Source organism: Setaria italica, chromosome VI, assembly GCF_000263155.2.
Source record: "Setaria italica strain Yugu1 chromosome VI, Setaria_italica_v2.0, whole genome shotgun sequence".
Taxonomy (NCBI): domain Eukaryota; kingdom Viridiplantae; phylum Streptophyta; class Magnoliopsida; order Poales; family Poaceae; genus Setaria; species Setaria italica.
The window spans coordinates 24,796,484-24,868,415 of NC_028455.1; the positions used below are offsets into that span (position 1 = coordinate 24,796,484).

Sequence of the window (71,932 nt, forward strand, 5' to 3'; positions counted from 1 at the left end):
GTGTAATCCTGCGTGCGTGTCTTGTTAGTTTGTTCAGCTCAGTGCCTAGTCTAATTGAGTCAGTTAGTGCTATTGTTCAGGTGTTGAGTTAAAGTAGTTGTGCAGTTGCATGCATCAGGTGTGATCATGCCTGAATTTTAGGCGCCACTAGGGCCTTATCTAGTTGTAACCACCGGCTATAATTAAAGGAAGAATGTACAGAAAAGCTGCAGCCTTTCATAGCACAAACCATTGAGTTTCAGAGCTCTGTTCCAGAGAACTTCCAACACATGTAGTAAGTTGTGTCCTGATGTTGGTATAATTAACTAATGCCCACCATTTTTCTCTCTCTCTTATGTCAAGTTAGAGTAGCTTTTCTACCTCGAGTAAACATGATCCAAGTTCAAACAGACAGCATAGCATGAACTCAGATGGGTACCATAAGTCTATGTTTTCATGTAAAATTTTCTTGGTAGCTTGATAATCTCGCTGCATGATTGTATATATACTAATGGCTCTTAGTCATGGAAAGATCCCACTATCCAGCCTACCAGCACCAGTAGTAAGCAGAATTTCCGTTTGCCTCCTACAGGAGTATAAGCAATAAACATATTTGATTTCAGTTTATCTATGAACTTGAGAGTGGAAAAATGAATTCGATACAGTTAATGACATATTTTTGGCTGATGGTTAATTAACAATGTGTGACATTAGAGTTGTTACTTTTTTAGATATGCAATATACATTTTATTTTGCATTCAGTTAATGAACTTTCGCTTGTACCGCTGGTATCTAACACAATCAGTTTGCTCCATTGGAAAATCAATTCAGTGCCACTCCTCTTTTACAGCGACTGTAGTATAAGTATCAATGACTGTTTCATTTATCCAGTCTATCCTTCAGGCTTATGTTCTTACTAAGGTAGCAAGCATGACTTCTCTGCCATGTTTATTTAGTGACAGACCACAATATCCAGTGACAGTGCTCTAAGTATTGGTTTCTTGCTTGTCATGTTCCACTTATTTTTTTCATGACTTGCTAGTTGCATTTTTTCACATGCTCATTCTCTTGATTGAATGCTCTGCTATTTGCTTTAGCGGATGGCCCTAGCTGGAGCTGAAAGGTTTTAGAAGATGGTTCTGCAAGGAGAAGATCCAAGACCTAGGAAGATTAATGTTATTTTTTTTGAGAGAATTAGTATGCAATTATGTGTAGCATGTGTTCAAATTGCATTTTGGAACTTTCTTTTTACTAGATTAAACCATGCAAGGCTCACTTTTTAGCTACTTGAAATGATTGAGCATTTGCGCTCAAACAGCTTACAATGTATTCAGACAGCTTAGAACTTTATGTAATCTGTGCCGTTACGCCTGAACATTCTGCTATGAGAGCTTGTCCTATTCTGGTATCATGTTTCAGAATCTCTTTTGGAAAATGGTACGTTTTTCTTCCCTAGTTCCCAAGAGCAAGCCAGCAATTATAGGCTGAGCCTGGGCAGCAAGGTGATGAAAACTCAGCTTGTGGTCTCATTGACATGAACCTATTTTTTGCATATATGCGTGATACTCAGCCTGTTTTGTAATGTTTTTGAAGACGTACTGTATGCACATATAACGATCCATGTTTATTAAACTAGTGCATTGAACCCTTGCTAATCCATGCCTATCCAAGAAATTCCAAATGAACTTACGAAGCAAAGGGATTAGAGCAGCCATAGTGTTGCAGAAAACCGATACCCGGTAAACAAAGAGAAGATTGAAGCATCGAATATCACACCGCAGCGGGCGATAATTGGATCAAAATTGCTGGCATCGGCGAATGTACACATACCTCGGTGCTCCGTCAGTAAAGAAATGATTTTGTAACTGCGTGTGAGTGCGCCGGCGGTCTTCATTTGCTCGCAACTCCACTTGGAGTGAGCCTGGTGGGTCCCATATCGATGCTAGTACTCTGCGGCTTTCTGAGCTCGATGCTTGTTTATCTTGTGTGGGCCCCAAAATTTTCAGCCATCGGCGGTCACGCTGTGGGCCTGTTCGCTTCAGCTTATAAGTCTCCGAAAAGCTGAAACGGCTGATTTGTTGTGAAAGAAAAATATTGTTTGGTGGCTGATAAGCCGGCTGAATAAGCTGAAGCGAACAGACCTACAGCTGCTGGAGCGGATTGGTTGGCAGGAGATCCGCCCACTCCCTACGTGAGTTGATTCTCCCTATTCCCGAGCTCTTTTACGGTACACAATACTACCACTTAGTGGCATATAGTATATATAAGATCTACTTATTTATTATAATTATAGATAATTTAGTAATTATTATATTATAAAAAAGTGATATTTCAAATGTAATGATCTTTTAGACTTTAGTATCAAAAAATATTACAGTGATGCCATTTGTATACCATGATACCCTTATACTATCTATACTACTCATGTATACTACCCATACCACAGCTGAAGTTTTCAGTAGTATACAATTAATCTTAACCGTTGGATGTTTATATTAGTCTTTTTCAAACAATAGTATAGCCTAGTATTATACACCATAGAAGATCCCTTAGTCCCACGGTTGCCAAACGAAGTCTAAGTAAGGTCCATCTACACCTTTATTTTGCAGTATGTGCCTTAAGAATTCAACCTTTCAACTGCAACTCCCATGTACATCTGTTGTTGCTATCTGGACACTTCGTCATAGTAAGCAACTAAGCATTCCCTTGTACTGCATTTTTATGGCCCTGCTACATTTCCTACTTTTTCATATTGGCCGTGACCGTATGTAACTATATTTGCCAATAACTCTATTTTACCTCCCATGCACGTACATCATCGTGCCTAAAAAAAGACACGCTTCAAATTTTGCCAAACAGTTTAACTTTCAGATCAGAAAGCTGTAACCATGTTGCAATCATTATTAATCTAAAATGCGTGTTGGTAGGGTTGTGCTTCTACCTCTAAGCAATTTAAAATGCCTCAATGATAAATAGTCTTGTACTCTACCTTGTGCTTAAATCTCCTGCAAAGTAAAAGGTGTTATGGCCTTTTCAAATCCTATCTAGTTCTATCACTCTGAAGGAAAAAATTATGAATCTTCCCAAATGTGAGTATAGATGGAGGGCAACAAAAAATTCAACGGAAAATTTATTGGGAGAGGGCTCTCCATGCAAACTTATTCCGAGAACCCTCTTAGCACCGCCCAACGCATCCGCACTTCGCATGTTGATTTTCACATAAGGCCCACCTGAGCAATGCGAACAGGAGCCTACGCATAGAGAAAACGGAACTTCTACCTTTCCCCTTCCTTTCATGTGCTCGCAGAAACGAAGGGGACGAAACAAGGGGTAGCGACAGTGACATGCGAGGCAAGGAGAGGCGATGGTTGTTCCCACATAAGCAGAGACTAAATGTGATATAAATATCAGTTCCAAGAGGCTAATAACACATTTATTCAACAGATGGTTCATACACCGTACAACTCCCGAGGGAGTGGGCGCGAAAGCCACACCGAAACGATAAGTAAATAAACAACAGCAACGAGCCAAGCTAAGAGACAGCACTCGGGACTACACAGCAGCTGTTGGGGTGGCGCGCAGGGGAGGCAAGGAGATGCGCAGGGAGGAAGCAAGGGAGGGCAGCGAGCTCATGGTGGGGAGGGACGGCTGGGCTTTGCCCCTTTTATAGGCGACGGCCGGGGAAGACGACGACAACGCACAGGCGAGCGTCGATAGTGGCGGTCGGGATTCTTGGCTGGCATAGGGTGGTGGCGTGGCGAGGTGGAGTTCCACGTGGATGTTGTGGCGGGGCTGGGCTCACGCGGCGAGGAGCACAGGGGCGCGCAGGGGGGGCGGCTAGGAGCTGGCTGCCGTGCATGACCAGCCAAGAAGAAAGGAGAAGGAGGAAGAAAGAAGAAGAAAGAAGCAAGAAGGAAGAAAAGAAAGAAAGAGAAGGAAGAAAATGAAAAGAGAAAAAGAGAAGGGTAAAAGGAAGATAAAAAGAAAGGGAGAGTTGGCGAAAAATATGGAAAACGGTCGGGCATGCGTGATGGTCTTTCGCCCGGCACGCGGTGAAATTTGCAGAGAGGAAAAAAAATTACAGGACAATTTTTGGCTTTGGGCGCCGGGACGGTGAAATCGCCGGGAAGAAGAGAATTTTCAGGAGCTCAATGGTCAAAAGATTTTGAAAACGAATTTTAGGGATGAATGATTTGAGTTAGTGAATTTTACGGATGTTACAAACCTACCCCACTTAAATTGAATCTCGTCCTCGAGATTTGGCTGAATCCTGAAAAGATGGGGAAACTCCTTTTTCAACGCATCTTCGCGTTCCCAAGTAGCTTCTTTTTCACCATGCCTACTCCACTGAACTCTGCAGATCCGCACTACTGAATTCCTTGTCCTTCTAGTGATAGTGTCTAGGATTTTGATGGTACTTCTTGATACCGAAGATCCTTCTGCAAATCTATTGTTTCCACCGGTACTTGCTCTTCGGGCACTCTCAAGTATTTCCTTAACTGTGAGACATGAAACACTGGGTGTATATCTGACATATCTTCAGGCAACCGAATACGGTATGCTACGGCTCCGACTCTCTTTAGCACCTCGTAAGGTCCAATATACCGAGGGGCTAATTTTTCTTGAACTTGAAACCTTCGAGTCCATCGAATCGGTGAGACCTTGAGGTAGATAAAATCTCCTTCATTGAAACTCAATTCTCATCTCCTCTTGTCTGAGTAGCTCTTCTGTCTAGACTGTGCTGCTTTTAGCTTCTCTCTAATTTTGGCCACTTGATCTTCCGCCTCTTTTATAAAGGCAGGTCCAACTAAAGTGCGTTCTCCCACTTCTGACCACATCAATGGGGTTCTGCACTTTTTTCCGTAGAGAACCTCAAATGGAGACATGCCTAAACTGGCCTGAAAACTATTGTTGTATGAGAACTCTGCATAGGGTAAACTCTGTTCCTAGTCCTTGCCATAGGTAAGGACACAAGCTCTCAACGTGTCCTCCATAATTTGATTTACCCTCTCTGTTTGGCCATTAGTCTGTGGGTGATAAGCCGAACTAAAATCCAACTTGGTGCCCATGGCTTTATGTAGACTTCTCCAGAATCTAGAGGTAAATTGGATCCCTCTGTCCAAAATAATTCTGCTAGGCACACCATGCAGCTTTACTATGTTGTCCACATAGAGCTGAGCTAGTCTTTCTCCACCAAAAGTGGTCCGTACGAGCAAGTAGTGAGCAACCTTAGTGAGTCGGTCCACTATTACCCATATGGAGTCATTTTCTTTCTGAGTTTTGGGTAAACCAACTACAAAATCCATCCCAATTTCATCCCATTTCCAAACCAGGATGGGTAGTGGTTGCAATAAACCTGCTGGTTTCTGATGCTCGGCCTTGACCCTTTGGCAAGTATCACAATGGGCGACGAACTGGGCAATATCCGCCTTCATCCCATTCCACCAGTACTTCTGCTTTAAGTCCATATACATTTTGGTGGCTCCTGGGTGGATGGAGTATGCCGAGTTATAGACTTCATCCATAATGATCTGCCGAAAATTCCCTTCCTTGGGTACACAAATTCTATCTTTGTACCACAAGGTTCCTTTGTCATTCACTCTGAAATCCGGGGTCTTATTTTCCCCGATTTGCTTGCGGATTCTCATTAAATTCTGATCTGAACCCTGGGCTTCTTTGATTTTATCCTCCAAAGTGGGCTGAACACTTAGCTTGCGACTGGGATTCTGGGGAACAATGTGCACATTTAACCGTACCATTTTTTCTTGCAGACGGGCATCCTTGGGTCCGAGTTGCCCATAACATTTTCTGCTTAAGGCATCGGCTACCACGTTAGCTTTGCCAGGGTGGTAATGGATTTCCATATTATAATCCTTAACCAATTCTAACCACATTCTTCGCCTTAAGTTCAAATCTGGTTGGGTGAAGATATACTTTAAACTCTTGTGGTCAGTGTAGATCTCACACTTATTCCCAATCAGATAATGCCTCCATATCTTGAGGGCATGCACTACGGCTGCAAACTTCAAATCATGGGTGGGGTAATTCTGTTCGTGAGGCTTAAGTTGGAGGGAAGCATATGCCACTACTTTCCCATCCTACATAAGGACACATCCTAATCCTTGTTGGGATGCATCACAATAAATGACGAAGTCCCGCTGAATATCCGGCAAGGTTAACACTGGGCGGTCGTCAATCTTTTCTTCAATTCTTGGAAACTTCTCTCACATGATTCTGTCCAGTGAATTTCTTATCTTTCCTTAGCAGTTCCATCATGGGCTGGGCTATCTTGGAAAATTCTTCAATAAATCTTCGATAATAGCTAGCTAAACCAAGGAAGCTTCTGATTTCACTAACATTGGTTGGTTGCTGCCATTTGGAAATGGCCTTAACTTTCTTGGGGTCAACCGCTACTCCTTCCGCGGTCAAAATATGGCCAAGGAATGCCACTTTCTCAAGCCAAAATTCACATTTGCTAAATTTGGCATAGAGTCTGTGTGCTCTCAATTTTTCTAGCACCACTCGTAGATGCTACTCATGCTCTTGGATACTTTTGGAGTAAATAAGTATGTCGTCAATAAAGACTACGACAAACTTATCTAACTCGTCCATAAACACCTTGTTCATGAGATTCATGAAGTAAGCAGGTGCATTGGTTAGTCCAAAAGACATCAGAGTGAACTCAAATTAACCATAACGAGTGACAAAGGCCGTCTTCGGGATCTCACTCTCCTTAATCTTGAGCTGATGATATCCTGACCTCAGATCAATCTTGGAGAAGTACTTGGCTCCTTTCAATTGATCAAAGAGATCATCTATCCTGGGAGAGGATATTTATTCTTAATGGTGACCTCATTCAATGCGTGATAATCCACGCACATCCTCATGCTTCCATCTTTCTTCTTGACAAAGAGAACTGGAGCTCCCCACAAGGATGAGTTAGGTCTGATAAAACCACTCTGTTGTAATTCTCCTAACTATTTCTTCAATTCTGCCAACTCAGATGCTGCCATCCTATAGGGTCTCTTAGCTATGGGGTACGTTCCAGTGATAAGGTCAATTACGAACTCTATATCCCTATCTGGGGGCATTCCAGGTAGTTCTTCAAGAAAGACATCAGGGTATTCACCTACTACCAGGACTTCCTCTATGGCCTTAGCTTCCATGCTAAAAACCATTGGGTCTGGTCCACTTCCCCGGGTGTGACAACTTACTTGCACACCATCCTAATTGGTCAGGTGTACTATCTTATCAGCACACCCTATGTGACCATCATGTAGGCTTAATCAATCCATTCCAAGGATCACATCTATCCCATTAGAATTAAGTACTAATAAATCTGCTAAGAACTCTACCCCACTTAAATTCATCCTTACCCGAGAACAACCTAGTTGACACTGAATGTCAGCTCCAGGCGTTCGGGTTAATAGGGGTAACTTTAGTAGTACTGTAGGTATGTTGTGCTTGTCCACAAAGCTTAATGATATAAAAGAATGTGATGCTCCAGAATCAAAAGTATTGTTGCCAAGACTGAGCTGACTAAAAACTCACCGAGTACCACGCCCTGAGCTTCTCGAGCCTCTTACACGCTGATGTGGTTAACGCGGGCTCGTCCAAATGACTGCTGGGGCGGCCTGATCTGCTGGCTGTTGTTGTTGCTGGGGTTGTTGTTGCTACGGACTGGGACACGGTTCGCTCCTAACAATGCTGACCTCGGTCCATTTACAGAGTTGTAGAAGGTCGATGTTGCTAGCTTGTTGGCATATGGATAGTTGGCGATGAAATGCCCTATCTCACGGCAGTTAAAGCATGCCCTGCTGTTGCCAGTGACTTGGCTGGCACTATTTTGTGGGGCCTCGATAGGGTTCTAGCCTCGGAATGGGGCATTGGATTGCTGAGAACTGGATGCTTGGGACTGGGTCCGATACTGCATAGGGGCTTGGGACCTAGGTACTGGATGGCTGAAGCTACTCGGCTTCTGGAATCGGTCCTGCTGGTGGGCCTTGCTTTCCAGGAACCGATGCTTGTTGTCCCTCCGCTCGTCTGCTTTGGCCCTCTCGGTCAGGATGGCCATGTTCATCAAGGTGTTGAAGTCGAGGTAGATCTGAGGAGTAAGCAGGGTCCTCAGCTCTGCATTCAAGCCCTTCTTGAACATATCCTGCTTCTTCTCATCCTTGTCCACTTCCTCTGAAGCATAACAGGCCAGCTCCATGAACTTATAGGTGTACTCCTCCACAGACTTGTTGCCTTGGAGCAGTTCACGGAACTCATCCGCCTTGCGCTTCATGGTGTCCGCTGGAATGTGATAGCGGCGGAATGCCGTCACAAACTCATCCCAAGTGATAGTGGAGGCATCCTGGGTAGCTGTGCAGTAATTCTCCTACCAGATTAGAGTAGTCCCAGTGAGCTAATGGGCCGCCAAGAGAACCTTATCCCTGCTCTCACATCCAAACGGCTCTAGCTTCCTCTGAATAACTCGCAGCCAGTCATTTGTGTCCAGAGGGTTAAAAGACCCGCCAAAATTGGGTGGCTTAGTCTGGAGGAAGTCTACAACTTCTCATTCATGCCTTGCTTGCGGGACCTCTGACAGGTGATGGCATTGGCCAAATCTTCCAGCAGAAGAGTCTAGTTGTTAATCACTTGCACCAGATCCATAACGGGCGGGGGTGGTGGCTACTGTGCTCCTACTTGGCTTTCTCCCCTGCCTTTAGGCTGACTCACTTCCTGCTCTTCATGGTGCATAGCAGGGAGTGGTCCTTGCCCTTCTGGCTATCTTTCCGCACTGGGGTGGCACGAGCCTGACTCAGAGAGGTCCAGGTGGAATGTTTGGGAGGCATCTGTAGATTGAGCGAGATTTTCATGAGACTTGAATTTGGATTTAAAGTGATGTTTAAGTTAATTAGTGTGTGTTTTCGAAAAGACAGAATCCACCTCTTGTCGACAAGCACACAGACTAACAAACAACAAACATAAATGATTTTATTTCTACCGGGACGGTTACAATACTTGGGGTGAGGCCAAAACACGCACTACACGACCGGTACAACAACACAAGGGGGGGTACAACTCTAAACTCTGGATGGCTTCATTGCTTGGGGTACAACTTTGGGCTGGGCACCCTATTCGCGGGGCGAGTCTTCATCCTGAACGGAGTGGTCCTCTGGTGGAATGAGGAGGGCCAGCACATCATCTTCCATCGAGGGTGGCCCAACAACTTCAGAGCCTCTTCCGTAAGTCTCTGTAGGTGGTGGTGCTGGCGGAGTGCCAGGGCTCTTCCGCTTGCCGAATCCTTGAGCGATGGGAATCCCATCTAGGATTGGGGCTTCCTCATCCTCAAAGGCCAGCATCCTCCTCCTTGCACAATTCACGAGGTGGGCATCCTTCAATTCCTAGGAGTGCCAATCCTCAGCCTCCTTAAGGGCCCCAACAGCAGCAGCCTCATTGCTTTAGGCAGCCGAAGCTCGTGCCTCGGCTGTTGCCAGCTTCACCTGGAGTCTCCTCACCATAACTTCTGCGTCCTTGGCTTTATGAATCTGCTGCTTCAGCTTTGTGGCCTGCTTGTCATAGAGCTCGTTTAGGGTGAGAAGATAGGCAGCCATGTGGAGCACAGTGGGGTCATCCTCGCACTGTCCACGTCCTTCCAACGTCCTCACTCGGGCCAGCCAAACCGGGCAGTTCTTCTTGACAGGTGGGTAAAATCTCATCGGGGTATGGCCAATGTGCTTCTCATAAATCTGGCATAGGAAACGCAGAGCCTTCCGGGCTGCCACTTGGTAAGCGTCCTCGCGTCGAAAACTACTGGCAGTCACATTCCATGGCTAAATGTCGGGGTAGCGGCTACTCCTATTGACGTAGATAGTCATCTCACACCGAAGGGTTCCACGGTCCTCGTACTCTCTGTTGGTGTACTCCGAGCGCTCATAAATTTCGAGGCGGTCCATGCAGGTGAACAACAACCTGGGAAAACTGGGATGTTCCAGGCAGTGGCTGTTGACCCATCCTTCTTCAGTCATCTGGAAAGAATCTAGGTGTAAATCATTTTTGTAATAGAGCAACGCAAGCACGAAATTTTGTAAATTATTTATTTTGGTCAAAAAGGCTTTTCCGGTCCTAATGGTCGCGTCGTACAACCAACGATAGCTCTGATACCACCTGAAGCGTCCTCATATAAGCAGAGACTAAATGTGGTACAAATATCAGTCCCAGGAAGCTGATAACACATTTATTCAACAGATGGTTCATACACCGTACAACTCCAGAGGGAGTGGGCGCAAAAGCCACGCTGAAACGATAACTAAATAAACAACAGTAGCGAGTCAAGCTATTGTCAAGAGACAACACTCGGGACTACACGGCAGCGGAAGCATTTTGTAATGGCCAACACCACAGGCAGCGTTGGGTGCGGAAGCGACCTCCTACTCGAAATCCTCAGCAACGAAGTCCGAGTCTTCCTCTGAAGCAACAAAACAAGCGTGAGTACAAAAGTACTCAAGATACAATCAAGAATATGCATAGGATATATCAAGGATAAGGCTAAGGTTTATTTGCAATAAAGCTAGATTTTCAACACATTCAAGGATTCATTTTCAAAAGATTTTCAAAAAGCTTTTCTTTAGTAACCGAATCAATAAGTGGGATTGATCCTATACAAAGAATCCAAGTTTTAATGCTACCGGACTCCCCGTCCATAGTAGCTCACGGCACGACTACCGCACACTTCCAAAATCCAACACACGTTATGAAAATCATCCATCTCCAAGCACTAGTTATGTGACCAAGTCGTAACTCATCCAATGACGTGGACATGGCTATCCGGATAGATTTTAACTCTGCAGAGGTTGTACACTTTACCCACAAGTAGGGTACCACAGCACGATCACCTTAGTGCCGGTGCAGATCCTATCAAAGCCATTACCCACCTCAGCTAAGACTGACTAGCCAACACGGAAGCAACCAAGGTGTTAATGACCTACCAACAAGGTCTTAACCGGGACCTAAGTCACAAAGATCTTACTCCTTCTCCATGGTCTCCTGTTGCTCACTAGCTCTCCTGATGACTAACAGACTAGCTAGTGGGATTTATGCTAAGCCGCTGCCGCATACAACGGTCAAGTGGTTGCACAATGATTGGGTTAGGCAACATGACACATCAACTCGATCCTTAATTTGTGACAAGATGGATATATCCCAACCTTGCTCAACCACCAAGGTACGAGCCCAACTTATTGGCATTTCACATAAGAAACACACATCCATCTCATCTAAGCATTTCTTTCTTTTATTTTCAAAAACCCATTTTCCCTTTTAAAAACACTCACACATTTATTCTTTAACAAAACACATTGTAGTCTTGATTGAATTGAGTAACAAGGTCCTAAGCATTCTAGCAGTAATTATCATCCAAACAAAGCAAATCATATTTAGAGATAATTATAGGACAATCAAGGAATAATCATAGCATTCAAGGGGTGGCTATCTAACCATGTTTCAGCAGTAAAATAATATGTAATTTTATAAAACAGGTCAATAGGTTGTGTTTGAAAAACTAGGATAAATATGCATCAAAGGATGAGATTGGACTTGCCGTCCTCAAAGCCTTCCGGGAGTTCTTGCTCGCGATGCTGGTCTTCGGGCTCGGGCTTGCAGTACTGGTTGTCAAGCTCCTCCTCGAGCTCCCCCTTGGGCACTCCACGATCTACGGCACATAGAATCAGGCACACAATAAATAAAAGAAAATTAACATTTTACCCGTCGAGCTCGAACAGAGAACGCGAACGAAAATTAGGAGGAATGAGTATTTTCATGAAATTTGGAGATGACTCACCGGGAATATATTGGAGGATGCTGTGGTCAAATTTGGGATTAATTGGAGTAAGTTTGGCGCAAGAAATGACAAGATAACCGTGTATTAGGGGCTTAAAACAAGGCTTAGGACCAACTGCAAGAACCAGGGACCTGGTCGTAAATATTTTTGGGAGGTGGAAGGGCTTATCTGTGAGAGAATATTTGAGAGAGGTGGGAGGGCTGTTTCGTGAATAGGAAGAAGTAGGGGGTTAGATCGAAATTGGAGGGGATTTTCCATTCTTCTTCCCTGAACCGTGACATGGAGATTGGAGGGGCGCCCTGGTGGCGGCCGACCAGCCTAGGCTCACCGGCGGTGAGGCCCATGGAGGGGGAAGGGAGAGGGGGTCGTGGGGGACCCGTTTTAGCCCTCACCTTGGGCGGGTGGCGACGGGAGAGGGGGCGCCGGTGATGGACCGGGAGGTGGCTCGGGTGGAACTCCGGCGAGGGTGGGCGGCGGTTGGGGCAACACGCAGGGGAGGCGAGGAGATGCGCAGGGAGGAAGCAAGGGAGGGCAGCGAGCTCGTGGTGGAGAGGGATGGCCGGGCTTGGCCCCCTTTATAGGCAGTGGCCGGGGAAGACAACGACGGCACACAAGCGAGCAGCGTTAATGGCGGTCGGGATTCTTGGCCGGCACAAGGTGGTGGCGTGGCGAGGTGGAGCTCCACATGGATGTCGTGGTGGGGCCGAGCTCACGTGACGAGGAGCACGGGGGCACCCAAGGGGAGCCGACCAGGAGATGGCTGCCGTGCGTGACCAGCCAGGAAGAAAGGAGAAGGAGGAAGAAAAAATAAAGAAGGAAGAAAAAGAGTCATCAAAGAAAGGAGAAAAGGAGCAGGGAAAAAGGAAGAGAAAAGGAAAGGGAGAGTCGGCGAAAAATGCGGAAAACGGTCGTACACATGTGACGGTCTTTCACTCGGCACACGGTGGAATTTGCGGAGAGGAAAAAAATTACAGGACGGTTTTCGGCTTTGGGCGCCGGGACGGCGAAATCGTTGGGAAGAAGAGAATTTTCGGGAGCTCAACGGTCAAAAGATTTTGAAAATAAATTTTAGCAGATGATTTGAGTTAGTGAATTTTACAGATGTTACACTGATCGGGCGGTTGTGGCGGAACTGCCCAACTTAAAATGGTTTAAATGCGCCTAATCGCTGTCGGGACAACAATTATCCGAAACGCACTTAAAACAGTATAAGTCCGATAGTTCGTCGAGTGTCCCTAGGACTCCTCGAAAGATCCACATCCCATCTCATAGCCATACACCAAGATCGTTTCCACGATGGGAAAACATCAACATATATTACATTTTAACATACATACAGGGGTATGAATTATTACAGAACATAGTTTGAAATAAACTTAACAGTGCAGGTCAGAGAGATTCTAGGAGTTTAAAACATAAACTGGTCCAGGTGAGGGATGAACATTTAAGTTTTCTTCTGAGGGTATTGCGAGACTCGTAACAATACCCTAGTTTTTCGGTGCTTCCTCCTCTATGGACTCCTGCGGTGCTTCTGAAATAGCCACAAGGAATAACCCTGAGTACGGGGTACTCAGCAAGGCTTACCCGACTAACCAATATAGTAGTTTTTCTAGAGCTACATGATAGCTGTTTTAGTGTACTGGCTGACTCACCTTTTTGCCGAAAGAGCTTACTAAAGGTGAGACCTTAGTTTTATCTTTTAACCCAATTAAGTTATTACCTAACCAATCTAAATGATGACAAAAGATACTTTTGCCAGCACTGAGAAATTAAGTCATACAACAAATTAATTTCAGAGAGATATTGTATTCATGAAATTATACTACGATGCTCAACAGTGATCAAGTGCATTCATAACCGAAAATTGCGGCGATCCGGATCAATTTACATCCTGCAAGAGAGCACCCTGATCACCAGCTATGTACGACTGTCCGGGTCGTATGCAACGACCTTTCGATTAGCAAACCCAAGGATTCGGAATAAGACTATCCGAACCCAGGGACGCACCCCCACATGGGACCCCACGTCTGGCCTGATCTCCATGTGAGTTTCAGGCTACGCCCCTGCCAATCACCAGCACGTCAAGCACGGGTACGAGATATTCCCGATCAAAGAGTCTACTAACCTACCGGGCTTTACTGGTCCCATACCCAGTAAGCAATCAGGTGACATTCACTTGATCAAAGGTTAAGACAACGAAAGGGCCTTAACCAGATTTGACCGGCAGACAGAACTAACATCTCTAGCTTCTGTCTGCTTTTTAAACTTCCAAGCTACCTTTCCATAAATAGCATGTATGACTCAACATTTCACCTTAAGGTTCGGTAACCAAGTTACTTTAAGCCTCTAAGCATTTCTAAACTTGGGTTACTTACTAATTGTTTGAACAAGCGGCAAAGATGTCCTTAAACAAGGTAAGATCATGCACAAGAATGGGTTTCAATCAACTCCTAGACTTAATGCATTCATATAGAAATTAACCAATAACTGGACACATGAAATAATAATTCAAAAGTAGGTAGGTATAAATGCACCGGGGCTTGCCTTGATCTATAAAAATGTTAGTACTGTCCAACGGATTGGCTTCGCAGGGGATCAATTCAACGATCTCCTCAAACTCCGAAGATCCTTCTGATAATTCCAAGAATTCCTCTTCAGGTGCTTCAGTGTCTACGATACAGCATATGCATGGGTTAGTGATGCAACTTTTTAAATACAAGACTATACAACTTTCCTTCATGATAAAGTTGCAAGCCAACAAGTGACTACACAATTTATCATGATAAAGTTGCAAGCCAACACACAAAAACCCGAAAAGATTAACCCATCATTTTTATTTTCTTTACTAATCCTACCATAGGCTTTTTCTTTTATTTTTTAGAAAATATTATAATTATTTTCTAGTCTCAAAACCTAATTTCCTATGGGTTAATAATAATTTGTGAATATGAAAATATTATTCCATATTTTATGCATTTAATAAAGGTTAAGTATTTATTTAAATACCTTAATGAAAAGGCATTAAACAAATACCTAAGTTTTTATTATTTTTCCTAAGGTATAAGAATTTTAATGCATAAAGGAAAATAAAACAATCCTAACAAAATTGGTTTCACTAATTTTGGACACTCCTAGAAATTTCTGTGATTTAAATGGTGATAAACGAATTTAAGCTATTATTCTAACAAAAGAAAATCTAACTTTTTCCCCAAATCCCCCGGCCAAACTTTTCTCACTCGCCCCCTCTCTACCCTCTTTCACTAGTGCTGGGCCCACGGCTCGGGTCCACTTCCTCCTTCTATTCCTTCTACTCGTCGGCCACTCCTCTTCTGTCGGGTCCACTGGGCTGATTCTCTTTCCCCCTCCTCCTTTCCTGCTCCGATGCCGGCCCAACTTCCCAACTCCCTTTCCTTCCCTTTTTCGCGGCACCCGGCCTTCCAAAACGGCCCATAGACCTCTTTTCGCACCGGCGCTTGGGCCTGCTGGACCCCGGCCCACCTACTCCTTCGCCTGGCCGGCCCTCCTCCTTTGCCTTCTCTCCTGACGCGCGGAGCCTGCCGACGCTGGCACCTTCTTCCTTCTCGCGCCAAAACCGAGCGCGGCAGGGGGCGGCGCGGTTCGCCGACCGGCGCCCCACCGGCGATGGGGCCGGGCTGGGGAAGCATCCCCATGCCATAGCGCACCCGTGGGCGGCGGCGGCTCCCTAGGAGGTGGCCGGAGCCACCCTCTCCACGGCGACGGGCGGCGTGACCGACGGCCGGCCGTGGCCAAGCACGACGACGGCGTAACTCACCTCTCCAACTACCCCTACAGCTTCCTAGTACCCCAAGAGCTTACCTACGGCTTACCACAAGGAAGGAAGACAACGACAAGGTGATGCTCACCGTGAGCAGGAGGTCTGGCGGTGGCGGACAGAAACGGCGGTGGCTAAGGGCTCGCCGGCGGAGAAACTGGGAAACAAGTTGACACGGTTGTGGGCGAGGTATTAGTGGGGGTGTGGGCGAGAGGAATCAACGAGGGAGGCGTTGTGGCAGTGGAATTTGATCGGCGGCGGCAGCTGTGCAGAGGACTTACGGGCAGCGGTAAAAACAGTACGGTAAGAAGCGACGGCGAGAGTGGTAGTTATATGAAGATCTTACCGCGCGCATGGGCGACACCGTGTCCTAGTGCTAGGCTGGCGTGGTGAAGAGGTGACTTTAGGCGTTGAGATGGTGGACGAGCGAAGTCGCCGGCGGTGACACGTCCCTGCTCTGCTTCTGTCGCCCCCCTCCTTTGCTTTTCTATCACCTGAAAGTTCAGACCTTAACCATGGTCGATTTTGAATCCGACGGTCCCAAAGTCCCTTAGGCAAACTTGGAGATAAACTTGAACCCTTCAATTTATATTTTGGCTCATACTCGAGATAATCATCCTAACACCGACATTTTTGAGCTTCTAGCTCGAGCAAACTGGAAAGTTCTGAATTTCTGATTCAGTTCGACAGTCACTCGAGCATGGTCATTTACCCTTCTTTTGATTCATTTTCAGTGGTCCAAACTCATTCTTCTTAGTCCAACTACTAACCATTCATGCTCTACAACTATTAGAGATCCCATTTTGGTCATAAACACCTATACCTATTGCACTCCATTACTCTGAATTTTACTCCAAACATAGGCACTTGCTGCTATTTTAGACTTAGAGAAAAGGTTCAGTTCAGCAGTTAGGCCGAAATTGTCAAAGTGCTGACTTTGAGCCCTAATTTAAATTTGCTCCCTTCACTATTCCCAATCAACAACACCTCACTAATCTTGTCCAAGGATCATATTTCATTGCTATGTAGTTGCTTTGGTCCACTTTCTTGGAAAATTTGGCGGAAATCAATTTCCAAGTTGGGTACTTGCACTGTTTTTCTAAAACTCTATTTTCGGTCAGTGAATAGTACTTCCTTGATTTGATTTTTCAATTGCATTTCTTGGGAGGTTTAGAGCTAGGATTAGTCTCCAATCTTAATCCCTGAAGTTTTAACTGCTCTCAAGCCTTCATTTCATATTTTCACCAAATTTTTCCGAATTTGGATTCAAAAATTCAAATTTTGATCAAATTTGACTTGAATTTGGCTTTTAGTCAATTTCTTCTCTTTTTCTCCATAATGCATCTTTAACCTTTCTTGGTCATCTTTGATTACCGAAACACCAGGTGTTACAGCGGTGAATCTGGTGAGGGGCGTTCCGGCAGGGAGCAGCAATGAGGACCGCAATTTTAGGGGCGTTCTGGTGTTGTGTGGCCATAGATCGAGCGTCTCATAGAGGCTCGTTGGCCATGGGGACGCCCACGCCACCGCCACATCGACCTCCGTGGTGGCCCCGAGTGGGTGAGCTTGAGATCCTGTTAGGTTTCGATCACGAGGAGGCGGTGTCGAGTGACAGATGCTAGTACCAGGGTATTGGCATCAACTCGGGTTGGCATTGCTAAACCGATAATACTAGGATCAAACCGAACAATCAATTATCAAGTCAGAACACATCCCCGACCCTAGCAGGGAGTGAGCCAGGGTCCCCTAACCTTGGACAAGAACGATCCCACCGCGAAGGGATGGCCCGACGCCAGGCGTCGAGAGGGAACTCCCCTCGTGGTCGTGCCTGTATGCGACGGGACGCGCATGACCTAGCCACGCCTGACCCTGTGCGCCACACTGTGCCAACTACCCCGTTGCCATGGGCATTGATTCTAAGGTGGACTGCTCCTAAACTTCGAGATGGACTCGAGGTTATTGTGCATTGGGCCTCCACATGTCTTGGACGCCCCTTGCTGGTCCTCTCCAAACCTCCATGCTTGTCCTCAAGTACTCCCTAGTCTTCTCCATTGTTCCTAAGTCCAATAATATTATTAGGTAGCAATCCATTCTCTAAAACATTAAAAGAAGTACTTAAGATTGAGAACATGTTGATTCAATTGTCTTGTTCGGGCTCTAGTGATTAGTCCTTTCATAGCTATGGGAGTTGTGTTGTGTGTATCCGAAGGAGTGATCTCCTCATTAGATGTAGACCTTTCAGTGATGAGCAAGTAATTTGCTACCTAAAAGCACGTAGAAAAGAACTTACCGCAACCAGTGCCTAGGTCGCATCACCTTATGTTGTTCCAAAAATTCATATTGATATGCCTTAATTTAATTTTTCATTATTTTCTATATGATGTGGAATATTAATGAAGTGTTAAAGGCAAATAAATTGCACATGTAATGATTATTCTAAGTAGATGATGCTCAATTATTGTGGTAAGTTTGGCATCCTTATTATATTGGTGCTAATACCTAATGGTATATGTAGCTAATGTACATGACAACCCATAAATATAGAACAATCCAGGGACTAAAACAAGAATATGCAGAATGGGAATATTCTAAACATGTAAATAGTTAGAATCCTGGTGGCTTTATTATAAAAGGAGTAGGCAAATCGGCTGAGGCTGAAATGTTGAAGGTGGCCTGGTTTGGCTAGGTTCGGCCTGGCTTGGCCTGCCGGTCTGGCCCGTGTGTGTGCAGCCCCACAACGAGTGGCTCGGTGTGCAAGCCTTATGGTCCAAGTGGCCTAGTGGGGTGTGGGATGTATAAGGCCTTGTTTGGTAGGAGTGGAATGGTTCCACAGGCTGATTTATTCCCTACCAGGATTGGGTGGATCCCTGTGCAGCCACCCAATCCCTATGGAGTTTAGTTCCCTGTTAGCACTAATCCCTACCACCCTTTTCTTGTTCGGTTAGCCCCAGGGATTGATGCAGGGATGAAAAGCTAGCAAAGTCAAGACAAGAAGAGATATAATTGAAATTATGATGCAAAGTAAATCCAACTGAAGTTTCACAACTTGACAACCTGCCAAGTGTTACTGTTTGTCAACCTGACTAGTGTTTTATGGTAGGGCATCATGGATTCATCATCTCTGGTTCAAAATAAAACATGCAACTTGCAAAGAGAATGCAGCCTAGTACTCATAACATACACACAAAGTGAAGGACAAGCATATGAGCGTATAGTACAACAGCTCTAGTTCAAGGATAAGCATATCAATGTTGTAACCTTGATTTCAGTTTACATATAATTTAAATATCTTGTTTAAAAGTAGCTTCTGCTTCTACAATGGAAGTTTGTGCTCCCTCCTCTTCAGTCTTCACTAGCACCAGGCTACCAATACCACCTCCTTGTCCTACATTGTTCAGGGAAAGTATAGCCAAATGATCAATATAGATAACCAAAGATAGAATCTCATCATGATAGAGAAACAAAATAATAACAAAGGTATTTATCCAAAATATACAGATACAATCCACATTCAGTTCAGTTTAGGCATTACAAATCATGGTTTGCAGATCTACAAGGATAAGGGTACTATTGCTGATTATTTTCAGCAAGAGTCACTTAAGATAAGGCACAGGTTTCATATATGTTGATAGAGCATTCATAATCAGCTAAATATGTAAAGTGGAAATATTGGTTTGGCACTCAAAAAAATAAATTGTACCATACATTGTAAAGACCGTACACAGGTAGATAAGATGATGCACAAACTTGCAAGTGTAACTGTACTCATGACAAACATGAAGGCCTTATGTGTTCCTGTAAAATTCCAGCTGACTACTAAATTCCAAATAGTCTTAATTCCTAGGCATGCAGTAAGCCAGGCTACTCATTGATCTAAAACAACACAGTTGGCCATTTACAGGCTCTTGCTTATGTGATAGAGGCACCATAATAAAACAGTAAGCACATAATTTCTTGCCATGGTGTCAGAATCAGGTAGGAGAGGAGAAGGGAAGGAAGAGAGCATACCTCCTAACAAATTTTGCTTCTCAGCTAGATCAATGCAACTTCTGGGTCGTCGTCACAAGCACTCAAGAAGTTCTGCCTGTTTTCAAGGTCCTTGAAGAGTTTGAATGACTTTTCCTTTCATCATCTTCTGTGTTCCTTGTCACAGTTGCATCCTTCTTTGTGGCATCTGATCATCTTTTACTACCATCACATCATCATCTTCTTGACCTGCCATTGTTTCTTGCAAATCTGAATTCAGAACTTCCATGTTCTCAACCTTGTCCCCATTCTCCACTTGTGTAGGATCTGTGAGTTGATTGGAGGTGTAATTGTAGGTCCCTTTAGCTGTTTGACCTACATAATGAAGTTTTGTTAAAAAAAGACATGCAAAGCATATAGCAAAGCATGAACTTTGTGATGAGAAACCATCATAAAGCTCCCCCAAAGCCATAGAGTGGAAAACCCTTGCTGTGAAACTTCTTAGCCTTGGATATGAAACTAATATATTTTTCCATACTGCTGGATCAGCCTTAATCCTCCCTGCCTTCGCATCAAAATGGGCTCCACTTTGCTGTTTTGCGTCCTTCAGCAACTTGTACTCTCTTTTCAGCTCCTTTTCCTTCTCTTGGATTTGGGCCTTGGTGAAATACACATAGTCTTCTCTCACATGAAATTTGTTTACGATCTTGTTCCAGGATTCTGATGGCCATCCATTTTGACCCCTATGATCAGGGGTCTTGTGATCATGAAGTAAGTCAACAAGAGTCTTCTCTAGTGCTGGATTCCAGACAACTCTTACTTTCTCCACATAAAACAAGGATGAAACATCATATTTTGGAGAACCAGTCAATTGTAGAATTTAGCATGTAAACAAGTCAACTAATATCTTTTGGAGATCCTCATGTTTTCTTGATTTTGGAGATGGCTTCTTTTGTGCAGCTTTGGATAAAAGAATGTTCAACCTTGGAGAAGCTCTTCCAACCATGGTAACTGAATAGGAACATAATTTATGTATAAAAAATTACAACAGGAGCACAATTTATTCATAAATAAATTCATAATAGGTTCAATTTGTTACACCCACAAAATATCAAACATATGAGAATGTGCCACTAATTTAAAAAACAAGCGACATGCTCTAATACGAAGGACTTGTAGTTAAGTGCTGAAACAATTAGCAACATGTTCCATTATGTTTCAATTTCTATATGGAGCATGACATTAGCCTAGCACCATTGCTTTGATGACCTGTACATACCTATTATACTAAATACTGATTATGAAAATAACTACTGAGCCTTTGCTGATGCATACAAATTCTTTTTATTCAGCAGGATACTTGAACTTGCGGAATGGATCACTCGAACTCGGATGCCTTCCATGGTCAACACAAAGAAATTCTACAGTGTTAAACAATATTTATTGTAGCCTATATAAGATAGATGTAGTTGTGTTGTTCACCCAACACTAGCTAGCTACCTATGAACTATTCTCAATTCGGAAAATGTATTGGGCACTTTACATACTATTATCTACTCATTGGTAGAATTAATGATGGATTTGTTTCAATTTCATGATGATTCGATTCTTGAATTTTTGTTAATTATTTATTATTAAAAAGAAATTATTATCCAAATATATAAAATGCAATATGCATTGCGATAGGGATCTACCTGTTGCAATAACCTAAATGCAACAATTATATTTCGTTGCTAAAAGTTATTGCAACAAAACTCTAGTATCGATACAACTTGTTGCCACCAATATTGAGTGCTGCTATAATCGGTAATAACCTCGAACAATACCTTGTTGCAATATCACTTCTTGCCCCTACATATTTTCTATTGCAAAACAACTTGTTGCCACTAATATTGAGTGCTGCTATAATCGGTAATAACCTCGAACAATACCTTGTTGTGATATCACTTTTTGCTCCTTCATATTTTCTATTGCAAAACTCATTGTTGCCACCAATTTTAAGTGCTGCTATAATAGTTAATAACCTCGAACAATACGTGATCACCGTATTTATTATTGAAGCGGAATCTCATGCATTCAACGACCGAGTGAGCAGATAACTACAACTACAAAATATTGATGACCCCTGTGGTTAAAAACATGTTGGTGGTTGTATCTCACAACTAGGCTCACCCACATCCAGCTTTAGGTTAATTACCCTACATAGGCAGTTCAGTGCCTAATAATCCTTGGTGTGGGGATTATCCTGATCACCATTAACACTTCTGACCCGACCCCGTCGCACACGCAGGCCGCGCCGTCCTCCGGGCCAGTCCGACCCGGCCCGGGCGTACCGTGCGCGGAGACTGGCGCGCCACGTGCCGAGCCATCACGCCTGCTGCTGTGCCTACGAGTCCCCAGCAGAAGGCGGCGGCGATGCCTTGCCTTCCAGTCCTCGGAGCACGAGGCCACGAGCCAACAGCCCAACACCACCACCGGGTCCACCCGCTCCTCCTCGGCTCCTCCTCCCTTACTCTCTTGTCACGCACTTTAGTCCCCCCAAAAACCCCAACCGCCTCCCTCCGCTCCCTCCGCCTCGTCGGCGTCCTGCCCCTCCACGACGTCGCCTCGCTCCGCCGGTGAGTGCGTGCTTCCGCCGGTCGACGCCTCGTCGCCCGCTTCGGTTTTTTTTTTCCAGCGACGCTGGTGCTTTTTGGTGGATGCTGATTTTGCTTTTGTGGTTTTGTTGCGTGCTCGGGTGGGGGAGTTGCAGGACGATCACCGGGGGTGGGGTGGAGCATGGATTTCCACGCGGCGAGGCTCGACGCTGCGCAGCAGCGGAGGCCGCCAGGGCACGCCGGCTGCGCGTGGCCGCCCCCGCGCGCCGACGACCGCCGCGGCCTCCCTCCTCTTCCTCGCCGGCACCCGCCGCCTCCTCCGCGCGGGCCTCCTAGTCCTCGTCCGCGCGGCGGCGGCAGCGGCGGCGAGGGCACGCGGCGCGGTGGTGGCCTGGCGGAGCGCGAGGTGGCGGGGCTGGGCGCGGCGGCTTCCGGAGCGAATGCGGCGGTCGTCGCGGGCGAGTCGGTCGGCGGCGCTCCGGCTGGGTTCGCGGCTTCTGTGGTGGCGCGGGACGAGAAGGAGAGGGGAGGCGGAGCCGGCGGCGGGGTGGGGAGCAAGAGGCGCTTGCCGCTGGCGTCCGCGCCGCCGCCGCCCAAGCGTAGGGCGGTCACCACGTCCGCGAGGCGGCAGTTCCCGCCCGGTTGCGGGCGGCAAGCGGCTGTTCCGCTCGGCCGCCCTCGGTCCGGAGATGCTGGTGCCCGCGGCTGTTCTGCTGTGTTGGAGAAGGCGGCGGCCGCTACTGCTCCTCTTGCGGGCGGCAAGGACGGTGCCCTGTTTGGAACGGTGACTCGCGGTGCTGCTTGTACGAGTGTACTGCAGAAAGTTTCTGCAGCGGGTGCTGATGCTCCGATGGCGTACTGCGGCCATCATGGTCCAGAAGCAGGTGTGGTGAAATCTTCATCAGAGGCTTTGCGCCGGAGTGATGTGGCTGCCCCAGATGGTTCGTTGGGTACTGGTTTGCAAGGCGTTCCTGCTGTGTTAGTGGAGGGCAGGGGAAGCGGAGCAAGGAGTGGTGAATTGGGGAGGAAGGAGGTTGTGCTGGCCGTGTCATTGCAAGCAGAGCCGATGATATCTTTCACCAAAAGCAGCTTTCCCCCTGGTTGCGGCAAGGATGCAGTGTTATCTGTTCTTGTTGGTGGAGGCGTCGGCGAAATGCGATTGCCGTTGGAATCTGATCTTGCTGATGGTGATTTGGGTGTGGCAGAGGACGTGGTAGTGCCTGCCGATGGCTATGTTTCTGCTGTGCATGGACATGACATGGAGATTTTGCCTCCACAATGCAATGTTACTATTGAGGGAACAGTACAGGATGATGGATTGGAGGAGGGTGAGATTCCTCCCGAGGTTGTGGTTCAAGAGTCTCAAGTTTCTACCAGTGATACTCTGCAAAATTTTTCAGCTTCTAGACATTGGGCTTCTGCAGAAATTAGTGCTGCTGAAACTTCTGCAATTCAATCTTCTAATGAGGAGACAGGTGGGAACATGTTGCAGTGTGAGAAGAGGTCATCATGCTTAGTTGCAAAGAAGGTCGAGGTGATGAACATTGGGAGCTCATGCAACGGTGTTCCTGAAACTTTGGCTGAAGATTCTTCCAAACAAAATCTGATGTGTAATAGAATGTCTGAAAGTGCGAGGATGAACAGAGCATCTTCTGATGTTGCAGCTGGCGATGGCACTACGATAAGAAATGTTACTGTGCATGGTTCTACAGCTTATAGATATGGTGCTTCTGCTCCCCAATTCAGTGCTGTGGAGACTTCTGTAATGCAGTCTTTTAATGAGAAGACAGGTGGGAACACATTGCAGTGTGAGGAGAACAGACCATCACGGTTATTTGCAAATGATGTAAAGCTGATGAACCAATCTATTGGGAGTTCGAACAACATTGTTGCTGAATCTTTGGCTGAAGATTCTTCCAAACAAGACATGATGGGCAAGAGAGTGTCTGAAAGTGCTAGGATGAACAGAGCATCTTCTGATTTTGCAGCAGCAGGAGAGTCTGGCGATGGTACTAAGATCAGACGTAAGGCTACGTTTACACCTAGGAAAGTAGTCAGACCTACCAAAAATCTGCACAAGGAGGAGGAGATTGAACATGGAAGGGGTGTGATCATAAATAGGATTAAGGATACTGGTGAGCTTACTGCAGATCAAGTTATGCAAGTTCCAGTTGCTTCAGATAAGTTCCACATGACACAGGATAAAGAGGCTGCCACAACTAAGGGCTTCTTTGGTCCCAGGAAGAAGGTGAAGGTAAAAGCTTCAGCCCATATTCAGATGAAGATTGCCTCTACAGGTGCATTGGGTAGCAAGGGGAAACTGAATGATGAGGTGGCTTCCAACTTGGATGATGATGACATATTGAAGGCACTAGTTGTTCATGGAGGAAAGCTTGAATTATACCTCAACAATTCCTCAGGTCTTCCTTCTGTGACGTGTCCAAGGCAATATGGATCCAAGAATGCAGATGCTAGGAGCAAATTCAAAATGCTGTCCAGGAGGTTTGAGTTTGTATGCCGAGCCCTGGTGCAAGCTGTGGAGCAGCATTCACTGAAGATTAGGAGAATTGACCTTGAAGCTGATAAAGTGATAAGAAAATTGCCGGGTTTTACCAAACATGGTCCTATTGTGGGACAAGTTCCAGGAGTTTTAGTTGGTGACGAGTTTCTATATAGAGTTCAGCTTGCCATTGTTGGTCTACATCGTGTATACCAGGGAGGCATTGACTTTACCACATACAGAAATGGTGAGCGCATTGCAATAAGCATTATTGCCTCTGGAGGTTATCCAGATGAGTTGCCTTGCTCAGGTGAATTGATATATACTGGTTCTGGTGGGAAGCCTGCTGGCAAGAAGGATGATGAGGATCAGAAGCTTGAGCGTGGGAATCTTGCATTGAAAAACTGCATCAAAACAAAAACACCAGTCAGGGTGATTCATGGCTTTAAGGGGCACAATACCGAGGGAGGTAGTCATTCAAGGGCCAAACAAATCTCAACATTCACTTATGACGGATTGTATCAGGTGGTGGATTTCTGGATGCATGGTCGACCAGGTTCAAGGGTGTTTAAGTACAAGTTGCAAAAGATTCCTGGGCAAGCAGAACTTCCTATGCACATAGCTAAAGGGATGAGGAAGTCCAAAACGCGTCCAGGCCTGTATGTGGTTGATATATCTCAAGGGAAGGAGGGAACTCCCATCTGTGTCATTAATACAGTTGATGATGTGCGACCTACACCATTCCGATACATCACTAGAATTAAATATCCATTCGGGCTTACAAAATTATGCCATCAGGGTTGTGACTGCACCAATGGATGCTCAGACTCCGTGAGCTGTGCATGTGCTGTGAAGAATGGAGGGGAAATCCCATTTAACTTAAACGGTGCAATTGTCAATGAAAAGCCCCTGATATTTGAGTGTGGTCCATCTTGTAAGTGCCCTCGTTCATGCCAGAACAGGGTCAGTCAGCATGGTACGAAAATACCACTGGAAGTATTCAGGACAACCAAGACCGGTTGGGGCGTAAGATCCTTGAGCTCCATTTCTTCTGGCAGCTTCATATGTGAGTATGTTGGTGAGCTGCTGTATGGCAAGGAAGCTGATGAGAGAAGGAACAGTGATTACTTATTTGATATAGGCCTTAAATGTGGTGATGAGAATCTTTGCAATGGGTTGATATCAACTGTTTCAGGTCTGAACTCTTCTAGCTCTTGCTCTCAGACCATGGAAGATGTGGGCTTCACAATAGATGCAGCTGAGTATGGAAATATCGGAAGATTCATCAACCATAGCTGCTCACCTAATCTTTACACACAAAATGTTCTTTGGGACCATGATGACAAAAGGATGACTCATATTATGTTCTTTGCTGCGGAGACGATTCCACCACTACAGGAGCTCACTTATGACTATAACTATGAAATAGATCAGATCCAAGATGCGAATGGAAGGATAAAGTTCAAAGTTTGTCAATGTGGTTCTCCACAATGCTCTGGGAGGCTCTACTAAGGCATGGTCAACTGCAAGTTGCATTGTAGTTTTCTGTAAAACAATATCCTAAGGACTGTCGTTTACTTGCATTTCAGTTGATCGTATCTAGATAGTCTGAGATGTTACTGCTAGTAAAGAAAAGTTTGTCTTAGTTGATGACATGTAGATAACATGAGATGCTACTGCGGGTAAAGAAAATCAATAGTATGCTCAACCTATTGTCTTGCATTTTCATCTTGATTTATTTAGGCACTATTGGATGATATTAAATGCCGTGCTCTGTCGTATAAAAATCCTGCCCCTTGGACCATTTTTTCTATGGTGGAATGTGCATAGAGTTAATGAAATTGTCGTGTTCTGTGAATATCCCATTTAACTTTGGAGCACTGCAGTCCACAAGGAGGGCCATCTGCCTGACAGGATCAAACTTTGTTTTTGTCATTAGCAGTCATTTGTCTTGTTTATGCTAACAATGATTCAGAATTATAATCATACGGGTTAAGATTCTGCACAATATAAACTGGGAGGTAGTTCCTTGAAACTCTTCAAATAATCTAGCAAGTCTGCAACAGCTTCTGTCATGTCAGGCACTTCTGCTGAGTTAAATAATTGTTGAATTAGCATTTCTCTCCTGATAGAGTGACCTCAAATACCTATCTCTGCTATGAGCATTTCCTAGTTAAGCTACAGAATGTTTGGTTTATAATTATTACTAAATAGATTGATCTGAATGTTTCCTAGTTAATCAACATAACCTTTGAGTTGAGATGGTCAAATTGGTCTTCCATTTTTATAAAGTTAATCACAGACATGCTTAACATTACAAGCTAAGTCTCCAGTCCAAAAGGTTGTCCTTTTGCATGTCTATGATAATCAAACTTTATGCATTCTACTCATTTGTATGTTGACTGAAAATTTTGCCTGGTGCATGCATTTTATAATTTGCTGGAAAGATAGGCTGGCATGGTACTAGAGTTTCTTGACAAGCACACCGAGTCTTGACGAGTTACTGTTAGTATCAGGTAAGTCACCATTAATCCTTTTGACACCTTTTTTTATTTTGCATAACTTTTTAACTTGTTTGTTCGATGCTACAGGATTCTTTTACATGCACCAATAGGAAGATGTACCTTACCCCTTTTACAAACAATAATTTTGACAAGGACACTTATTCCATTTTAAAGATCAAAACAATGCAAAACTGTCAGTCACTGCGCCAATTTTAAAGATCAGAACCTAAGTCAAATAATGTCAATAGCTCCTATGTGAACCTAAGTGAAATTACTTCGTTGACATTAAGTGTGATGTAGCTTCTTCAAGTAATGCCTATCAGTGTTAAGTCTACAAGTGCTCAGGGTAACATGGGGGAAAAGGGAGCTACTGTGCTTAGTTAACCTCTAGGCTGGATGCAGTGTTGTGTTATCCTCATCCTGGACGGAGGGGAACCCTTGATATTCTGAGGAAGAATGTACCAGTCTGGTAATGACGATCATGACACAATTGTCGGAGTTGATTTCCTGACTGGTTTTCTGATATGGATTATATTGGTCCCGAGCCTGCTTCATTACTAATCTGTATTTCTCCCAATATTGGTTGTTTATGTGGAGTGTATGCTTCTGATTATTTGGACCCTCTTGAGTCTTGACCTTTACTCCTGAATTTCGATATATATGCTTTGGTTATCACGTTGCTGGATCATTATAACCATATATGCTAGAATTTGCTTGTCAAAAAGGACCATCAACTAGAGCCTGGAGTAGACGAGTTCCAGAACTGAGATAGGATGGTAGAAACAAAGCACATTTTCCAGAGGGAAACAAAGTGGCCTGTGCATTCAATGCTGAGACTATAAAAGGTAAAAACAGTTCACCTTTTTGCTCCGACTTGGCGGGATGTGTGCATTTTCTGATTTGTTAAGAAGCTCTAAGTGACTCTAGGTCGGATCTGCTTCCATCTTTCTTTGTATGAGGAACCTTGTTGAAAGTCCGCTCGTTGCTTATTCCTTATCAGGCTAATGTAACTATGTTCCTGAAGGAAACCTTCTTTTGGATTAACCTGGATTTAGGGATAAAACCTTCTTGTGGTAGCCTTTACCACAACATGCATCCTCCTGCTGATTAGCTAGATATGCATGCTTGCTACTGTTCAATGATTCTTTAGTATACCTGATCATGCATGCTCTTGTTACTTAGCTTGATATACTTGGATGATGACATGCTGCTGTCGTTCACTGTTTCTATACCTGATGATCATGCATGCTCTTGTTACTTGTTTTGATATACTTGGTTCGATGGTGATGAACACAGAACACACATGACATGATGTTGCTGTTTGCATGAGGCTGTTTCGTTGGTCTACTGCCAGATACTTCCCCTGTTGTTTGGTTATCTTCTGCAGATGCAGATCTTCGTTAAGACCCTCACTGGCAAGACCATCTCCCTCAAGGTGGAGTGTTCTGAAACCATCGATAACGTCAAGGCCAACATCCAGGACAAGGTTATCGAGGCCAACATCCAGGACAAGGAGGGCGTCACCCCCGGATCAGCAGCGGCTCATCTTCACCGGCAAGCAGCTCAAGGACGGGCACACGCTTCCTGACTACAAGTCTACAACATCCAGAAAGAGAGCATCTTACACCTGGTGCTCCATCTCAGGGGAGGCATGCAAATTTTCGTGAAGACCTTGACTGGCAAGACTATCACCCTTGAGGTGGAGTCTTCCGACACCCTTGACAGCATCAAGGCGAAGATCCAGGACAAGGAGGGCATCCCACCGGACCAGCAGCAGAGGCTCATCTTTGCCGGCAAGCAGCTCGAGGACGGCCGCACCCTTGCTGATTACAACATTCAGAAGCACAGCACTCTCCACCTGGTACTCCGCCTGAGGGGAGGCATGCAGATTTTCGTGAAGACCTTGACCTGCAAGACCATCAATTTGGAGTTTGAGAGCTCCGACACCATTGACAACGTGAATGCCAAGATCCAGGACAAGGAGGGCATCCCCCCAGAGGCCCATACTAGCAACATCTGATCTTTGCAGGCAAGCAGCTGGAGGATGGCCGCACCTTTGCCAATTACAACATCCGGGAGGAGTCTAATCCACCTGGTGCCTCCGTCTCTGTAGTGGTCAGTAAGCCATCGGTCATCAAAGCTGCTGCTGTACCTGGGTCGTCTGGTTGCTGCCATGAAGGGCGTTGTCTTTGAAGAATCTGTGTCGTTTGTGTCGAAACTGTTTGGTATCATGAACTGGTTGTGACCCAGTGTGTTTATTCGGAAGCAGTTGTTGCGAAGCAGCAGTATGGCAGTATGGCTTAATCATAAATAAGTGATGTGTTTGGTAACATCTAACATGTTCTTCTGGTTTCAATTATGCCAGTTCGAGCTTATATTACCTGATTTCGAATTCGTTAGCTTTTGAGTTCTGTTTGACTTTGTGCTGTGCAGAACCTTATTTTCGTTTTAAGCGTTCTCAGATTCATCGATCAAGTCGTTACTCAGAAAGAGATCATGTTTCACTGAAGGTTGCTATGGTGTTGGAGACTTAGGATCTGTTTTCTGGAGACAAGTGACTTTCTGCGTGTTAATTTTGTGCTTGACCATTGCAACAACAGCAGTTTTAGACTCAACACCAAAAAATGAAAAAAAAAAGGATTTGGAATTTGTGACATCGGCACATTCCATTTGCTCATCACAGAGAGGGCACAGAGAGACTACTCACTCATTCTGGGACAAAAGGAAAAAAAAAAAGAGTCATTCCGGGCACTGTTTCCCCTCGTAAAAAATATATTTAACTTCTCAGAGCTGTACTTTTCTATGCAAAGCTGAAAGAAAATTTGAAGGAAAAGCCGAAATATTCGCTTGTGATCTGCTCAATCCTCTTTTCCATGCAAAGCTGTTGATCAGTTTTATACCGCAAAATGTGCACCGCCCAAATACTTTTTGCATATGCCGTGCTTAATTCAGGAAACATGTGGATTGTAATAAACATTTTTTAGGGCAAACTAGAAGGTGCTCTGTTTTTTTTCAGATTAGTTAGAAAGGAAATTCTCAGTTTGAGGCCGACCCAAAATGGAAAATAACAAAACAAAACAACAATTTCAGTAAACTGTCACCCACCATTGGATTGTGATTTCTTTTCTTGCTCTTTCTTCCTTCCACAACCACAAACATTTGTATCACAGTTCACTCATTTACTTACATTGTATGCCACGAGTACATAATATATAGCTTTGCCTAAGACTGAAGCTAAATCACAATATATTCCATTTTTAAAAAGGAAATATAATATAAACTATTAATATGAGCAGTACACAGACACCTTCCAAGGTGTAGAATACATTCACATCAAACAAGACCAAACGCCAGGTATGAACACGAGTACGTAGAGGAGACACCCATCGAAACAGGCTTCTTCTGGAAGAAAATTAGGCCCAGTTGGTTTGAATCCAAAATATGGTAACACCTAATAAGAATCTAACAATGCGTGCAGGCAATCCAAGTTGTTCAAGTTGGATCCAGCTCAAGTAGTTCTTTACAAATGACTGAACCAAGGCACAGGATCTTGACTCTGGAGAACTCGAAAAGGAAGAGATGTTTACAAATCATTGTGATGGCGATTGCAGAGTTTGACAAGCTGACTTTAATCAGCATCGTCCTGATAAATTTGATGACTTGGATCAGACTCTACTGTACCATGGCTGCAGAAAATTGGAATCATACACTGCAGATGACAAATAAATACCAGCAATTGAAGCAGTTTGTTATTGCTCTAAGTTTCTCGAACATCACTCCTGAAAATTCTCAGTGAGCCATGAGATGCTCAACTAGTAGCTCCTCTTGTTTCATACGTCTTTTGGGCATTTACCTATCCTTGCATGCCAGATTGCTAGAGCCCAGTCTGGTCACTATGGCACAATCCCTGAATACTTGTGATTTATTAGTTACTTTTCTAGATACAATGTACTGTGCTTTTTTACACAATAATTAGAATATGTTACACTGATACATGTATCTTGTCATACTCTTCATTTTAATTGTATAAGATTTTTTTCCAAATTAGTTTAGCCTAAAAATCATGTAATTGGCTAATGATACTACTATGGTACCTTTACATGTACATCATATCAGAAGGTAACAATCCTATTGCACTTAATCTTTCATCTATTGAAATTTCAAAACTTGAGGGTGTATCATCACTTTACTAGAAATTGGATTTACCCTAAATTTAACATTTAAATTGACAGCCTGTGATAGCAACTCTTTTGATTCCAGGTTTCCAAAGCAATCAATTGTACCTTTAAAAATGATAGCAGTATTGCTATCCCTAGCAGTTCAGTTGAGAACAAGATGATCTTCCACCTATGGTGCCTAACTGCCTATATCTTCGAAAACAACACAGTACCCAGGTATTTATCAGAGTTACAAAAATATCATCTCCATTCATGCATGTGCATTCCTCTTGAGATTTACAGAAATATTTTATTTCAACTTTACTGTTCTTGAAATTTTACTTCGAGATATTCACTTATTCAGTGCATTGACACTGAACAGCCTGGGTTCAAAACTCTAATCTTTTCATTTATCCAGCAATAGTTTCTGTATCATATGTAATGGAGTAATTAATAAATCAAATTGTTTTCAGAATGTGGGATGGCAAAAGCAGAACAAATAAAAAGATATTTAGAACACTTCAAGGATGGTCAGCAGGTACTTCAGATAAACACATTCTACTTTCCTTTAAGTCGCTACCAATACAGTACAAAACTTTATGAAGTACAGTAAATCACAGTAGAACCAAGGTGCTCAATTTATTCTTGTAAATTTTTTGCATATGTATAGCACTATCTCTTTTCGTATTTACTGCCAACACGTACCATTCATGAACCCCTATAATATTTACTCAATCTGATTCTACTCCACTCTTATTTAGATTTTAGAATCTGATATATCTATCTATGTTGTTGCAAAACAAACATTATCTGATAGTTCTCTCTCAGTAGTCATAAGTAACGGGCTTATGTTTAAAACCTAATTATTGTCAATATTGCATATATTTAACATGCGCTCAAAATAGGCATCATTAACTAATAGTCTTACTTCTTCTGTATCTGAATTCTGAAATGATTGATAATGCTTAGTCAATATCTTTTCATCATATTTCCGTACTCTTTTGTACTTAGGATCTTGCTGAACTGACAGTGGAACCACCTGAAGATCTTTCCTGCAATGGACTTCCAGTAATCCTTCTAATTTAACATTTTGCTGAGGGAAGAAAGGCCCCATGTACATCATTGTGAGCAAATATTTTTCTTTAACTATGTAAACACTTGGTGTCTCAACAAGGCAGAATGTGGTATACCATTTTATGGGGGAAAAACCTTTAACTTGCACATCTCTGCTGCAGGATCCATAAGATAAGCATATTGAAGGTGACTTTTGTTATACATATCAGTTCCTATGTACTCTCCAAAGTCCAAACTATGTGTTGGTACACAAAATTGATTTTTCAGGAGTTCCTGCGCAAGCTATGAAATAGTAGTACTCAGTTATAAAGAAGTCTATCCATGTTATCTTAACTGACCCTTGCTAAAAAAAAAGATTAGATTGATGAGTATACTTGGCAAGCTTTCCTGGGCTAAGCCAAGAGCACAGCACCTTTGCACTGTGTAAACATATGGTGCTTTTCCACTAAATTCCAAGAGTTCAAATAGACACATAAAAGCTTTTGACTGATCCTATTCAGATATCACCAGTTCCATAGCCTTACAAAAGCAATGATTCCATGAAATCGAATAGTAAATAAGAGAAAATAAACTTTGAACGAACTTGAAAGTTGTGCTGGGTTGGCATGGTTTCTTGCCGAGTTGTCTTCCGTGTCAGTGAGAAGTTTGTATTCATGTTGTTTCAGTTGAGAGTTTGTTGCTGACTTGTTTCAGTGATACTTTTTCTTTTTGCATTAAGAGATAGGAAAGGCTAAAATAGCCAAGTACAACACTACCACAACATCGACCTTGCACGATCTAACACGACCACAGCAACGACCTTACATGAACAACAACCTAGCAACCACCACAGTACAGTTCCTCTGCGTCACAACCAAAACAACGATATTACACAACCAAAACAGCATCCTAACGACTAATCTAAGTCACTGATCAGAGTGCTTAGCACTTGCAAAGTTGCGATCCTATGGCAATGTACAATCTGCTGGTCACTTTGCTAGTGGTACGACGTTACCTCTCAGAGTCTCAGTAAAGTCCAAGGTCATCTGGAAGCCCGAAGTCATTAAAACCTTCAGCATCTGGTGCCGTGCCCCAACGACTTGAAACATCTGATGATTCTGCTGTATTGTCACCATCTGAAGGTGGTGGAGCCATTTCTGGGGCAATAGTAGTACTGCTCTTTTCAGTGACAACTCCTAGATCACACCAACTATTGCGCTTCTCCAAGAACGATTCATGTTCACATGACAATTCTTGTCCTCCTCTATGGTGCTCATGACTGAAATTGGCATCTGACATCTTGTGGACAGCAGAGGTAGCATGGGCATCTTCCTCACCTAAGTGCCTGATAACGACCTCCTGGCCTACGGTGACATGTGCAGCTGGCATAGCATCCTGGTGAGACAGTGGGTGCACCATCGGCGTGCACAGCCCTGGGCAATGCAGGTTGTCTGCCGTTGACGACAAAATTGTGGTAATAACACGACGCGCCTTAGCCCGTGCAAGACAAGAGGAAGCCACCTTGGACAAGGACTGAGTTTCTCCACTGCGCACCCCTGTGGCAGCCTCCAACCCGGGGATCCTATCCTCAAGGAATTTGATAAGGGCGTGCTCATCGGCTGAAAGCATCCTCTTTTCTTGTGCCATGACCAATTGATTAATCACCTCCTTTGCAATTTCCAGCTGAATCTCCGGCGTGAGGGGTTCTTCGATTGAAGAAGATGGCAATGAGGAGCTGCCATCAACCACAATAGAGTTAGCATGAGCATCTTCCTCACCCAAGTGCCTGGTAGCGACCTGCCGGCCAGCGGTGACATTTGCAGCCGGCGTAGAAACCTGCTCCAGCAGGGTGTCCACCAGCAATGAACTCAGAACAGCAGCGTGACAACAGGTCTTAGCCCGCGCTCGACTACGAGAGGAAACCACCTTGGACGGGGACGGAGTTGCACCACCATGCATCCCTGAGGCTGCAGCCTCCAAATCGGGGATCCTGTCCCCCAGGAACTTAAGGAGAGAGAGCTCGCTGGCTGAAAGCATCCTCCTTTCTTGTGCTACAGCCAGGCGATTAATCACCTCAGAAGCAATTTCCAGCTGAATCTCAGGCGTTAGGGGTTCTTCTCTTGAAGGATGGTGACAAGGAGGTGCCCGCCACCTAATGCTTTCCCTGTGTAGCCAGGCCCAGCGCACCGGAGTTGCGACCATAAACCCCCTTCTCAGGGGGTGCTGTCCACTGCATGCCCCCAAGGCAGCCGTAGCCTCCAATCCAGGGATCCTATCCTCCAGGAACTTAATGAGAGAGAGCTCGCCGGCTGAAAGCATCCTCTTTTCTTGTGTCATGGTGAAGCGACGAATCAGCTCCTTGGCAATTTCCAGCTGAAGCATAGGCGTGAGGGGTTCTTTACTTGAAGAAGACAAGGACGAGAACAAGGATTCATGTTCACTTGACAATTCTTGTCCTCTATGATGCTCGTGACTGGCATTGGCATCTGACATCTTGATTTGTACACCAGAGGTAGCTTGAGCATCTTCCTCACCCGAGTCCTTGGTAACGACCTGCCGGCCAATAGTGACAGGAGCAGCCGGCGTAGCAACCTGGTGAAACAGTGGGTGAACCAGCGGAGCACACGGCCCTGGGCGCTGCAGGGTGTGCACAGGGGACAGACTCGCGGCAACAGCACAACTCGCCTTAGCCGGCGCATGAGCATGACCAGAGGGAGCCACCTTGGGCGGGGACGGAGTTGCTCCACCGTCACCCACCCCTGAGGCAACCTCCGCCTCCAAACTAGGGATCCTATCCTCCAGGGACTTAATGAGAGAGTGCTCGTCGGCTGAAAGCATCCTCTTTTGTTGTGGCATGGTCAAGCGACTAGTCACCTCCTTGGCAATTTCCAGCTGAAGCTCAGGCGTTGGGGGTTCTTCGGTTGAAGAAGACAAGGACAAGGATTCATGTTCACTTGACAATTCTTGTCCTCTATGATGCTCATGGCTGACATTGGCCCCTGACATGTTGTGTACACCAGAGGTAGCATGGGCATCTTCCTCACCTGAGTGCCTGGTAACGACCTGCCGACCAACGGTGACATGTGCAGCAGCCAGCGTAGCGACCTGCTCTGGGCGACCCAGGGTAGCCACCGGTAATGAGCTAATGGCAACAGCACGGCTCCCCTTAGCCACGGCAGCAGCACGACTCACCTTAGCCGGTGCACGAGCACGACCAGAGGGAGCCACCTTGGATTGGGCCGGAGCTGCTCCACCACGGCACACCCCGGAGGCAGCCTTCAGACCGGGGACCCTATCCTCCAGGAAAGCAACGAGAGAGGTCAAGCGACTGATCACCTCCTTAGCAATTTCCAGGTGTGGCGCGGGCGTGACGGGTTCTTCTTCGGTTGGAGGAGGTGCCCGCCGCCCATCGATTCTCCTTTGTAGGCAGGCCAACCGCACTGGAGGTGCGACCATGAACCCCCACCTCGGCGAGGGGTCTCCACCGCACGCCTCCGCGGCAGCCTCAGCCTCCAAGACGGGGATCCTACCCAACAGGAACTTAACGAGAGAGAGCTCGGCGTCCGAAAGCGACCTGTTTTCTTGCGCCATTGCGAAGCGGGTAATCAGCTCGTTGGCAATCGCCAGCTGGAGCGCGGGGCTGAGGGGTGGTTCGCTTGAAGAAGACGAGGAGGCGCCCGCCGCCCGACGCTTCTCCTGGCCATGAAGAACAGCCACCTCCTCGACGGCCGGTGGAGGCGTCCGGGGTGCGGCGGCGGCGCAGGGGTAGCCGCCGCTGCAGGCAGTGGCAGCGACTGGGGCGCCTCGGATTTGGCCGGCGGAGGCGTCGATCAGGAGGCTCCCGCCCACCGTCGCCACGCATCCGACGGCCTCGACCTGCACGGCTCCAGCGGCAGCGGGGAGCACCATTGGCGTCGACCCGTGCCGGCTCGGTTCAGGGGGAGGAGGAGGGGTTGGAGCGGGCGGGCGGCGGCCGCGGCGAGGTGGGGAGGTGATTGCGCGGCGCCGGTGTGGGGGCGAGGGTGCTGTGGGAGGTCGTCTGCCGTGCGGACCTGGGCCTGGGATGGTAGTGCTGTTGTTTTGGTTTGGGCCGTGCTCGCGTTTCGGTTAACAGGCCGAATTTGCCGCCGCTCATTCATATGCGGCGTGCACGCACGGCCGGCTTGCGCTCCTCCCTCTAACGAAGCGTGAGATTCAGAGAGCTCCAAATGACATGCTATGAAACAGTTGTACAAATGCTCAATGCTATACAGCAGAAGAGTAGCCACATCGGGCAGCTCAACCAGCGCGCTGCATGCACGTCTCAAACAACAGAGATTTATGGGAAACAATACTTTCGAAACAATGGAGATGATGATCCAAACGTGCCGGACACTTCTTCGTCGTCTCCTATAGATGGTCTTTTAGTTTACCAATTGAGTTTTAATAATTGTGTTGGTACTCTAATATTTCGGTTCTTTGAGTGTGTAGTATCTGCATAGTACGTGTGGATAGGTGGATAGGGGCGGACCTACATGCACCCGAGCGAGGCACAGACCCTTCCTCAAATTTTTGAAGCTAAGGTGATGATCACATTCTCACCATGTTTAAGCTTTCAAAATTTGGTTGCTGTTAAGGTGTGCCCGTACTCAAGGTTAGCTTTAAATCCGCCCCTACTGTGGACTGATTCCCTTCTACGAGGGGATGAAGCCGGATATTCTATCCATTATAAAAAAAAAATTGCACTGTTAGAATTAAGGGAAAAAGCAGAGAGTACAAAGAAAGGTGGAAAGATATTCAGTTAAGAAACATGACAACTTACTACTCTTCCTCTGTTCGTGACCCATTCATATCTACTCTACTAGCCCAAGCTCAATTTCTGGCTCATCATTACTAATCGGGCTGCGCTCTACCAACCTACCCCATGGGGCTCCACTGACAGAAACAGGCCCAATCTAAATTGGGCGCCGTGCCCCACAACTCTCTAGTCCTCGTACGTACTCGAAGTCGAAGACCATGCCGAGTTGGCGACCAGCGGCTGACCCGGCGGTTGGGTGGGTGGTGGCCGGCCGGTGGGCGCTGGCCGCTGGATGGAAGGAGACCGGCCGGCTCCCGATCCTCGGAGCGCCAAGTGCCCGGAGCGTGTCAAGGGCTCAAGTGTGACTCGCCAAGTGCTAGCAGTTTCTGCGGTCATTGGAAAACGCCCACGGTTTGGGATCGGCGACACGAGCTTTTTGGAAAACCGCGGATGTGCGCGGTAAGGCAGAAACATTTGCAGGTTGCCGGCCCGCCCCCACTGAGAAAGAAAAGGAAGAGATCGGTAGTGTTGCATCAGCAGCCAGCACTGGGGCCGTCGGGCGCGCTCGCTGTCAGCGTCGTCACTCGATGCCGTGACCGTGAGCGCATACAAGGTCCCAAAGAGACGGGTCTGGGGGCGGTTTGCTCATCTACGTATGTAGCCTGACCAACACGTACGCCTTGGTAAGAAATTTTATTTTAGGCCTAGCATTTCTCTACCGAACAAAAGCTTTTAACTTTCTACTAGTATACCCTCTCCCCGATTTCAATCAAACCGGTGAAGGACGATCCTACCTCAGTTGCGATCCTTTGAGGACGATATGACTAAATTAAAACGTGCTGAGAGTTTGACATATACAGAATTAGTGAGGTTCGGTGGATACACCGACCGCTCTGTTTTTTTTTTCAGGATCGAACCGTTAAAATCATCCTCCATTTTCGATGCTTGCTCAGACCAGCACCCCACGACCTCGTCTGTTCGTCTGGAACGAAACCCCCGACAAAAATCATCGCTTGATGGGCTTGCCCTCTAGGCTTCTCCTCTCGCGCTCCCTCAGTCTCCCTGTATGCAGACTCGCCTACTCCGACTTGCCAAACCTTAGTGGCGAGGTTTAGCGGCGGAGGTGGTGTGGTTGGGTAGAGCACGACAGTGGGATGAGTGCAGAAACATCCTGGTACGTAGAGAAGAAACTATAGCAATCCACTTTTGAATTGGTATATTTAGATCAAGGACCTGAAATACCAATTCATATAAGCCATCTCTCGGAGCTTTTGTATAACAATTCGATTTACGTAAGCTATTGGCTATTGAAGATGCTCTTAGATACACTACTGCAAAAATGATGTCTAGTACCGGTTCATAACCCCCCTCTAGTACCGATTGTGCAACCGATACTAGGTAATCGGTACTAGAGGAGGACCCTTTAGTTCCGGTTCAAATAACCGTACTTTAGTACCGTTAGGGATACCAACCGGTATTAAAGGGCTTCCCACGCCACGCGAGGAGGTGCCCTCATTAGTACCGGTTGGTATCGGTACTAAGTTTTTTTCTTATCTTTTCTTATTTCTGTTCCTTTAGTCTATATTCATATTTGTTTCCTTTACGTATACTGGTTCTAATACGCTAATTTATGGAAAATTCTATTTATCGTTAATATAACATTTGAGATAATATTATATATATACATATTGTGCACGCACATATATGAATAATATTATAAATATTTATATATAGACATATTGTGCATACACATATCGTATTTAATTACTAATCTGAACCCGAGTCCGCTTTGTGCACTAGATTAGATCCTGAATTATGAAACTCCCCCTAGGATTTGTGACCTCATCCAGATGAAATCCACATAGTTGATCTTGTATTGCCCTGAAAACTTCGGTGTCGAGGAGTTTTTCCTTCCTGTTCATCATCTGTGTCATTGGCAAATGAATTATAAACACATAATCTAAATTTGTTGAACAATTGAAACTGTTTTCAAGTATAAGCATATGAATTGAAATACTTAATCTAATTTTTCTTAGTATATACACATAAATTACGTACCTCTATTTGAAAAAAGTACTAAACTATGAATCCAAAAATTTGTAGCTTATTCTACAAATCACAAATATGAGCTCTAAATAACACATACATATAAATGAAATTTTTTTCATTGTACCTTATTCTAAAAATCATAAAATACTCAATCTCTTAAGCATAAAACTTAGTATACTAACCATGTATCAAGGGAGAATGAAGTTTAGAACACTTGAATGAGTGAAATCCCCTAAATAACACATTCATATAAATGAAAATTTTCCCTATTGTACCTTATTCTAAAAATCACAAATTACTCTAGCTCTAAAACATAAAACTTACTATACTAACCATGTATCAAGGGAGGATGAAGTTTCTAACCTTTAGAACACTTGAATGAGTGAAATCCCAAGAAATGGTCACAAATCCGACAAAACCTCCCCCTATGGCGCTATGGACAAGGTGAAGCTCGAGCTGGAGGATCTAGCTCGAGCTAGAGGAAAGAGGAGGGTATTTATAGGAAGAAAATTACTACCAATTAGAATCACCAACCGGAACTAAAGGGGTTCCCTAGTACCGGTTGATGCCTTGACCCGGTACTAGAGGGGAGGTGCCACACTACTACCGGTTGATGGAAGCAATCGGTACTGGAGGGTGCCCCTTTAGTACCAGTTGCTGCAAACAACCGGTACTAAAGGGTGCATGGAGCATTAGTACTGGTTGCAACCACCAACCGGTACTAATGCTCGCCCTTTAGTACCGGTTGCCCCAACCGGTACTAAAGGGGTCCTCGTGGCGTGCTTAGACAGTATCCTTTGGAACCGGTACTAATGCTAACATTAGTAGTGGTTTCAAACGCAATCGGTACTAAGAACAGGGATGAGAGGTTAGTTTTCTAGTAGTGATAGTAGCTCTTGAGAAGATTCACTACCTCTGCGAGTGCATATGCTAGTAGTCATGGAGTGAGCCAGCCAGCTAGCCCGGCGGAGAGGTGGTAGGGGCCAATGCCCCCTCTAATGATCAATATAACCAAGTTAGCTACTTACTTAATCGCTAATCCATTTAGACATTTCAAGGATGTTTTTTTCCTAGTGATTAGGTTTTCCAATCGTTTAGATAGAGATTAATTAACTTTTTACTCACATTTACTACATACAGGTTATTTTCTATAAATATAAACAAGGCATTATGCTGAACGGCAAAATAACTAATTTATTCCTCCTCTGACCATATGTTTATGTTTATAATGGTAAAAGTATGTTATCTATACTACATCGAAATATTGATATGCACTATCATATTGTATATTCTTCTATATAACTATTATTAGCCCTATTTAGAAAACGCGATACACGATAGCACATTCGCGCAAAGCACGAAGCACATTCGATAGAAAGCGTTACTTCCCACTTCTCTCGTTTCCCGTTTAGAGTCAGTGCATCGCCCATCACTTGGTGAGGAAAAACACTCCTAAACCAGCATGTTTAGTGGGATTCTCCATTTTGCGTTGACAATAACACTGTAGACATAGTCCTAATGTAATGTTCCAGAAAAATTCACCAAACTAAATCACTCACTAAAAATCATTTTCAAAATCTTTTCACCGTTTGAGCTCCCAAATCCCATCTTCCCAGCGATTTCGCCGTCCCGGCACCGAAGCCGACTACCGACCGTTTCTTTTTCCTTTTCCTCTCTGCAAGTGACGCCGCGTGCCGGAAGGAAGACCGCCATACGTGCTCGCAACCGTTCCCGCAATCAACGCCGTCTCTCTTTTCCTTCTCCTTTTCCTTCCCTTTTTCCTTTCCTTTTTTCTCCTTTCATTCTCTTTCTTTTTCTTCGTTTTTCTTCCTTCTTTTTCATGGCTGAGCGCCCGCTTCCTTTTTTCCTAGCCACGATCCATGGCCCTTGGCACCGCTTCCCCCCTAGCTCCTGCGCACCCCCAGGCCCACGCCCGCTTCCCCCTGGCTCCCCGCACTGCTGTTGCACACCACCTCCTGCCGTGCCTTGGCCCCCCCTTCCTGCGCGCCTGGTTCCAGCACCGCTCCCCGCCAGCTCCCACGCCAAGCGTCGCGCCCCTCCCCGCAGGCGCGCGCCCCTGCGCGCCGCAACCCAGCTGTCTGGCCCCACGCGCCCTCCCCCTGGCACCTGGCCGCGCTCACCCCGGCCCCACGCCACACCTGCGCCGCCTGATGCCCACCACCTCCTGCGCCTGGCGCCAGTCCCCTGGCCCACTCGCCCATGTGCCAAGGCCGTCCTGGCTTTGCTTCGCGGCAGAGCAAGCCCAAACCCCGCGCCGCTACCACTACCCCACGCCGCGCTCGCGACGCCGCGCACGCACGCCGCCGCCCTCCTGCGCGACACCGCGCTCGCTGCTCGCGTCCTGGCCTCCCTGTGCGCCTACTCGCCCCGCGAAGCCGCGCCATCTGGCCGCGGTCACGGCGCTCGCCCCGCGCGCACGCCGCTGCGCTGCGCTGACGCCTCGCTGATAGCGCCCTGGCCATGCAATCCACGTGCACCACCGCTCGAGCACGCCACCGCGCCCCTGTTCGCTTGGCTGCGCGAGCCCGACCCTACCATGCCGCGCATGCGGAGCTTCACCTCGGCACACCACCGTCCTGTGCGTCTCCTGTGCCCGATCATCCTGGTCGCCATTAACTCCGCCCGTTCCTGTGCGCCGCTTGTTGGCAGCCCCTTCCCTCGCCTCCGGCGGGCCTCCGCCCCACTCTCCACTCTACCACCGAGGTTCCCAGCCAACTCCCCCTCGCTCTCGAGAGCTTCCAGTGTGCTCCCACCATCTCCTGCCCACCGCTGTAGAGCCGCCTCCACGAGCTGCCTCAGCCCAAGGTAAGGAGAGGAATCAAACCCCCTCGGTCTCCTCTCTGTTTTCCCCCTCTTCCCCGCCGTCGCCGTGCCCTGGTGCCGCCTCTCCCCAACCGGCCATCTCCTTCTGTTTCCCCTCACGAGACGTTCTGTCTTGAGGAAGAAGAAAGGACAGCTTTGCCTTTTTGCCCCTCCGTTTAATCCTTTTTGCATCAAGACCCTCCCACCTCTCTCTTTCTTATTTTCATCACAGACCCTCCCACCTCCAAAAATTATTACAAACAAGTCCCTGACTCCTTTCAAAACAGCCCCTAAACACCTTCTCGCCGACATTTTATGCGCCAAATCCTCTCCAATGAACCCCAAATTCGACCATGTCATACTCAAATATATTTCCACCGAGTCATCTAAAAAATCTCTGAAAATACTCATCCTTTTCTATTTTTAAGTTCACTCCCTCTCTTCGAGCTCAAGGGGTAAAACTTTATTGTCTTTTATTTATTGTGTGTCTGCTTGTGTGTGTCGTAGATCGCGCAGTGATCGTGGAGGAGCCTGAAGGAGAGCTTGAAAATCAGTACTGCGAGCCAGAGCCTGAAGACTAGTACCGCAAGCAGGAACTCCCGACCGACTTTGAGGACGGCAAGTCCAATCTTATCCTTTGATGCATATTTATCCTAGTTTTTCAAACACAACCCATTAGCCTATTTTATAACATTGCATAAGTTCTGTTAGAATGCTTAGGATCTTGTTACTCATTTTATTACACCCCAAATATGACTACAATATGTTTTATCAAAGACTAAATGTGTAGGTGTTTTAAATGAGAAAAATGGGTTTTCAGGAAATAAAGGAAAGAAAATGCTTAGATGAGATGGATGGGTATTTCTTGTGTGAAACGCCAAGTTGGGCTTGTACCTTTGTGGTTGAGTAGTTTGGGAGATATCCATTTTATCACAGTTAAGGACCGAGTTGATGTGCCATCTAGCCTAACCCAATTTATCGTGCAACCACTCGACCGTTGTATGCAGCAACGGCTTAGCATAAATCCCACGAGCTAGTCTGTTAGCCATCAGAAGAGTTGGTGAGCAACAGGAGACCATGGAGAAGGAGTAAGATCTTTATGACTTAGGTCCCGGTTAAGACCTCGTTGGTAGGTCATTAACCCCTTGGTTGCTTCTGTGTTAGCTAGTTAGGCTTAGCTAAGGTGGGTAATGGCTTTGATAGGATCTGCATTGACACTAAGGTGATCGTGCTGCGGTACCCTACTTGTGGGTAAAATGTACACCTCTACAGAGTTAAAACCTATCCGGATAGTTGTGTCCACGGCATTGGATGAGTTACGGCTTGGACACATGACTAGTGTTGGGAGATGGATGATTTTCATGGTGTGTGTTGGATTTTGGAAGTGTCCAGCAGTTGTGTCGTGAGCTACTGCGGATGAGGAGTCCAGTAGCATTAAAACTTGGATCCTTCGTGTAGGATCAACCCCACTTGCTGATTTCGTTACTAAAGAAATGCTTTGCGAAATCCCTTTTGAAAATGAACCCTTGCATGTGTTAAAATCTTGCTTTATTGCAAATAAACCTTAGTCTTATCCTTGATATATCCCGTGCATATTCTTGATTGTATCCCCCTTCGTGGATGGGGTTGGACTTGTTGAGTACTTTTGTACTCATCCTTATTTTGTTGCTTCAGAGGAAGATCCGGACTTCATCGCCGAGGATTTCAAGTAGGAGGTCACTTCCGCACCCAACACTGCCTGTGGTGTTGGCCTTTGCAGAATACTTTTGCTGCCGTGTAGTCCCGAGTGCTGTCTCTTGACAGTGGCTTGGCTCGCTGGTGTTGTTTATTTACTTATCATTTCAGCGTGGCTTTCGCGCCCACTCCCTCGGGAGTTGTACAGTTTATGAATTATCTGTTGAATAAATGTGTTATCATCCTCTTGGGACTGATATTTGTATTATATTTAATCTCTACTTATGTGGGGACGCTTCACCTTAGTAGACTCATTATCTATGTGTTTGACTTGATTTGGTCTGACCTCTAAGTCTAATCCCTTGCTCAATCCTGTCCCTAACAGCTAGGAGACACCTCTTTGGCCTTGCCACAGTGCTGTGCACCCGCTAGCACCTCCCAAACCCCAACCTAACTTGCTAGTTCAGTTTTTGAAAAACAAAAAGAAACTGTTTAATTCAAAAAATTGAATTAACGAATAGACCAGACTTAGATCGTGGGAGATGAGCAAAACGATATAATTAACACCGGAGGATGACCACGCATCCCTCGCTTTGATGTTTTACATGTAGTGATGATGCTCGGTGATCGGTGCCCAATATGCTTTAGGGAGATTTTAGTCATCTTCTAGCTATACGAGTTTTCCTTGGTAGCCAATCAGCCAACTTATATAATACTTTCTCCGTTTTAAATTGCAGATCGTTTTAATTTTTCTAAATTCCATCTAGATATATTATACTTATGAATAAAACGACCGAACGGAGGGAGGTGTTGACTATACACGTAAGTTACATCATTAATATATATTCCCAAGTGTACAAGGTTATCATTGACGTCTGTCTCTCCAGTGCGTTTTTCATTCTAGTCTAGCGCCGTACGCCCCCCTTGCTGTGGCTGACGGAAGGCGGGCCCCCCTGATTGGATAAGTTTATATCCATATCAGATCCGGAGATGGATGTGCACACGTCAGTGGGTGGTGGTGCTGCGTCGCCGGACGCCAGGCCGGCGGTGTCGTTTACTACTGTGTTTTTTTTCCTCAATGGACTTAACTACTGTGTTAGTATTAATTTAATAACTTACTGTTTCTTCCGCAAGAAGTAGGAATTGTTTTTTTTTCACATGTCGATTTATCAAGTACCAAGTGATTACCTGCATGCAGACTTGCGCGGTAGCCCTGTCAAGCGTTAAATATAGTCCCTATTTTAAAATAGGTTATTTTACTTTTCTAGATTCCCGCGGTAGCTAAGTTAAGGCAGTGTCGTGCGTTGAGCTCTCACTCCCGCCATGCTCATGATTTTAAACAAAGCCGCATCGGCATTCTGGGTTCATAAATTTCTAGGCACTTGTTTTTCTTTTGATGAGAGGGTTAAAATATCTATTTCTTTCCATTTTATGGGTACGTGAGCTGAGATGAGAAGCTAATTTTGATGGTTCTTTTCTTTGCAGTACTTTGTCTTAAATCTCACTATCTGAAAAAGGAAGCGTTTATGGCAAAGTTGTGGATGAAACGTGTTTGGAGGGCAAGCTTTGGGATTAGAGATGGCAAGACCACAAAATATCATAGAGCGATGTGATATCTTCTCTTCGCTCACCCTAATTGCGTCCATCTATCTCAAGAAGGAAATGCAAAAGTCATAACATTTTGTACTCTTTTCTTTCCGGTTACCTCGTTTCTCCCACCCTCCTATGTCTTTAGTCTTTATAGATAAACTATATTTAGATCCGTCACACAGGGGTAGAGCTGATAAGCGACATGCGTGCAGAGGTGATCAACCACCATGGCTCCCATCGCATCTATCGCAACCCCAAAGCAATTGATCATGATCAAATTTGTAAGCTTGGATATTGAGCATTTACGCATAATAATAGGATTCTTTTCAATGAGTAATTATAGGAGCAACTTTGGAAAAGATAATTTGATAAAACTTTTCTTGCCTTGAGTCGTTGAGTCATTATATACCTATTCTACTGTGGATTCTCCACGATCTTATTTCTTTCATTCATTCTTGCTCGAGCCGGATGATGAAAAATTATCATGTCCGGTTTCTTTGAGGGATGGATCCTAAAGAATTCACCTATCCTGACTTCTCATCTTCCCTTTCTATCAAATTTAAATGTCTCTCTCTTTGATCTAGCCATCTAGGCAAGGTAAATGTTTTAATGACGGGAAAAAGCATGTGGAAGGACAACCCCTATGAATATTGTGATTTCTAATTTGGATAAAAACTACTTGCAACACCCATTCAACCCCTATCTCTCTCACTTTCTCTCTCGTCCCTTTTCTCTATCGGCTTAACAAAAATTATGGTCTTTTATTTTTTAAAACTTTTTATAACTTTTTAGTAATATTCTCCATTTTAAATTTTCATAAGAAAATACAGCCAAAATTCCATAAAAGACTAACGAAAAAAATCAAGAAGAACTTTGAGGAAATAGTCACTAAAAATAATTATTTGAAAATTGGTAGACTTTTTTAAAATTAAAACATAAGTTGACGAAAAGCTGTTCTAATGATATTGATTGTGCATTTGTTGTAGAAAAACTTAGTTGTTTTTCATATTACAGATTTTTTTTTTGAGATAGCCTCGCTTACGAGAGTACAGGTTGTAGTATATGAACTTACATATAGTCACACTCCATACACACCAGGTCTACATCTTACACTCACACTCACATACCTGACTTGAAGAGATGATCTCGGAGTCCAAGGGATTTTTTGAAAAATCCCCACGAAATCCACTCGAACCTGTAACCTCCTATGAAGATCGGTGCTACTAGAGCTTTTCTGGTGACCAACCGGTCCGCAGACCGTTCGCTTCCAGATTATAAGTTAAGAAAAACCTTAGTTGCTTTGTCTAAACAGGAAATGACAGTCGCTTGATGGTGAAAATTTTCTATTTGTTAGTCGAACCAAACAAATCGCAATGTGGACTGAATTCACCCAAAAGAAAAACAAATCAAATTTGTCCAAACAAAATTTTCACGAGGAAGCGGAGACCCAGGCGAAAAGTGTCAGGTCATTGTTAATTGATGCCCCGTACGCCCGTGGTAAAATTCCGAGAGAGTAAATGCACAACAGTGAAGGAATACTTAAAAGCGAAGATTAGTGTGCGCTTGAATGCTAATCCATCTGTCTCTCTGTTTCCCTTTCCCAGCAGCTTACACGTCATTATCCTCCTCTCCGCGCGGCCCCAAGAAACGACAGGCAGGAGCAGAGCAGAGGAACCCCCGACTGCCACTCCACCCAATCCGCTAGCCATCGACCCTCGTTTCCCTCCTCCATTCCTGTGGGACTCGTCGGATTCACTCGCTCGCCGTCCATGGTTTTCGACCCTCGCCCCCGCCCATAAAGCCGATGGGTTAGCACCCCACGCCGCGCCCAGGAACCCGAGGAGGAGCGGACGGACGCCGCGGCAGACGGTCGTCCCCTTCCTGGCCCCCGCCCCGGATCGTCGAGGCTTGCGGCTCCGGTACGTGTTTTGGATTCTGTCTCTCCTCCGATTATCCTTCTCTGTTGATTATGTTATGCCCGCTGTGGAATTGATTGCGTGGTTGGAGTAGAATTTGTGGAGGCGAGCTTGGGATTGGGTGGCGTCGCAAGAACCGGGAGCTTGGTTCTTGGTCGCCGGGTTGGGGGCTTTTACTTGCGCGCAGATCTAAGCTTTTATGTCTGGTAGGCATTTTCTTTTGGTGGAATTGTACGGCTCTGTCATGGCCGTTATCTCGCTGATTGTGCTGTGAGAACTGTCTGTTTGGTCTGTAATTTCTAAGGTCTGAAGTTTTGATGCTGGGGCATTCAGATGTGCAGCAACTGGGGTTAGCAATCGTTGGATCAGTTCAGTTTTGGGGAATTTCTAGAGCAACAAGAGAGTTCGGTACCAAAACCAGAGTGACACAGCGAGCGATGGGTTAATGATAGGCCTGTCTATTCGCTTGTTCAGTAATGCTATCTTAAAAAAGTAAATCTGCAATGTTACTGCGAATCTCTCAGAAATACTTTCTAAGTTAACCAAAAGTCAAATAAAAGGGCTGCGTCAAGCTACTTTGCTATAAATAAATAATTGGCATTAGCTCAAGTTTCTGGAATCATAATATCTGGTTGGCTAATTATCTCGATAAGGATCATCAGTTTATTGTCCAAAAAATCCACAAGGTAGTGAGTGCTATTGTTATACTGTATCTTGATTGAAGAAGTGGGAGTCTGGGATACAAGAATTAACTATTCAATAAGCCATTTGATTTGAATTTTTTGGTCTTGTTACACTAGTCACCCTAAATTCCAATAAGCTAAAACTAGTGAGCTAAATCGGAATAGTTTGTTGATTCAGTTATGTATCCTTTTTGCTCCTCCCGATTTACATCCTGTATGTTATCTTGAGGACAGAAAAATAAGTTTCTTTATGTGCCTAGCCATTGTTCATGCATGGGTATTTGCCTTCTTCGCTATGATGCTTAAGTATTAGCCACAGTTTGTGTTCTGTGCAGTCTTATCCAGCTTACCTTTTCAGTGATGCTTGCATGTCTGGCACTTGGATCGATTGACTTGATGTCGCTTTTTAAGATATAATAGTGAGTTACCTGTTTCATTGGCACTTGCCTCTTTGGACCAAAAAGCTGAAATCTACATTGTCAAGGCAGTATGCTTTCATTTCAGTATTTGTCAATATGACGACTTATGTGTTGCCTGTATGTGATTGCAAGTTTGAGATGGGTTTTAACATTCTTTTGTGTTGTTATCGACAGTTTTGTGATTGGTGAAAATAATGGCTGCTGCCGAAGCGAGGGCTGCCTGGCAACGTGCTGCAAACCGTTGCCTGGTTCAGGAGGACAGAAAGAGAGCCCCAAAACTAGCCTGCTATCCATCGTCGGCTGAACAACAACACGGTACAAACAATGGGAGCTGTAGACATTCTGAAGATCATCCCATCTCCAATTTCATGCCTTTGAGCTGGAATCCCATGAATTCTAATCTGCCACCAGATGTTAGATGGTGGGTTCAGTTACAGCCAAGTTTTGGGATCCAGAAGGATCTTGCTAGTGAGCGGCAATGTTGTTTGAGCAGGAAAATTGATGAGAAGAAAGTGGAGGATTCAGCACCAAAGCCTAAACATGAGGAAACTTTACTTTGCGAAGCAGCTGACACTAGCACTGAGAAGAGTGGTGATATTTTTGAGCCTCCATGGATGGTTTCATCAGCCTTCATGAAGTATTCTCCTGAAACAGGCTTGGAAGAACTGAAGACTGTTGGTCGCTATTCTCAAGCGTCTAAGTGCAGCGAAACTGCCAGCAATTGTTTGTACAATGATAATGAATTCCCTGATTTTGAATGTATTGACCCAGCACCTTTGAAGAACCCAGAGAAGGCTAATTTTGATATGGATGTACCTTGGAAAGAAGGTGAAAAGACTCAACCATGGTGGCAAATCGCTGATGAGAATGAGCTCGCTTTACTGGTCGCTGAAAAAGCAATGCAGCACATTGAGAATTGTGATCTGCCAAGACCTACCCAGACAGTACCTGTTCACAGGACAGAATCATATACTCGCAAAAATATAGGTGATTATGGGGGGCCATCATCTCCTGCAGGAAGAGTGTCACATCCTGTTCCTGGACAATGTGACCATGTCAAGTGTAGCTATAGCACAGGAAGCACAGATGAGCTGGATTTGTTCAAGGGTAATGGAGTTTGGGAAGAGCACGGAAGGAATGATCCATTCAGGTGTGCATTCTTCTGCTTCACCACATTATCCTCATGCGACCAGCTGCAATTTTTCCTAACTGTATCTGAACTTGTACCTTATTTTGTTTCATTTCACATATTGGTATCTGAGGATGATCATGCTTGATACCTTTGGTTCTAGTGGCGGGATATGCTATCTAATTTAAAATTTATCATTACTTAGTTAATTTTGCATGTCTATTATCAGTAAGAGCCTACATAATTCACATACATGTACTTGCTTTCACAGCGGTTGAAAACTTTAGATGTCTTCATTTCCCTGTAGGTTTGTTCGGTATTCTGGTCACATATTCATTTCATCCCATTTTCATGCAGTGTGTCGCAAGATTTTTCTAGCAGTAGCACTACCGGATCAGAAAGCAAACAAACACTACAGAATGTATCGGAGCGGGATAAGATCTTGGAGGCACTTCGCCACTCACAAACCCGTGCTAGGGAAGCTGAGTTGGCTGCCAAGAAAGCGGACAACGAGAAAGATGATATCATCAAGCTTTTGTTCCGACAGGCCTCACATCTCTTCGCATGCAATCAGTGGCTGAAGATAATGCAGCTGGAGAATATTGTCCTCCAGCTCAAGCACAAAGAGCATTCGATAGCATCCATCATACCTGAGCTTCCATGGATGTCCCTGAAGGAGAAGCCTGCACAGGGTCAAGAGCAGAAAGATTGGACTAGGAGGAAAGGTAGAAGGCAGAAGAAGGGAGGCGGCTTCTTTGACGCGATCTTATTTGCGGTCGGGTTAGGTCTTGCTGGCGCCGGGTTTCTTCTTGGTTGGACCCTGGGTTGGCTGTTGCCACAGTTGTAGAGTTATTGGTTGTTCTCTTCCGAGGATAGCTAACTAGTCGTTTTGCTGTGTAGATCCATAGATGGAAGCTCCAGGTGCACCCTTCACGGGAATGGTGCGAAATGATCAATGTTTGTTAGACCCCAGGATCGGTTGATTTGGAAACCATGCTGGTGCAAAGTCGTAAATGAATCTCCATACTGCACAATGCACAGAGCCTTTTTTTTTAATTTTGTTTTGTTTGTTTTGGTGTAAATGTGTCGATTTATCATCACTGAATATTGTAAATATGGATCAGTGTTGAAATTGGAAGTTGGGACTTTGTTATCTGTCGGGTTCAGCCGTATATCCGCCTGTGCAGAATGGTTGATGAAATTGGTAGAATATCATTAAGCATCTTCTCAAGGCCGTGGAGCTTGTCAAATTTCATGCTACATCTGCAGGATTTGTTGGCAGGAGGATGCTTGTAACGAAAAACATGCCAATTTTATTTCGAAAAAGAACACAAAGCATTGGGATTCGACTCTGCCCCTTTTAAATGTCTTGGTTGAAATGTTATACTACTTCGCTCTCACAAAGATGGACTGCCGGAGTAAATTTGACCGGACGAAGTTTAAAGTCAACGGGCTTTTACCATTCCGTGCGTTGAGATGCTCGGCTCGCCGGCGCCGGCACTCGCCTCAATGAATCCTTTCAAGTTCTATCACGAACCAACCTACCGCCGTCGCTGCCTTTCGGCACTGCGCACGCTACCCTCTTCTGCCGCCGCCTCCTGTCAGGCTGTCACATCGACGGCCATTGGATCTACCTGATCGGCGATGCGTGCCAGGTGTTCGCGGTAATGCCCCACCCACGCCGTATGATCTGATGACGAATAATTTCCCTCAGGCAGAGCAGCTCCGCCTGCTCCAATGTGCCTTCTGCGGTTCATGGGCGTCACCATATTGAGAGCATCCAGAAACCTGCGCGGTGGTATGCAATGTCGATCTTGCTGTATCCTGGATCAATCCACAACCATGCCATGTGACACTGTTTTCCTTGTGTGGCAGGTTGCTCCGGGGCAGCCATCAAGCACCAGTTCGTTTGAGTGCGACATGATTTTGAGGTGTTGACTAGGTACCATGATTTTGATATGATAAGTCTGTTCAAGTACCTTTCACGAGCAACATAAAAGGTTAAGTTCTGGAAAAATGTGGTGAGTTTGTTGGTGCATAAAAATAAACTTTCTATGGTATACCAAAGTCAAAAGTGGTTTCGCATTTCCTCTGGTACAGGAGCCAATTTTAATTAAAAAAAATAATGGCGATCCACATAGAGCACACAGCCTCATAGGTCCAATGGTTGAGGAATAGAAATGCAATGTTCAACTCTTGTCCTCATTCGGACTTGCCACCAGCTCTGCAAAATGGCTTCTGATGGGCCCAACTTTCCCTGACTGCAGTGTGTAGATATTGTCTTATATTGTCCAAAATGTAGAACATTGTCATATGAACATTGTTGAGATCTAGTGTAGCAAGAGTGGTATACATGTGGAGCCAATACACAATTGTGACAGACCATACACCTCCACACGACAGTATCATTAGAAATGGAACTCCTAACTTTCCTTTCTTTGACTATTCATGATGAATCACTTCAAAAATCACTATGTACTTATCTCCTAATTCACATTCTTCCATGATGAAGTGGATAAGGTTCATGAACCTGTTATACTCCTGCTGCTCGTCCTAATCTTTCCCTTAGAATCTTCACCCCCATGTATCTGAGCACCAAATACAACAAAAGTAAAATTAACCAGTAAATCATTACTTTTTGATAATGGAGGAAAAGTTACATATATAATTTTTGTCATGTACCTGCCCATCATCAGGACTGTAGCTTGTGGGTTTGTTCCTGGTGATCTAAATAAGGTTGACCCATCAACCACACGCAGGCCTGAGATGCCAATCACCCGGTACTGTTGATCAACCACCTTGCCTACATGGCATCCACCATGGTAATGCCAGATGGTTGTTACTGTGTCCCTGCAAAACTGCTCCAACGATGTGGTGTCGTCCGTGTGCTTTGGTATCAAGTTTATGTTAGCTGATACGCTCATATTGAGCAGCGTTTCCATTGGATATCCAGCACCATTGGCAGTAAGGTTAGTAAAATGGTTTGTCTTAAGTATTTTCTCGATGGTTTTTATCCCGTAGACACATCGGCTGAGATCCTTTGGATGCTGGAAATAGTTGAAGGTGACGCTGGGGTTGCTATCAACATCAGTGTCCACAAGTACTAAATTGCCAGTAGACAGGGGGCCATCGATCTTCTCAAGAATGAAACCTCCATCAAATACTTCTTTGGGTAGGCTATATTTGTTATCTACATACTTTTGGATTGCATCAAAACTTCTTTTCTTTGGTGGAATTGTTGATAGCTGCCCAATCTGCATTGAAGTTACAAAACTCATTAGAGGTAAGCTTGAAAGCTATCATGCTCCTCAAAATGGAGTAGTGGGCATATGCTAAGCCTTTAATTTTCTTTATACTAGCTCAAGAAAGTTTTGTTCTGTTCCTTGCACCTTATTTCCTACAAATAATTCGTAAAGAAAATTCTGTTTTAGAATATTGATAATGGTGAATTGCTGAAACACTAAACTGATATACTTGATGTGCTAACAATTATGTCACTGTAAGTTAACATCTATTTGCTGAGTAATATGAATTTCTGTGCACATTTAACCGGATTCCTTGTTCCTTTTATATATCTATCTTGAGCATCCATAAACTTAAGAAATGTCAGCTTTCAAAAAGAGGGGAAGTTGGCTCTGCGCAGACAGTGTAGAGAGTGATTTTTCTTAAGATAATTAGTGTAGGGTGTTGTTTCTGCATATAATACTTAGTGTCATGCATCAGGATGCTGGTGAACTTGTAAGAAGTTATAAGATATACAAGTAAAAGGAAAAGCCAAAAAGATTCCAAACCTCTGCGGACATGATTCCATGATGGCAGTGGATGCTATCATCTGTCTGGCTGAATCCACTGCTGGCTTCAATAAACACACCAGCATCAGTTATTCCGACAGTTTCAATCAGAGATTGCTTTGTCGGGTTCTTCATAGGTACAAAGATCGAGTTCATTGGATTATCTGACATTCCTTTACCGACATGTTCATTGCGGAGGGTTACAGAAATATTGTGCTTCTTAAGTTCATTCCTTGGTCCGATTCCACTGAGCATCAAAAGCTGTGGGCTGCCAATTGCACCGGCAGAAACAATTATCTCACTACCCCTTTTTTCTCTGAGGAAGGCTTGGTGGTGCCTGCCGTTCTCATCTTTGAATTGAACTCCAATAGCCCTTGGCTTCCTATGCCCTGTGCAAGAGATGAATAGTACACATCTTTGAAGTGCCCACTCTTTATGCTTGAGGTATACAGATAACTTTTGTTTACTATAGAATTGGGGAACTTTTGTTTACTTAAACAAGCTTACCTTGTTTCGTGTTGAAAACTATTTTGTTGACCCTAGCATAAAGCAGCACCCTAAGGTTGTTAGGATTTCCGGCAGCAAGGAGGTCAGCAGCCGTGTGCCGGTACCCAGTCTCATCAAATATGGTGCCCCCAACCTTGGTTCCATAGAGATGGTCATAAGTATATCCATTGTACGGTGAAACCCCTGCTTCCAGCAGCCCATCCCGCAGTGCAGCTTGCCAAGGTGCGACTTTGGGCCAATGAACAATCCTCTCTTCAACCCAAGGGTAGGACTGGTTGACTAGCTCTTCATCCCAGCCTGCCTGCTGCACGAAACTGAACGGACAAGCACATGAATGTTTTTTTCAGATTACAACAGTAACATTACTACTAGTAGCACTAACAGTAACAGTCAGCGTGTTGAAGAAGTGTGTCTACTAGACTGACTAAATTAGGCTTCTTCCATTGGCCAATTTTTATGTTTTATAGTTCGGAGCCTATGACATTGCCGCACTTACAGTCTAGTTAAGCCTCTTATATGTCATTCTACTCTGTGCACATTATAGGCTGTTTGTTAGCTGAGTTTAAGTTTGTGAAAGCGACTCACTGTTTGTATATTGTGAAAATCTATTGGAACAGAAACTTAACTGAGGTCAAATAGACATAAGGTAGAATACAGTGTATAAGAACATGGCAATTGTGTACCTTGGTTTTGCCCGGCTGTAGAAGCCAGCATTGATACAGGTTCCACCACCCAGCACCTTTGCACGGGCATTGATCACACCATCGGTGGAGATAAAACCTTGTGATGGTGATTCTGGCGAAACATCGGCCAAGCAAATATGGAAGTTCTCCAGTAAGGTGATATTGCGGTTGCCGTATGGAGACCCACCTCTCTCCAGCAGGAGTACCTTGTACTTCTGGGACAGCGTCGCTGCCAGTGGGCATCCAGCAGTGCCCCCGCCGACAATGATGTAGTCATATGCCTCATACTGAAATGTGGGGAACCTGCTTGCCTCCAGGAAGGTAGGGAGATTCAGTTTGGTGAAATGATCTCTTCCTGCAGAAGTGTTCCAGGTTATTCTCTGAAGCCGCTTGGTTGCAGAGTAAGATTTCAATCTCTTTATTCTCTGAACTGTTACCAGATACCTCAATCTGATTATAACTATTCATCAGGTTTGTCTGGTTATTATACATTGTTGCAGAAGCCAAAAAGGTGCCCCCCCTACAGTTTCAAAAAAAGGTGCCCCCCCTCTCCTCTTTCCCGTCTCCAACTTTCTTTTATTTTTACTTTCTTTGTGCGAGAATTATAGGTTTATTTACTTAACACTTCTGTTTGTCGCGCTATTTTAATGAAGATGCTATAAACAGGCCACTTTAAGGACTAAGAAGCTACAGCGGGATTTTTGAGTTGAAAACTATAGTAAAATTCGACACTAGACAGTACTGCTGCCAGGGTGCATGGTTAGAACTGTACAAGTCTGACAGTACTTTATCCCAAACTTCTGAGTGAAGCCAAAATGCAAGTTAAACATTCGGAAACAGAAAAGGCTGACAGACATACAGGCAGAAAGAATGAAAGAAAGCTGTCAATTATCAAACTCCAACATCGCTGAGGGGGAACCTTTGATCACTACGATCCTTTCAGAAAACCAGAGCTGAGCAAAGTATCGAAGGGAGATCATTCAGTAGCGTCTAAGTCTCTAAGAAGAGCAGAAGCAGGAATAGGCGAAATGTACCTTGAGATGATCTGATGAAGCAGAGGAACACCAGGGCCTTGAAAACCACCCTTCTGCTGATCAAATCCATGGAAGCTCCGGGAGGAGCCTGGAGAAGTCACCAAGCTCAGTCAGCCGGCCTCTACCCTTCTGACGCCCTTAGTCCCTTTGCCCTTTCACCCCAGACAGCGCTGATTCCTGGTTTCCCTGCGATCTCTTCTGCCACACAACCTTGAGGCTGCATTCCAATGGCTTTTGTAGGTAACAGAATTGGGGCATAGGGGGGTTGCCACTGCACACTCATTCAAGAAAGCTCACCAACACCATTTAAATGCCATTCAATGCACGGCGGCACTGTACTAGTACAACTCAGATTTATGAACTTCATCAGCCAACCAACCACAGCTAAACTGCTCTGAATATACCACCAGCCCTGATATACAGGCATGACAGGCGTGCGTTCCTGTCATCTCTCTCTCTCTCTGTCTCTCTCTCTCTCTCATGAATTTTATCTGCTTTTCCAATTTTTGTGCCTGATTGGTTTGCATCTGTCAATTAGTAGAACCTCTTCTGAGTGCAATTTCGTCCTTCATCACTAGTCACTGCCACATCTACCAATGTTGAAATATTGTTGTCAGATAATGTCTGGTATTAATCCTCATATGTACTAAACTATGGTCTTGCATTATTTAGAGCTGGATGGTAGTTTTTGTCATTTTTATTTAGTGCCTGGATGCAAGCTAGCCAGCATTCCTAAAGGTCTATGGCAAAGGATGATTAGCTCGTACTGTCCCAATAAACAGCTTACAAGGCACCAACCAAAGCATCTTTTTAAATAGGCCAAAGTTCAATGCATAACGGTTTTTTTACCTTACACCTTTCGTAAGTGCATAGGTGATGGTCGTGATTCAAGTGAGAGTAGTCTTTGTGATGGCTTTCTACCGAAATTATCCTTCCTGATTATCTAAGAGGCTGAAGTATGAGCTAGGTCAAATAGCTTTGGGTCAAACTTTCAAGTATGGTTTCTTATATCCATTTGTGATTTTTTTCGTCTTGCATATTTACTTTTGTGACTAGCATGATAGACACCTCTTGCCATGTTAATAAAAAATGATCATTTTTCAATTCATTCTTTTCAACAGGATACAGTAGCATATTTAATCCTGTTCTGTTCATTTGAAGTTTCTTTTTTAAATGAAGCTGGAAGGAGTGCTTATCATTAAGGGAAAAGTCCAATTTTCACACTTCAACTATAGAAAAGTCTGATTTTCAACCCACAACTACAAAACCGGACAGAGAGGACCATTCAACTATCAAAACCGGGCAAATTTGGCCCTTCATGTGGTTTTGGATTTTCCAGAAATTAATTTTTTTTTATTTAATCAAAAAATTCATAACAAAGTCATTTCAAATCCAAAAAAAATGAAGTTGGTCCCAAAAGTTTTCTAAAAAGGTAGGCTATTTGTTGGTACTCTATTTGGAACCGTTTACATCATATTTGTTACTATTCCTAATATTTTATTGCTCGTAATAAAACACAAGGAACATGAACAACTAAGATTCAAATAATGCCAAACAGAACACCAACATATAGGTTACATTTTCAGAAAAATTTTGGCACCAATTTGATATATTTTTATTTGAAATGAATTAGTTATGAATTTTTTCATTAAACCTAAATTTTTTGAATTTCTAGAAAAATGCAAAACCACTCTTTGAAACCACCTAAAGGGCCAAATTTGCCTGGTTTTGACAGTTGGATGGCTCTCCATGTACGGTTTTGTAGTTATAGGTTGAAAATCAGACTTATGCTACAATTGAAGGGTGAAAATTGGACTTTTTCCTATCATTAATAGAGAAGATGCTTCTAAGTGTTAAACAAATAATAATAGGATTACTCCAAAACTCCTTGAACTAGTTTCACATAGTAGTAGAAACACCAAGGCATAGTACTTATGTTTTTTTGGCAGAAGGAAATACATGTATACTATTAATATTTTTAAAGACCTTCATTCTGCTCCTCCCATATTTTTATGGAACAAGGATGATAACTGTCATCATTGTTTTGTGCAGTTTGTTGCACTAGTTCTAAACACCCATCTGTTAGTTTCCGTCAGGGTGTGAAAATCCACACCTCTTGTGTTCATTTGCTGTTCTTGAGCTGCACGTTGCTATTATTATGTCATATTACAGAGACAAATCATATTAAATCCATTCACTAATATATGCTACCATGCAATAATTAAAGGGACAGAGATATAGCCCAGGCTCATCCAGAGACTGTTAATTCCAATAGGCTGATAGATAGATGACCATCAAACAGATGTTGACAATATACCAGTACCAGGTGGCTACATGATGGAAGGTAATGAGACACACAGAAGAGCCACATCTCTTTTGACATCCTTGCCCATACCAGTACAGATAAACGTCAATAGGACACATATTACGTGAAAAAGAGATCAAACCAAACCTCCTTTGAATAATCCAATCATAGGGTCCAGATTTTTCAGTCTATGAACAGAGTCTTATGATTCAGTACTACTAATACACTATCATCATCACACCTTAAACGCGCTATTAGAAGGTATCTCTTAGTTGGTTAGCAGATCAGAGTACACTAGATTTCTTAGGCATTTCAGTTCGACAGCAATGGATGGGTTGAACTTATTGATGTTAACTTGATACTCGACTGTACTGAGTATCGAAGCAATTAGATGTCAAAATCTCCATTTAAAGAATGTTCTGAAAAGAAAAGTACATCATTTATGGCTGTCACATTGATGGCCAAAACAATGGAGTAAAACTTTAGCTGTGTCCAAGTTTGTTCCCGTGCCATCCTTTTCAGCCAAAGCAGTCAGTCCTTTGCTGCCGAGCTGAAGAATTAGACGTCAATGCGGTCCATCCTTTTCAACAAATCATGTTATAACCTTAACTGTGTGCATATTTGTTCCCATCTCGTCCTCTTGAGCCATGGTTGGATTAATTCGTATGTCTGAAACTGTAAGGAGAACTAGAATAACAATGCTACCTTTTAAAGTTTCTGCTGTAGCACAAGAACAAGTGCCAAGAAAATTTGTGTATGATGAGAGATAAGCCTTTCCTTTTTTTGCTGGTGAGAGATAAGTCTTTCCAGGAACCGATATGAATTACTGGAGTTGGTAGTTCATAAGGTTAGGAGTTCTTGTACCAGTTTCTTTCTATATACAGAGTACAAAACTCTGAACCTGTGTAGGTTAGATCACGACCTCCTCTGCCCTTGTGAATTAAATAGCTCGAAATGTGTAGGGGACCTTGAGAAGCTTCTAGCCCATACAACTTGGATGCCTAGACCCCTTTCTCAACTTGTCACAAGTCCTAGAACATACAGCGCAGCAAAACCTTGAAAAATAATATGCACAATGAAAACCAGCTGTATTACAGTACATATCCTTCAACCAAAAGGGCAGGCCACATGGTCTGGAGTTAGCATATCATGAGCAAGGTTGGTTTTGAAGATCTGAACTGTTCAGCTTGGCCCATTAGTCAAGTGTCTGTATCAGAACTACTGTTTCTTGCTCAATGATTCCAAGTGTTCAAGAAAAATATGGGGACAATGACTATGCTACGGATTAATAAAACTGCAGCCATCTTCTTACATTTCCCGCGGAAGGGATTAACAGTATTCGAAGACTTGTTCTTATACCAAATAAAAATGCATAGCTGATGAAAGCTTTCTTTTCTTTTCTGACTTGCAGCTAAACCTCAGGATAACTTATAATCAAAATACTTGGACAGCAAGAGTGCAAAATTTATCATTCATTGTGTACTTGATACCTGCATCTGTCATTCTGTCTGCAATGCCAGCTTGAAAGAATGTTCAAGTGATACCAGGGACAAAATTGGCTGTTCCATCCTCCTTTCTTGGCTAGGGGAAACCAATTCTGTTAGGAAGTGATCTTCCTGTGAAATGGACTTTGCACCGGAGCTGATGGATGCATCCTAACACCTTCCACAACCACAAAATGCACATGTTAATGTGATGCTGATATTAGTGAGCACTAAGCAGGACATCATGAGGAGACAGAAATAATGAAAGTATTGATGTGGTGACCTGGCTCCGGTTGGCTATCCATTTATGGTAGCTACATCTCCCAGCAAATCATTCAAGCCATACAGTGGAGCTTGGGATCTTATTGGTGAGTATGTGGCCGGGGAGCTGATTCATGTGCTCTGCAGGTCAGCGAATACCTCTGTAGCTCTGTACTTTCCTTGGAAGTTTTGGTGTGGCAGAGCTGGGCTCATGGACTGACTTACCACTACAACGATAGTGAAAAATGAAGTATTGATAACCTTATTTTCCTAGGACATCACGTATGTGATGGGAGGACCACTGCATTCATTCCATCTATCTGTAAGTGGATAGATCTATGAGAATGCATTTTTGTCACCTCATGTTAGGAAAGGAGAGTGCATTTTTGTCACAACGCATCGAACCTACAGTGTACCGTATTTATCACGATATCTTGCTGTAGCAGTTTGCTTCATATAGTGATTACAATAAACTGTATGTGCTCTGAACATCTGTTATTCTCGAGAGTATAACCACAATTTGATAAACGATGTAAAAATTGAATATACATGATAGTAAAAAGCAGAAATAAATTATTATAAGATATTTGTTAAAATAAATTAGTATGGCAATATAAATTCAATATTTACATCCGCTATTGCCTATTGAGTAATTGTTCTTTGCATCTGTTATTTGTATATTGATTTATTTTTTGCTCTTTTTGAATATCTATAGGCTATAGCCAGGAGAGTACGGATTCAATGTGACTGAAAATTGTAGTATGTTTTGATGAATTAGTGTTGATTATTAATACTTTTAGTATTTGTATTGAGGACTTTTGGTAGTAACTTTGCAAACATTCAATGAAATGATGGGAAATTTAGTAGTTATTTTGTCAGCCATAGTTCTACTCTGCAATCTGACAATATTCCAGAAGAAGAGAGAAAAGCAGAGCAGAGCAGGATAAGTTATCGACAATAGTTATTCTACTCAAAATTTGAAAAAAAAGGGAACATACTCACACTATCACGTTTGGCTATCAGTATAATATTTGTGCAATTAGATTGCACGTGGGGTTTAGCAAGATGCCTACGCCCCTCCATTCAAGGCCCTACATAGGATATCCAATGCCAAAAATACATTCTTCAGAAATCAGAATACATGTAATAACCTTGTAGCATGAAACAGATACCTTCGAGGATCAGAGCAATAATTTTTCTGACAGAACATGTTTGATTAGTAAAGCAGAAATAGGCACACTCATACCATCCAGTGTACTTGTATTAGTACGAGGTACATTCCACAATACAAATTCATATGCTATCTGGTACACCGACTAGACAAAACTTAAAATTTGAATTAGTGATCACCCGAGACTCTCCATATTTCGCCCTTGGAGCTTTCCGCCATTTCTTTACCTGTAAGTTTAAATAAGCATTTATGTATTTTGGATTTGGTTTGCAGCATATAAGTGCCAGTGAATCCTGGAAAATATTCAAATTGATATACAAATAAGAAATCAAGAAAATGTTCTACTATCTGAGAAATATACCATAAAAAGATTTCAACCATCTGATATACGATTACTTTTCGTTGCTCTTGGTCTGCACAGATAAGTAAGCACGTTAGTAAGTTTTTGCAAACACAACAGTATGAGCACGGCATATTTATTTTTTTTGAACGATGCAAAAGCTTTGCCGAATTTTTATTAGAAGAAAAGAGTCAAAAATATATAAAAAAATAAATTATTTTCGTTGCAATATCGATGGGTTATTGCCACGAAATACGCAATGTTGCAAGGCTTTGACATTTTTGCAACGAATTTGTGACGTTGCCACATAGCCTAAGGCAACAACGGAAAATCTGTTGCAATAGGTCGGTGTTGTCACAACGAGTTGAAAATGGTTGCGAGTTGCTGAACAAATTGCTACGGTTTTTTTGTGTTGTTATAAAGTTTTTTTTTGCGTTGCAATATGTAATGGTTATTGCCACCACATATGTTTCCATGGCAATATAGTTTATTTCGACGAAACCAATTGTGTTGTCATATGATCTGTCACAACGTAATATTTTCCGTTGCAAATCGAATTATCGCCACCAAACATGTTTCCATGAAAGCAGTTGTGTTGCCATAGAAACAGTCCCCAAGTAATAGTTTCCGTTGCAAAACTAATTATTGCCACCGAAAATGGTTCCGTTGCAATATAGTTTATTTCTACAAAAGAAATTTAGTTGCTATAGGATATGTCACAACGTCAAATTTCCGTGACAATATATTCTATTGCCACCATGTAAATCATTGCGAAATACCATATTACCTCACAGTTTGTACATTGCAACTATATACTATAGCAATGATTGCTTGCGTTGCAATACATGCTAATGCAACGAAATCCTCCGTTTCCATACTCTATAATGCAACATAAATGTGTGTGGCAATTATTATAAGTTGCAACGGCCCACAAAAAACATTGCAAAGAGCTATTGCAACGCCAGTACTTGCCACGCCTGCCAACCAACCAGTCGCCGTTGCAAATCGATTTTGGGCATATTGCAACGTTTTTCCGCCGTTGCATTGGACCAAAAATCTAGTAGTGAATCTTCATGTGCATGCTGCCCTGTTACCACAGGAACCTCCAGTTCCATTGCCGTATGTGGTTGCAGGCCTTCTAGTATTGTAGGTATTATTTTGCTGATACAATTTAACCCAAGAAAACAAAGGTAGGCCATAAATTAAACTCTGTATGTTGTTTTGATGACATAATCCAAATGATGCAAGGGAAACTGTTTTTTAACTACAATATCTACTTCGTGAAATAATGATTGTAACATGATCACAAAGATCAAGCAAGTTAGCAAACCGACTACTGTGGTTTGTCATACAAATATGTGAGAAATTTTGAGGGGATCCAGAAGAGGCTACTCAAATGGTTGTTTAAAGATGAAGCTAACTATTTGTTACATGACTCATATTTCACTTTATACTAGCTCAGCTCCCGCGCCTTCTCTACTTTCGTTATTCCAACATAACATATTCTTGCCCATGCTATCAACTCAGCATACTCAAGAACCTCTTGGAGTTTTCGTGTAAAACACAGTTCACACAAACGATATGACATTTTTTTTTTATTTTGTTCCTCAAGCAATTAGATATGCTGAAACCAATATTGATTGGCCAAAGTTCTCTTCCTTTTTTTCAGTTTATGTAAGGACAGAACTAGATATGCATTTTATGCGTAGTAATACTAAAAATACTACAGTATATCCACCGACCAATTTATGCTCTTTTAGGAAATTATATGGATGAGATCCTGGCAAGACCAGGCAATGGTTGACTGAGGTTGGCTGGTTTAGGTCCTTTTCTTTTCTTGGAAACCATGCTTACTGATTCAGTAACATTGATGTCTTGCTGTCTTGAGGTGGATCTTAAATAAAATTAGTTGGGGTTTCCTTGCATGTACAAGGTAAGTTATACTTTTTGTTATAGTAAAACCCAAGCAGAGTGCATATATGTTTGCTCAGTTCAATGCAAGATTTAGTTGTACAAAGCATGCTATCCAGTTATTGCTATTTCTTTGTTCTTCAAGCTCATTGTGTTTCTATTGATTGATGCGCGTAGATTTGTTGAAAATGCTTCGTAACAAGATAATAAATTTGAAGTACTCTATTGACCTTGAGAAAAGTAAACTATCATAGAGAAATTTTCAGTGGTTGTCATATGGTGTAGTAATTCTTAACCACTAAGACATGCTCAGTATGCTAAGAGTTGATCGAGAGGTGATAGGCCTATGATATGATGATTGTCTATTTGGGATGAACTGAAGTCCACGCAAATGATGAAACCTTCCTTTAATATGGGTACTCGATAATTTCGAGCTCCTATTTGGTTACTATATTAAAACACTGCAGAATTACCAAATTATCATATAGTGATTAATAAAATAGTGGCCCCGTGCGAATGCACGGGTTGATGGCTAGTATCTCTAATGTTATATGACTAGCCAAACACCAGATCATTTTGGCATCTCAGTTTGAAACAAACATAGCTATTTAAAAATATGTAAAATGTGAGCTTTTCATTCAAACATAGTATTTTGTACATGAGTTTCGTGTCTAATTTTAATATATATTTCTACAAGACCATGCTAATTGGCAGATAATGACAATGGAGGCCAGTTTTCCTCTCCCTATTTGGCTGGGGAATGTAGCGAAAACTTATTTTCCTTGATGTCCACAAGACCAAGGAGCATATGATAATTTCCCCCTTTTTTGTCTTTTAAAGCTGGTATGTTTCCGTTTCATGATGGATTGATATGTATATATGCACGTGGTGTTTTAATCTCCTAATGGTGTAGAGAGCTGAAGTCGTACTTCCATTATCTAAAAAGTGATTGTAATATTAGTCCCCTATAAAATAAGAAGCATAGTTTTCATTCTTTTCTTTTGATTAATGAGAGAACTTCTAAAATCTTCCTTTCCTTCATTTTTCTATTTTTAAGGTGGTTTCTCTAGATAAAAGATTTTTATGCAGACAACTGACTAATGTCGTGCTATAAAGAATGATATTACAAGTATACAAAAAGCAAATTAGATAATGCCCTTCACCTTTGATACTTATTTTTTCGTTTGATGACAATAGAAAGAAATGTTTATGCTCGCTTAGGATCACGGCTCCGCACTAGGAAAGCTTTCACTAGTTCTCCTTCTAAAAGGTCCATTGACCTGCCGGTGGAACCCCACTTACATAATAAATAGTAACATGTAAGTACTGAAAATGTAACAAAATAAGAAGCCAACATCCTAATGCTTCTTAGTTCCATAAGTTTCAAATGGTTATTATGAGAGCCCTAGTTATCCATGATACAAGGAAATATATATTAGTTATTTTTATTTGTGAATTTACTTCAAAGATTACATACATTTAGATAAATAATTACATGGATTTAGTATAAAGATGGTTCGAGACTAGTGACATGTATTTAGTAGGAAAATTAAGAGAGATAATGTTTTGTACACCTTTTCTTAGACATTTTATAAATTAGGCCTACGCATATGGGTGGGTTTGTATGGATTTGGATCGTTTTTTGACCCACCCATTTATTGATCAGCTTGTATGGTTTGGATTGGGTGTGTTAGTTGGTTCCACATGACCTATTGGATTATTATGTCTTTGCATTCGGCTTGCACACCTCGTAGTAAATAGTTCACCGTCACGCTTACATGGGCCATGGGTATGTTGCTAGTTTCCAGCAGCACTATCATGGAAGAGGTGGAGGCAAGAGGGGAGGCACGGTGGGTACAACAGCGACAGAAGATCATCCACTTAGTGCTGATGGAGTGCTTGCAGTGCAGCGAGACAATAAACTTCGCATTCTCAGATGGCCTCTAGATGCCGCCATGGCTGCGCTGTCACCCTTCCGCTAGTAATGTGTTACCTTGAGGGGTAGTGGTGTCATTACACGGTCATGGTATGGTGCTTCAGAGTGGAAGCATCTCTTCGTCCAAGCGGAAGCCGATGGGCAGCCAATCGCCCTCCACATTGCAATGAGGAAGACAACGGAGGCCAATAAGTGCAGGGACATCATCATCAGCTTCAACAATGGAGATCCATGCGTCTAATGGGTTCTGACTCATTTCGACTCCATCCATATAGCATTTTGTTTATACAGTTTGGGTGGTTCTGGGGCAGGTGGGTTGGGTGGGTTCGCTGACCTATGCACATGCCTAATATAAATGATGTAATATAAGACCCTAGGATACCAATTAGTTTTATAAATTTAATCAACCATGAGATGTTGAAAATCATGGAGCTTGCATCAAGGCGAAGCGAAGTCATCAAGGTGGTGTATCCGTCCGATGAGTCTACAAAAATCTAGACCAAAACGCCTCTCTGGGTAGTTATCTTAGTTATTGCCGTAGGACTATTTTTATCTTCATCCATGGACCTTATATAGATAGGATGGCTGGCTTGTGGAGGCATCCTTGTAACCCTAATTCATTTGGTCTAAGGCTAGCAAGTGCTTAAGTGAGGAGAGGAGAGAGCTGAGAGGGTTAGCACCTCTATTCTCTTGATTTCTCTATTCTAGTGGGAGGATGATGGGAGGAGGCTAGACATCATATTGTACAAATGATTTTCTCGTGTTTTAGTTGAATTTGCTTCACAAATTTGTGGCTTAATCTTTTGTTCTTGAGGTCTACTCCCGTTTCTTCTTTCAGATTTTCGGAGCATTTTTGGGGGAATTTTTTTCTTCGTGTTTGAGCCCAATTAAATCCTTTCAGATCTGTTGGAGGCTTTTGTTGCTAAGACCCTTGTGAGCAACTTTGAAGTGATTCCCTCCTCAAATCTCCCTCGGAATTGGCTCGATTTGGATTTCCCCAAAACTCTCCCTCTCTTGTGTTCTTGAGTGTTTGTGCAAAATTGATGGAAAAACCTTGATCTTTTTTATGAGATCTTTTGGGCAAAGATTTATCATGGCCAGGTGCAGCCTTGGTTAAAATTTTGTTTGATTTGGAGTTTGTCTGGTTGAGTTACGAAGAATTCTTGGTCGGCTTAGGTTGATTTTTGTGCAAACTGGCATCACCCGATTGATTCGGTGGTAATAGTAGTACCTCACGGAATGAGTTGGTGACTACAATATTTTCAACCTTTGCCAAGTACTGTTACCACCGATTGATACTATGGGAACGGTAAGGAATCAACAAATCAGTCGTTGACTACAGTATTTCTCAGCCTTTTTGCCAGGTACTATTACCATCGATTGAATTGGTAAGGGGCTTTTGTGCTGATCGAATCAGTCGATGACTACAATAAGTTTTGATATGGGAACGGTAAGGAATCAACAAATCAATCATTGACTACAGTGTTTCTCAGCCTTTTTGCCAGGCACTATTACCATTGATTGAATTGGTAAGGGGCTCTTGTCCTGATTCGATCAGTCGATGACTACCATAAGTTTTGGGTGAGCCTGTGTTTTGGTGTTTCTTTGGTTCCTCTATGTTCCTTGGCCTTCCTAGCATTGTTCCTAGGGTCAGTAAGTCCGTTGTGACCATGTGATTTTGGCGAGGGCTAGAAAGGTTGCTTGGGGTTTGTTTTTGGGATCTAGGCTGAGTTTCTTTCAAAGAAATTTGTATCGGCTCCCATTCACTCCCCCTTTGGTCTCCTGCTCGGTCCTTCAACCATCCTCATCGGAGTTCTTCTCATCTGCTCCGGTTGCAGATGAGGTCTAGGAGGCCTTACTATAGTGCTGCTGTTGATCCACCCTCATGCCGTGCATGCTTAAGTGGTGAGTCTAACCCTCGTCGGGGCTGGGGCTGGGGCCATCCGCCATGGGTCGAGCTCCATAGCCTTAAGGTGCGTTGGATCCGGGAGCTCGGTCGTGATCCATAGCACAAGGTTACATGTGGCTATCCTTTGGTGAAAAATATTTTCTAGAAAACTTATGCTTCATAGTATAGAAGATTTATGCACACTTACAAATTGACTTATATGTTACAATGAGTATATTTAGATTCTACATTTAATTGAGTACTTAATAATAATGAGAACACACATGGCTATTTCATATGTTAATGTTATATAACTACCATCCTTGAAAATATTAAGATACTCCATCCAACTAAGAATATAAGACATTTAGAAAATTGGCATGGTCTAGAAGAAGATACTTTACTATCGAGTTCGACAAAAATAAGACATTTCAAATAATATTGAAAGTACTACCAATTTAGTAACATCGAGTGTTTCCACTTACATATTTGAATATTGATGTTGTTACAAATACATGACCAAAAAACTATAAGCTTATATGCACTTAGAATACTTTAATAGTGAATCAAGTGACATTTTTACCATACTAATTACACAAAAAATTAAATATTGTTGACAACCAAAGTGTTAGGGTGTGTTTGGTTCAAGGAATGGGGTGGCCCATGATCTTCTCAGTCCTAACTTTTTGTATAATTTCATGAATGGAATGGGTTGATCCATTCCACCTCATCCCTCACAAAACCAATAATTAGTACTCCCTCAGTTTCAAATTACAAGTCATTCTAGGTTGGTCCAAAGTCAAACTTCTCTAGCTTTGACCAAGTTTATGAAAAATTCACTAATGTCTACAACATCAAACTACTTTCAATGGATACACCATGCAATATATATTGGCTGTGCATTTACCTATATTGTAGATGTTAATATATTTTTTCTATAAACTTGGTCAAAGTTGGATAGGTTTGACTTAGAACAAAGCTAAAATGAATTACAATTTAGAGCGAAGAGAGTACATGAGGTTTAGAGCCATCCTACCAAAATTCAAGGGATGGACACATGATGAACTACCTTATCTAGGATGAGGCAGTTTCGCAAACCATATAACATTCTCTTTCAAAATATTTAGAATTCCACCAAAATTTCGTTGACATCCGTAGGAAATGTCCCTAGTTTGGGTATAGTGTGACTTTTTGTGCTTAACAACAACATGGCCAATAGGAGTAACATGTTTATGTATCATGGATGCAATACAAGGAAAGACATTGAAGAACAAAGATAGGATAGCAATTTAACTGAATTGGACAAGTATTAGGAAAATGTGAATGCCAGATGATCCTGATTTTAAATGCCATAGCATTGACCTTGGTGCACCTGTACACTCCAGATAGGTCCAGCAATATGGATTGTGAATGCTAGAGTGTGCCCTACTTCAGTTTGCAAAGATTTCTAACATTGATAGTCGATGATCAAGGGTTATACATTATGGATACTTTGTTAGAGCTTCACTGCAGCGCCTTATGCAGAGAAGAAGAAAAGGCTCAGATGGAAAGATGCACGTGCCATATATATGGTCCAATGATAGGAGTTGCAACATGCTAGGCTATACAGTGTTCAATGTTGCTGATGCCTGATAGGTGAGGTTCCAACAAATGGTATGGTTTATGCAATTTAGATGCTACATAGTTTAGTGCTTGGAAAGTTTGTTCATATTAGATCTTACAATGAGTACAACTAGGGGCGGATCCAGTGTGGGGGTTGGGGGCTGGATCCCCCTACCCCCATGCAGCCTCTGGAGATCCCCCCTCCCCCCTACAAATTTCAGCCATGGTTGAAGCGGAGGAATGAAGAAGAAGGTGAAGATGAGCCACCCTTCTTTGAAGCCTTGGATTCACAACACCCCCCTCCCCCCAACCAAATTGAGCTGTTGGAGGAACGCCTAGTCTGAGGTGTTGAGCCTATATATACAATTCACTTTGCCATTCCATGATGCTAGAGTCCAAAGAATGCGACATAGAAGACATTCAACCAACTAGAGCGCTAATATTGATCATTACGCTTAAAAGTGTTTTTAGTGCTAGTTTTGGCCTTGAGGTTGTGTTTCTAGGTGATTAAGTATCAAGAGGGATCAAGTGAGCATCCAAGCTTGTTATTTTGGTTTGGCTGGACCCTTGGATGCCTTGGTGGATTCACCAATATTGTGCCTACTCTTTGACTTGGTATTGTTGGAAATATTTTGAAGGTGGTCAAAAGGGAAACTAATAGAGAGGAAAAACAGGAGGGATAAGGTGACGCCCGACTATGTTTCCCTCGCGAACGTCCACCTCGCGCTCCGATCGGAGGCGCAATCGAACTATGGTTGTGGCCCTGAGCGACCTTGCGCTATAAGAAAAGGGGGAGCCGGTGGGTTTTGGGTTGACTGCTAACGCACCAAAACCTCCAGAGAACTCCCCCTACACGCCAACCCAATCGTAGCAGCGCTGGAATCGTCCGAAGGCTACCGCCACACCACCATCATCGTCCCTGGATAGACGAGGTGGAGGCCCGAAGGTAGGCGTGATCTACGTCAAGCTTGTACACCTACGGCGAGTACATCTACGGCAGCTCCCATCCCGGCCTCGTCCACGACAATCATAGCCGGATCGTCGCAAACTATGGCTGCTAGTTGGATGTCTCATCCCTACTCTAAGTGGTGTTCATGTTCTTAGATGCTTAAGATCCTGTTTAGATTAAGACTCAGTAGTGTAGTTCCTACAGGTATAACATAGAGATAAGCTTTTGTGCGGGGACTTGGAGGCCCTTGACTTTGCGGCTAAATCGCTACATTAGTGAACATGGAGCATGATCCCAGCCCAATTTATTAGCATCGCTTCACACACGTAAATGAAAATTTGTGTGTTTGAGTTTCCAAAATTTAAATTTTATCCTCTACCAAATACATTCGAATCTCAGCCGTAAAGTGAAAGATCCGGTGGTTGCAATTTCTACGTTAGAAGTCCTAAAACACCCGTGTGACTTCTTGGTAAGATATTCCTGGTACCTTTTTTATTTACTTATCTGATAGGTTTTCGGAAGCTGATCTTCCCATTTAAAGTTTTTTGTTTAAGCATTGCATGCTTCTTCTTTACACTTTACTCACTCTCTTACAAAATGTAGGCCAATTTAGATTTATCCCAAGTCAAATTTTTTCTAGCTTTAATCAAGTTTATACAAAAGCACAACAATATGTATAATATTAAATTGGTTTAATCAAATCCACCATGATATATATTTTGGTAGTGTATTTGTTTAGTTTTGTAGATGTTGGCATATTTTTCTATGAGCATGGCCATAGCTAGAGAAATTTGACCAAGTAAAAAACTAAAACAACAACCATTTTTGGAATTGAGGGAATGCTATTGCGATTATTAGTTGATAACTATATCGACGTACTCGTACTCTCTGTATCTACAAGAATGGTGTAGGCTAGCATGGAAACATTGTGACGAGATTATAAAGGAAAGAATATCAACAGCCTCAATTCCAATTTATACTCACCTACAACGAGCTGATACAGGAACGCACGGAGCCAGCTTCACCAATTCGCAAAATGTAAAAACATTTGTTAGTCAGCATGAGTGCATATAAAATTCAAATAGCGAATCGTTATTTGTTACTCACCAGGATTCATTATTTGTCAATCTGTTTTTTAGTTTCCTACAATTTTAAAATTTATTACAATTATATAATCACTTTGGTTTAAGTAGGCCTGGTAAACGTTGTATAATCTAGCAGAAAGAATAGAAAAACTTTATTAGAGCATCTTCAACAGTCTCCCCTTCCCCAATCTAACTACCATATTGGTAGAGTTGATAAGAAAATAGTTTTCTAGCAATCTCTCTTTATGTTTCTTTTTTTCCAATAATTATTGGGACAATCCAATAATTCACCCAAACTCCCCCTAAATAAAGGAAGAGTTGTGACCCTCCCACTACGGTAGTTCGATTGGAATGAGATTATTAGAAGACTGCAAAAGCAACTGTCTCAATAACAATAACGGTATAGAAGTGATATCTCTATTAACTAGTTATTGTGAAACATTTATCGGAGGACTGCTGGAGATACTCATAGTCGTAATTCTGAGCTGGGCGAACAAGATGTTATACACTAAAGAAAAAAACAATAATCCAAAACTGTGTGTGCTTGATCGCACATGTCCGTCTGAACAAATGACTCCATCTATTCTACTCGAACAGAGCATACTGATCAAGCCATCCGACCAATCTGCGGAGGCGGTCACGCCGGCGGCTACCGCGCCGCCGTGGGTGAGCGGAGCGCGTGGGTGTAGCTGAGTGTGGAGTTGAGGCGCTGCAGCTTGAGCTCCTCCCGGAACTGCCGGATGAAGAGCTCCGCGCGCGCGTTCAGCTCCGCCTTACCCTCCATCGCTTCCTCTGCTTTCGTGCGCCGCCGGCTGATCCCATCCGGCACCACCTTCCTCGCTGGCTTCTTCGTCCGCGCCGTCACCGTTGCGGTAGCGGGAGCCGGTGGCGGTGACGGCGGTGAGGCTAGCTCCTGCGCGCGGAGCCGCCGGGCCAGCGCGTACGCCTCGTCCAAACTGATGGACTCGTCTTGCTCCTCCTCTGCCTCTGGCTCTGCCTTGTTGTGCTCCTCGTCGTTCTCCGGTGCCGGTGCGACAGGCGCTGCGTGGTCCTCCGCTGATGCCAACGCGACAGACGCGCTCGGCGGCGCGGCGCTGCTCGTCGCCGTCGCGGCCACCGCCTTCTGAATGCGGCCAGGCTGCTCAGGCGCGAGCACCTGAGCTGCCGCCGCCGCCTCTGCTTCGCGCGTGCCGTAGCAATAGAACTGCGACTCTGATGCGGCAGCGGTAGCGTCGTCGCCGATCGGCGCCCCCGTGGCGGCCACGGGGTGCACGGCGAAGATGGAGAATGACCAGAGCCGGTCCAGGACCATGGACGACCCGCTGCGGCAGAGCCTTCGCCGCGCCGCCCCCGATGGCGTCAGCGCCCCACCGTCCGCCCGGTGCGCGCTGGACATGAGGGCGATGGCGGCGACGACGGTGTTGAAGAAGATGAACCACGCGGTGGCGGGGCTGATCCACGCCGCCATCGGCCACCACAGCACCGCCGCCATCCGACCTCGCCCAAAGGGATCGATCAACCAACCACAACCTCCCCCCGCTGATCGACGAGC

At 43.9% G+C, this 71,932-nt stretch overlaps 4 protein-coding genes and 2 pseudogenes across 4 annotated transcripts in view; 3 read left to right on the top strand and 3 right to left on the bottom strand.

Annotated features, from left to right (window-relative positions):
- Positions 1-19,743: 19,743 nt before the first annotated feature.
- LOC101770609 lies at positions 19,744-20,568 on the bottom strand (annotated as a pseudogene).
- Positions 20,569-22,340: 1,772 nt separating this feature from the next.
- Positions 22,341-26,455, top strand: LOC101771013. The gene is made up of 2 exons (XM_004974614.2): positions 22,341-22,500; positions 22,597-26,455. The coding sequence occupies exons 1-2, from the start codon at positions 22,341-22,343 to the stop codon at positions 26,169-26,171; spliced, it is 3,735 nt and encodes a 1,244-aa protein (XP_004974671.1). The 3' UTR covers positions 26,172-26,455.
- Positions 26,456-28,550: 2,095 nt separating this feature from the next.
- LOC101771403 lies at positions 28,551-29,356 on the top strand (annotated as a pseudogene).
- Positions 29,357-46,891: 17,535 nt separating this feature from the next.
- Positions 46,892-50,605, top strand: LOC101780987. The gene is made up of 3 exons (XM_004973321.3): positions 46,892-47,205; positions 48,479-49,454; positions 49,791-50,605. Exons 2-3 carry the CDS (start codon positions 48,499-48,501, stop codon positions 50,278-50,280), a joined length of 1,446 nt encoding a protein of 481 aa, XP_004973378.1. The 5' UTR covers positions 46,892-47,205; positions 48,479-48,498; the 3' UTR covers positions 50,281-50,605.
- A 906-nt stretch (positions 50,606-51,511) lies between these two features.
- Positions 51,512-55,674, bottom strand: LOC101781395 (protein HOTHEAD). The gene is made up of 6 exons (XM_004973323.3): positions 55,449-55,674; positions 54,415-54,769; positions 53,732-54,045; positions 53,225-53,613; positions 52,116-52,687; positions 51,512-52,021 (listed from the first exon to the last, which is right to left on the bottom strand). The coding sequence occupies exons 1-6, from the start codon at positions 55,516-55,518 to the stop codon at positions 51,967-51,969; spliced, it is 1,755 nt and encodes a 584-aa protein (XP_004973380.1). The 5' UTR covers positions 55,519-55,674; the 3' UTR covers positions 51,512-51,966.
- Positions 55,675-70,740: 15,066 nt separating this feature from the next.
- Positions 70,741-71,932, bottom strand: part of LOC105914630 — a 1,246-nt gene continuing 54 nt past the window's right edge. Inside the window, exon 1 of the mRNA XM_012846919.2 lies at positions 70,741-71,932. This exon is cut by the window's right edge and continues 54 nt beyond it. Coding sequence (XP_012702373.1) covers positions 71,030-71,872 — 843 coding nt within the window. The 5' untranslated portion in view covers positions 71,873-71,932 and the 3' untranslated portion in view covers positions 70,741-71,029.

Excerpts from the sequence above, each read along its gene's own strand:
- LOC101771013 (XM_004974614.2), top strand. The coding sequence starts at position 22,341 with ATGGATTTCCACGCGGCGAGGCTCGACGCTGCGCAGCAGCGGAGGCCG. Across the intron at positions 22,501-22,596 it reads GCGCGGGCCTCCTAGTCCTC|CGAATGCGGCGGTCGTCGCG; the intron begins GTCCGCGCGGCG and ends CGGCTTCCGGAG.
- LOC101780987 (XM_004973321.3), top strand. The coding sequence starts at position 48,499 with ATGGCTGCTGCCGAAGCGAGGGCTGCCTGGCAACGTGCTGCAAACCGT. Across the intron at positions 49,455-49,790 it reads GGAAGGAATGATCCATTCAG|TGTGTCGCAAGATTTTTCTA; the intron begins GTGTGCATTCTT and ends ATTTTCATGCAG.
- LOC101781395 (XM_004973323.3), bottom strand. The coding sequence starts at position 55,518 with ATGGATTTGATCAGCAGAAGGGTGGTTTTCAAGGCCCTGGTGTTCCTC. Across the intron at positions 53,614-53,731 it reads AGTTTTCAACACGAAACAAG|GGCATAGGAAGCCAAGGGCT; the intron begins GTAAGCTTGTTT and ends TCTCTTGCACAG. Across the intron at positions 52,022-52,115 it reads ACAGTCCTGATGATGGGCAG|ATACATGGGGGTGAAGATTC; the intron begins GTACATGACAAA and ends TTTGGTGCTCAG.